This window comes from Anguilla rostrata, chromosome 5 (genome assembly GCF_018555375.3).
Source record: "Anguilla rostrata isolate EN2019 chromosome 5, ASM1855537v3, whole genome shotgun sequence".
In the NCBI taxonomy this organism is placed as follows: Eukaryota; Metazoa; Chordata; class Actinopteri; order Anguilliformes; family Anguillidae; genus Anguilla; species Anguilla rostrata.
The window spans coordinates 39111426-39182374 of record NC_057937.1 but is presented as its reverse complement, the minus strand read 5'-3'; the positions used below and the strand labels follow the sequence as shown (position 1 = coordinate 39182374).

Genomic DNA, 70949 nt, shown 5'->3' with positions numbered 1-70949 from the left:
CATTGAGCAGTGTGTTATTTTAACAGACGTTATTATAACTGAATCCCAGTGCAAAACTTAACCCTTAAATCAAATGAGGTTTCTTTATGGATAGATAGTTAGAAATAAATTGGTCTGGATTATAACAACTACTCAGATGAAACTATACCCACAGTTATACAACTTTAGTCTCTTAAATTTAAATCAAGTGATCGCAATCTAGACAAGGTGGAGACAACCGGTCTTTCGTTCTGAGACCAGGAGAAGAGGCCCCTATGAGACTGTTGCCATGGCAACAAACATGTAAATGTCACTGACATCACAGTGAGGGGCACGCAGGAGTCCTCAGGCAATCCGCTGACATCCCCCTCCTCTGCGCTGACCGTGTCTTATTAGTGTGGCTTAACATCCATGTTCTCCTCACTGCCGGTGCTTGCCAGCAGCTATTCCCAGAGCACTACCCCCATTCGCATAAGCACACTGGCTGTGCCGCTCTCGCCACTTTGAATCATGGATGGAATTAATATTGCGCTCGTTATATATGCAGTCCTCATTATGGCCTACAGTTTCCTGACTGCAGGGGTACAATGAAGTCAGCTGCCTTAGAACGCGCGTCCTATGTAGGCATATCCCTAACCAAAGTTATCAAATAATGCATCCTTCTATGGTATCTTATTTCGGTTAAATTTGAAGGCATCTGATGCATCCTACTCCAGATAGGCTATCCCATAGGTCTTTGCGATTACCTCAGACGTCTGACTCCTATTAAATTAATGGCGGCTTCCAGAGAAGTGGTGGAAGCAGAGTGTGAAAATTATCAATTTTTTTCTGTCATAACTGGCTCTGAGCTTCAGTAAATTTGTGTTCCCTCAAATGGTTTCCTTTTTTCTCAGTGACTCAACTTTTTGTCCAAGCCATTTGCAGTTATCACCTTTCATATTCTTCAAGTGTTTAGATACCACATGGTCTAAATCTTGGAGTTTCAGTATTAAATTTCATAGTTTAAGCAAGGTGGTATTGTAGGAAATAAAGTGCCACAATCCCGAACAAGCTACATGCAGGCTTAACACGACTGTATGATGTAGACTCGTTGCACAAATTTGGTTGAGGAAGACATGCACTGTACTCAAATATGAAATGCATTTCAATTTATTAGGACAAAACAGGCACTGGATCTGCAGGCACAGAAAAGGAAAAGATGTTGGAACGTAAAAAGTTATGTAAAAAGGCACCATACATGCTGTTCTAAGTTCTAAGAATTGATGACCTTGTTCAGAAGGCAGTAATATTGGCACAGAGATGGAGGGCCTCTGCCAACTCAACTTGTCTGGCCAGCAGGTCAAATTCTGACCTTTCTAGGGGCATCGTCTCATTGTGATGCCGTTTATTGAGCCGTCCCTGCAGCTGCAGCCTCTCTTTCTCCAGGTTTATGAGCTCCCTCGCAAGTAAGTAAGTCTGACTCCGGCTGCCAGCTGTCTGGCAGAATCTAGCTTGAGAGGTGGGGGGGTGAGGGAGCAGCGAGGGCTTGAGGAGAGGAGGCACTGCAGTCTGGGGAGGGTGAGACAGGTGATGTTTGGATTGTTTAAATCCCACAGATTGTTTAATTCCCACAGACATCAATGGCTTTCATGCCCCCAGTGGCTGTTATTACAGCCAGGGCCCGCTCTTCCACTGGGGTCAGGGGAGTCACAGTGCTGGTGTCACCACCAGTCGGTCTTTCCCTCTCCCTCCTCGCTTCTGCTCCCCTCTTCTTAGCTTGACTGGATTTATCATGTCACTTTTCACGCACCTCACCCCCAGTCCTTGGCTGCTTGCTGGAAGCACTGAGCTTTACAACAATTGAAATTCAAATTTGGATTTTGGTTTTGTTGGCAGGCTTGTACTTGGGCTTTGAAAAAAGGCCATGTGATGTTCAATTTCATCCAGCAGGATGAGGTTTTCCCCTTTTGTGAATTCTAACTCTCTTGTCTTCTTTCCCTCCATGACTGATTATACTTACCAAACACCACTTTGGCGCATGACAATTTATGGAGCCATTCAGGCTCTTGATTGGGTAAAATGAAAATGGGACCTAGTTTTTTATTTTTTAATGGCACAAAAAAGCTGTTAAAAGTGGTAGACCCACATATTTAGGTTATCATGTTGATACATACAATAAAGAATTTGTACCAAAGGTGTAATAATCAAAGAAGCCTCACTAAAGCAATACTACTGAATACAGCCAGTAAGCATGAAGACAACACTGGCCTTTTCCAGTAGTTCAAATTCAGTGAGAATTCCTGCTCAGGCTGTAAGGATTACAATATCAAATAAATTCCCAACATTTTAAACAGCACTTCATGTAGCTGTATGTTTCACTTGCATTGTTTCCAAATGATTATATATTTACTGAAATGTATGGACAGGGGTTGTTTCTGTTGCATTTTTTATAATTATTTAATTGTATATCCTATTTCACAGAACACAGAACATGCAAGAGGAAAAATAAATAGCTCCAAACTCACAAACATGGTTTTTAGTCTATTCCCACCTGATCACTTACAGTGCTGCATACCCTGAAAAGAAGAAGAGAGGTTGTGCCAGAATTGTAAATATGAGGAACTCTGCTCAGCTAATAACCACTGCAGGAATCTAGTCACTGAAATATAATTACCACTCAAAGCTTGCGGTAGTTTTCTGTCAACAATAACAGCATCAGTGAAATTCATTAGCCCAGTGTTTGGAATATTTCGCATTAGCAACGAAAGTCACCCTGGTATTTTATTTGTATAGCAGTTTTCAACACTGGGCTACAGAGTGCTGTACAAAATAAGAGCAAAATACAGGATAAGAAAAAAATACATGAAACTGAATTATAAAATAAAAACAAATACAATTTAATGAAATATAAGTAAAAACTGTAGAAACTGTTAAAAAAAGCCCCTATATATATATATATATATATATATATATAAATCAGTTAAGGCTAAAAAGGTCAAATTTCAATTGGGATTTAAATGATTAAATGGACTTGGACAATGGACAATGCCATTCTAACCGAGTCTGGAAACCTGTTCTAGAGCCTAGGGGCCCTGGCAGTAAAAGCCACATCATCTTTGGATTTCAACCTAGACTTTTTAACGGGCGGTAGAGCTCTCCCGTTGGACCTAAGGTTGCAATATGCATGGTGTCCAATAATGACTTGCTGTATCCTGCCTACTGCAAACATGAGGGAATTTGAGGGATCAAGGAATTTGCCGTTCAGCAGGTGGTGTGTGCCTGCCAGGTGATCAGCCTTACTGTAATCAATATTAGTGCTTTACATTTGCTCAACTACAGCCAGAGAATGGGGACTCAGAAACCACTGACTAAAGAGAGAGGGGTAACTGCAACTTCCCTGGACACAGAAGCAGGCATTCCATGGTTTCAACTCTCATATCCACTGCAAGGTCTGAGCCTGCTGTCAAGCCTGAGGATTTCCCAGCACTTAGTACTCATTAGGGGCCATCTGGCATCAGATAGCCGCACTGTGTGAACCGTACAAACCGTCAACCAGGGAGTGAGCCATCAATAGTCAACCAGGAAGTGAATGTCTACTACAGAAGGTGACATCACCCACTGGTGATGACTTTCATGAGTGTGGTTATTTCCCTTGAATGAGAACCTCAGTGAGTTAATCTTATCTCTTGCCATGTAGGCAGCAAGGACAAGGGTTCCAAACTCAGGAGAACCATCCCACATTACACTTGTATTTCTCCCTTACATTTACATGTTTCCAGTTCAAAGCATTATTTAGGCAAAGTCACATTACTTCATTCTGAATTCATGAAGAATGCTATACAATTGATGGTTATTACTGCACACAAGAACTATGGACCACTCAGCTGAGGTCAGAGTTTGGGAGAAGGCAGAACTGTCAACTTATGATACTGATAGTTTGCCAGGAACTTTAATCAATAGCCACATTTCCAGAGAGTGACATTACCTGGTAACATTGACTATGAAACAAGTATAGCTTTGCCTACTGAGAGTGTGTCTCCTCTCACCAGAAATGCTGTAGTCTGTTTAATTTAATCCCTCACACCATTAAGAGTTTTCATTAGAAGTTTGTGCCATAGGGGTCCTAAACATCCAATATCTTGATGCTAATTCAAGTGATACAGTTGAATACATGCAATTTAATTCTATTATTTCAAGTCATTGTTTTGATTCAAAGCCTTGGCTTAATACAGACAAAATGAAGACAAATATTTAACAAATGCCTCAAGATTTGGGCTCCGGTTTAGGTTTTTCCCCAGTGATGTAAATCAGTGTCCACTGTGGGAGAGAGCTGACAGACTGTCTTTGCGCTTCCTGGTGGAAATGTGTCGAATGACAGAAACACACATGCCTGGAGACTGCAGCAAACGTGGCTCAGAGAGCAGGGTGATGAGCGTCCCTCCCAGTGCAGCAAGGTTAACAGCTGGACTAATCTTCCGGAAATGCCTGTGGAGCCAGCACACCCACAGATACACCACCTCTCACCTGGCCAGGCAAGGGGCCATGTCAGCCCATTACAGCTAGAGGGTGGGGTGCAGGGAAGGTGGGGGGGGGGGGGGGGGGTGTCATGGGCCACAGCTGTCATTTGCAGGTGACACAGCACAGAGCTTGCTTCACTTTTTTCAAAATGGCTTCATTTCACTTGGGGTCTGCCAAGTGCTGTAGTCCTAGGCCGTGTCACATCCATTATTTGTGTCATTGATTTCAGATGGTCATAGTGAGGTTAGAAAAACACAGAGTCCTGAACACAATTTCTAGCTGTAATTGTTGGGATGCATTCAACAAAGCTTATAACTTACTAACTAATTAATTGCTAATGTGATATGAATAGCTCTAATACAAAACAATGTTTTGCAATAAATAAATGTAAATATTAAAGCCAAAAAGGTATCCCAATGGACAATATTTATTCTAATTACTATAAAATGAACCAAGCTGAACATAAATCTAGCTATCTTCGTGAAAAACTGTCCCTCGGTTCCAGTTTCAGGGCCAACACACTTAATTAAGTATTGAAGGAAAAAATGAATATACTCCTTAAAAGTTTTGGATTGACAAGTATGATTTTACCAAGATGTTTCGTATCTTAGTCAATTCCCAGTCATCTCTGCCCTGAGGAAAGCAGGTTAGGCACAGAGCAATCTAGATTTGAGGTCATGACACCATTCAAAGCTATCAATGCAAAGAAACCAACAAGAGTGCTGTTATGAAATGGATTCAATACAGTAAGAAAAAAAAAATTGAATGTGAAGCTAGCAAGAACATTATGTTCATTTGATGACTAAGCTGAGAGCATACAATGACCTCACAGACCATTGGGAATCCAGTTGAAATTGAGTTACAAATGATGCATTGCTTTGAGCAGTATCCCATTATGCATGAAATGCTCAGCTGTTTTAACAAAGTCCCTGAATCACAGTGCAATAGTCATTTTCATAATAAAAAATTAATATTCTTGTTTTCAGACTAGACACACCCTTAATGATACTACCATAACAGTGAGATCACGTGTTAACATGTCACAATTAACAGCTGATGTCAATGTAAAGTAACATATACTCTAATCAGCAACAGCAGCACTTTTGCTTCCAGAATTTTCTAACCAGAGAGTAATGTTAAACATCCTTTCAAAGGCAACAAAAACAGAGTAATTAAATTTAATTTCAATTAGCCAAATACCAGTAAACAAGCCATCATTACCTTAACACGGGCTCTGCACCAAAGGACTCAACCTTTCATATGCAGTCCCACTGTTTCTCAGGTTGCCATGACAACAGCACACCAACTACTCCCCTATGCGGGCCCTGTGTGCTCCTCACTTACTCAACCTTATCAAATTACCAGGGGAACACTAGATGTTTGGAAAGAAGGTCACTGCTCATGAACACAAGATTGCCCTGATGTTCAACAAATGTCAGGGTGAATTTAGTTGTTCTAGGATCTGAATAAGCAAAGTCATAAGGTGAGACCAACTGCTCTTCATACAAGAAAGTGGATCTTGTAAAGCCTGGACAACTGGCAAACTGACAGTATTCAGTCCTTTTTTTACTACTCGGAGAGAGATGCCTCGCCTAGTTTTCTTCAGAAGTGTTTAACTATATTTAATTAGAATTTAAAATTAAACATTTCCTTCAATCCGATTGGATTGAAAATTGAAATTTGGTTTAACTGGATGTACACATGCTTTATCAGCAGTCCTTAGCTGGCTAATTAATGCGGCAATGTCAGGAAACACTGTCACTGCCTTTTCCTCGTACAACCACCACAGTGTATTTTAAAGGAATCACTTTGGGCAGACAGAAGTGCCCATTAACTGAGGTGTGTAAATACTGCAGAGACTATAGCCGTGGAGGAACGAAACTGCTCCACCTCTGCGCTGGAAGCTTAATCACGGACAAGCTGATAACCGCCCGCAGTGGCACCTCAGAATCGCCGATCTTTCAATTCAATCTCGTCAGCGCGCGGATGTGTAAACAGTGCGAATGGGCATGAGTCAAAGCAGCAGAAAGTGCTGCGCTCCCTGCGGGAACATTTCCGTTAGCTGCTGTGGAGCGGTGAGGGTTTAAAGCACTGACCGAGTCGCTGTGATGCTAGACTTCACCATCCTTCATCACTGTGGCTTTCCAGCTTAATTATTTACAAATGCCTTGCCGGGGTTTTCAAAGGGTCAGAAACGCAGAGCGCACGCATGTCAGAGCCTTCAAGGCATAATCAAAGAGAATAGATACTTTGTTAAACTAGGAATTGTGCCTGGTATAGGCCTAGGCACCATTGGTGAATTATGGGAATTGTTAAGTTTCCAATTTAAATTCATCTAGCAAACTTCTGGTGAAGGTACACTGGAAAAACATGAATGGGTAGACAGGATTTTGCATTTAAACTTAACTGCAAACTCAATTCTGCAGAATCAAATAAACTAATTTACTGTATATGGGACATTTACATTAAAATTGTTAAACTTGTCATTGTAATTGTTCAAAATCGAGCACTTTTTCAGATATCAATTAAAAATACATTCCAAAAGAGAATTCTGAAATGTGAGAGACTGATTGGATTTTCCCTGGTTGTTGCAGCAGCTTATGATTACATTTTTGCATGTTTGCTTCACAATGTGCCTTGTGAGAATGATTTTAGGCTCCTGCTTTTCATGGTTTTAAAAAAAGCAACATATTTAGAAATTTAGCTGAATTCACAATTAACATGCAGCCAGTTTCCCCAGTAAATCAGCTGGCAAAGAGTTTCGATTTTGTCTATTAGTATCCCAGGTTTGTTCTGTGCAGTATTGTATGACTGTAAGACTTACACGATGAATAAGGGAGTATGCCCACACCAACCTGCAAAGTCAATTGCTCACAGATGTGTAGGTATATGGCCAGAGCTACGCTAGCAATGTGGAGAAAAAAAAAAATACAGGAGCAAAGCCTGCACTGCAACAGCAGCTGGCTGAGACACATGTCTCATCTCTCACCCCACGATATGTTTCACAGAAGTCGTAAGCAGATTACAGCCTTAAATAAAACGTGCTGCAGGACACACTTATCAAACACTTTGTTATGACTGAAACTCAACAGCAGCAGCTGTTGAGTTTCAGCGGCATCCTTGAAATGAGTGCGAACAAAACAGTTGAACCTTCCCCTTCATCAGGCCAAGCAAATTTAAAGAAGTAAATAACAAGGCCCATGGGTTTCTGTCCAGAGTTGGTGAATCCTTTCACCCAAGCATGTTACCAACCGCTAAGACAGAGTAGGTTCTTCAATGGTGGCGACATAGCTCAGGAGGTAAGAGCGGTTGTCTGGCAGTTGGAGGGTTGCCGGTTCAATCCCCGCCCTGGGCGTGTCGAAGTGTCCCTGAGCAAGACACCTAACCCTTAATTGCTCTGATGAGAGGCAACAATTGTAAAGCGCTTTGGATAAAAGCGCTATATAAATGCAGTCCATTTACCATTTACCAATGGTGTTAAACTGGTGCCAGCGAAGCTAGAGAGCTAATACAGTAAACATACAGTACAGTCAAGCAACCATACTTCTGACAGTTCTCTGCATGGCTAATGCTTTTGGGCGTTAAGGGAGGAGAGAAAGTGATTCCCACTGCGCACACAGATGGAGGGGACTATATTGCATCCTTTCCCTGTGATACCCTCTCAGGCACTCAACATAATCTGACTTGAGATGCTCCATTTCCGCATCATATTGCCCTTCAACGAGTTCCCCAGGGATTAGTGCTAAAATGACAGGAGTATATGCACCATTTTGAAAGAAATCCTATGTAAGATCAAGAACTACATAAACAAAAATGTATATTGTTTTGCATATGGACACATCCCACGTTACCATTATAAGGATCCAGTGGATGTTAAACTTCAAGGGGCTGTGCACTCTTGACTACCTTAAATGTATCACTTAACATACATAGTTAACTGGATCGAATCTCACAATTTATTGAAAAAAAAAAATGCACACAAACCGATTAATTTAGATCTGCCAAACATCCAGCTTTTATATACACTTTTTTTCATAATATCACGTTACACTCATAAATGCAAGCAAATGTCACTAAATGCAAAGAAAACAAATTTAAAAAATCATTTCAACTACCAAATAAAAAGGATTTCCATCACGTTTCGAAAAGCACCTGTGGGGGGTGTCTACAGAAAGTCTTGATACAAACCAAAAATGGGTTCCTAAAAGGCACCCACTAAATTTGTTCAATGCCCAATAAACTTGCCCCATAAGGGATAAAACTGAATGAAATATCAAACAACCTGAAGTCAGTGAATAATAAAGCATTTTCACCAAAAGCTGAAGAGGAGGCAGAAGGGGAGGAGGGATCAGGAACTAAAGCTTCTTTTTCTGCTTTTCCATAGACCCAGTCACATAAGCCATAACCCTCACAACCATTTCTCTCCACCTGAAGCACTGCGCTAACCTGTCTTAAATAGCAGCTGGGCCAGCACAGGTGAAACAAATTCTCACTAACGAGGTGACTCCATACAACGAGCTCCCCACCTAACTGAAATTGACCTCGTAATGGGGAGAAAAACCGAAGCCAGTAACACCCTGCATGCCTTTCAAGGTTCCCCCTGCTGTGATCATTTTAAATGCTCATCTTTAATAAATTTAGTCAAATCAACATATTCACACTGTGAGATTAAAATAATGCCACAGGATACATTTCTGAGTGGAGGCTCTGAGTGGAGAATTTTTTTGCTCAACAACCGTTAAAGTAGCACAAGGCCAATAAATCCAGATTTAGTGTGACGATGACAAGGCAGTGTACACTCAGCCTCAAAGCTGCCTGGAGTTTGACTCTAACGTGCTGAGATGAGAGCAGTCCATTCGTCATCACCAGGTCATTGTCTTCAGACAGGATACAATACCTACAAGTTCCTACCCTTGCCCTCCTGCCTACACAGATACAAAATACTGATCTGCAGTGCATATCGCGACCAAGGAAGTAGGACACAAAGGGTGCATGCCCAGGGGTTGCAATATAATGCTTTGAGATGAGATCTGTTGCCGCGGGCTTTGGCACTCTGATATGGCCGAGCTCCAACAACCCACATCTGAGTATCAATGACAAACAAAGCCCCGACAACACTTCCCCACGGCATTGTTTCATTGTGGAAAACCTTACACCACAGCTAAAATGAAAATAAAGGATTACTGCGCATGAATAATATATTTCCTGATGATGGATCATTGTGGATGAAACAAATATAAGCCTCCCTCTAAAATTAGCTACAGAATCAATGCCAAATTCTTGTTCAGTTCCACACCCATTGGCTATTGTTGCTCGACATATGATTTGAATTATGTGAGCTTGTCATATCTGCCACTAAATTGTGCAGCATCAGCATTGTGCATGACCTTTCTCACACAAAATTCAACTAAGGCTGTTACAACTGTAAAACTGTTGTACTGGCAGTTAAGAAAATCGTCACGGTTACATTTCCATTAATGCGTTGATGTATTTATTTGTTTACGTTAATACCATTTTTAGTGTTGTTTCATGTAAATGTTTCCTACAAAGCAGCCACATGGGTGTGAGTGGGAAAGTGAGAAACAGATACTAAATTGGGTATCTATTCATAGCAAGAGGACCATGCTAAGCATAGCACAGTGACTGAGAGGCAATTTGACTGCCTAAAGTCACTAATGTCAGAAGATCCACACTGTCCATTGACTAACACTATGATATAAATCATAAGCATATACTCCTAAATGTGAAAAATATGTCATTAAGTTTTTGTGGTCTTTACCCTAATTTCCATATTTCTAAACATTTAAGATTCAAACCCTGGTTTTAGGATATCAGTTAGGCCTTTAAACTTGGCTTGGGTCATCCTGATCTGGTTATCTTAGCGCAATGCTATACCTGGTCTTATTTAGAAATCATGCATAGCGTTAAACCAAAATGGACGCTAGAATTATGAACATACGGACATGAAATACAGATCTTGTGAATCCTGGACAGTCACACATATTTCAGCTTAAAGCATATAAAATACTTGTACATTCACAAAGAAATCAATCTTGTGCTAGAAAATCTGTCCCTTGACTATACTTTTAGGTATTTTAGCACACACTCTTATCCAGAGCAACTTCCACAGTTTATATAAAAGCCATTATACAGCTGGATATTTACTGTAGCAATTCAGGATAAATGCATTGTTCAAAGGTATAATGGCAGTCCCCCTCCCCCCCCAGGTATCAAGCCTATAACTTCAGAGTTAAAAGCCCAGCTCTCTAACCATTATGCTACACTGCCACCCTCAAGATGTGGCTTTTAGTGACAAAAAACTCCAGGCCTCATCTGATGACAAATAAATACTAAGTTAAGGTATTCTGAAACTGATTTCTGAAATAAAAGTTTTATTCTTTAATTCTCTACACTAGAACAGCATCTCTGAAATATGCTGGGTACATTGTCAATTGTTTGTAGACGGCAGAGAACACCCTCTAGGTCCATTTTGTTTCTCTTTATCACTGTGTGTGTCTGTGTGTGCTGCACCACAAAGCCAATATTCCATCTCTGCCTTTAAGAAACATCCATCACTGCTCCATTCAGATGTTACTGCATGTCCCAATGCAGCGGTGAACGCAGGGGTATTTTGTTAGACCCGCTTTGTACCAGTTACTAGTTTATACCTTACTTCCATGGGAATGTAGAATGAAAGGGATGCAAAGTGGTCTTGCCACTGTGTTGTGATGGCTAATAAAGATGGTCCAGTGAACCTGAACCACTACTGAGGAGACTTGGCAGGATTCCTCCTATGAAAGCCTCTGGCTCGGGCAGGATAGCTCACACACTGGGGAGTAAGTCCAAATTAAAATAAAAGCACCAGCCCCATCCTGAGGTAAAGAAGCAGATGAGAGCTACTTTGTGTCTCCCAAGAGTCTTCATTTCAAGAGAATGACAGGAAATCATTGCAAATGTTTAATACTTTAGCCGGCTTTCATGCTCTGTCACCTATGGGGGATATAAATTGTTTATGTAAGGGCACGAGATAGAGATTCACAGAGAGGCACTTTTTGTCTATTAGTTGCCATGGACACCAGGAAAGCAGACTTGAAGATATGATAAAACTCTCACAATCGACTTTCTGTTTTTACCCCTCTCACTTTCACTCTTCATTCATCTCTGCTCTGACTGTCAGGGTTTTTAAAAAAATCTCTCTCTCTCTCCCTTAAAGGGCCTTTACATCAAGGAGGCTTGTTTGAAGCAACATATTCACCATTATTCTTAAATGTTAAGTTGTTTCCGGCACATTCACGGTTAGCATAAAACAGTAGTTCTCATGTTTGTTCCTGGCCCCCTGTCCATGCTGCTTTTTCATCCGACCACAATAACAATCCTAGAATTTTAGAAAGCTGTTAACTTTTCTTAATTAGGGGCTTTTCATTTTTGGAAGGATTATTTACCCTCTTAAACCACATTATGTCAGAAATAGCTATACATGCCATGAAGAATAATAGTCCCATGTTCACATTGTGCTTATTGTCCTATATTGCAAACAATATAGAATATATACAATATATACAATAAAAAGAGGTAACAAAACTTTTTAACTGATAAAATTTAAGACTGAAGTGAATCAATAATTAAATCAACAATTTTCCTGAATCATATACCACAGTGTAGGTTTGGTTTGTTACCATTTGCTTTGTCTTTGAATTCTTCATTATCCACCAAATTGTTAGTTTTAGTGGCCATGTGTCTCCACTTTTTCAACAATTAGGAGCCTATTGATTCTCCCAAGTCTTTAATTTGATCAGTTAAAACATTTTACCTCTCTTTTTGTAATTGTTTGCAATATAGTACAATGTGAATATTGGACTTTTATTATTCATGGCACACATTCCTGTTTCTAACATATGTGGCTTAAGAGAGCAAATAATCCCTCTAAACATGAAAAGAGTAATTAAGAAAAAATAAGTAACAACTTGTTAAAATTCTGCGATTGCAATTGTGGTTGAAATTTCATTTTTGAACAATTGGAAATGAGCATACACATACGGTGGGGGGGGGGGGGGGGGTCACTGGCATAAAGGGCTGCTGTCATCACAACTGCAAGCTATTTTTGGAGTTAGACTGCCAAAGAGGCGGGAGGTGTTGGAGGAATATCTGCCAATTTGGAACTGACAGTGAGAATCCTTTTCACCAGGCTAAACACAGGGTGACACCATCACCTCTCTGTGTATAAGTGAACTTAATGGTGGTATTCCTTTACTGTTTACTCTAACCATATTGGATAAAAACACAATTTTATTTTCCCCTCCATGCCTTCCTATTGTGCATCTTTCAAAAGACATGTGACACCAATCATTATGCTCTCTTTAATGATTGTGATCAGATTGTTGACACAGTGATTGCAGATTAAAGACACAGTCATTAGAGAATCCCTTATAACTCACTTTCCTATTATCCTGCATGCTAATTGCATTCACTCTCGATATAATATTTTGAATTAAAAAGTCAAGCCCATGGTCATTCAAGAGGGCCTATAAAGGTGTTTATTTTGGTGTATTGCAGGTTCTGTGGATCAACAAGCATCCACAGAGAGTGTGAGCAGGTCCCCATTGACTTTTCAATCACATTCACAACCGAAAACCCTGTGATTTTCCTGGCTGTGACACGTTTTCAGTCATGGGATTATTCTTACAAGCTCATGTTTGCTGAAACCAAGCAGGCTTGCTTTATTTTGTATGTGGCCATGTTTTACTAGGAACAATGCACACACACAAATAAATAAAAAAAATAAAAAATTGATTCCCCTGGGGACTTAATTTCACAGGAGTTAAGGCATGAATGTTGAATCATTATGCAAAACAAGGTTTGCTGGAAACAACCAGTGATTAAATCATTCATTTAGCAATAGCGTTAATGTACCATAAATGAATCATGTTTTATTTTCCACATACCTCATTGTAATATTTGAGGGCAACCTAACGGCATGTGAACTAATGACACAGCCTTTTCCCACGTCTATGGGTGATGTTCTGTTGTAAAGTATAATTGTAGTCGGAATGTTTTTATCTTCAATCATTACATAGCTGCTGCATTTGAAATTATACAGAAACTAATAGCTTGCGAAAATGTCATTTGAACAGAATGCAGGACACCATTTTCTTGATCACAAAATCATGGGCTTTGTGGTGTAAAGAGAAAAAAAATCAAGTGTTTACTGGACTGAATGCACCAAAAGAGCTTTAATATTTATAATCCTTGTAATTCAAAGTAGATTGCCAATAGCAGAGAAAAAAAAAGTTAATGATGATTTGATTCCTCTTCACATTACTGAAAGGGGGATGCAATTAAGTAGGTGAATCTTGGACAACACGGCCAGAGGAGATAAACACATGTTGTTTACACGTGTATCAACAACCCCCTTATGAAATTTCATGCAATAAATTTTTTTAAGAGAATTATTCATATGTTAAACTGCACACCTTCAATTAAATGTCTTCACACATTTATCCTGTAACATTGCCTGTCACGCCAGTGAAGATGACCTAGTTGTCTGCTTAAGTGCCAGATCGCATGACTAAATATCATGATTCAGAAAATGATTTTTTTCTTCTTTGCGCATCATAAATTATGATATAGCCAATTATGCATCTCCCTTCAGGCCCAGTCAGTACTGGCCCAGTTTGCGGTTTATATCAGACTGCGGGACCCATTCACACACTAGAGCAGCACAGAAGCTTCATTAAACCCATGACGGGGAAAAAAAAGGCTTCATGAATAATTCTTCAAAAAATAATGAAGCCATCACATGTTATCGCTATTTTGAACCACTTGCACTGTTTGAACATGTGTGCTGGGGAATTTAGTGTTTTCATAGATTAAAACCAAATATTAATTTACAGAACAGTGTAGTCCCTCCCCTCATCCTAAGGGGCACAAGATGCCTCGTATCCAATTACAGCTTCAAGATGGAAGCCTGTGACAGGTTAGGAGTGAAGAGTCACTGTGTTTTCTGTGAACAGGTACCTGGTTGTTTTTGTAATGTCAGCTAATTCAATGTGAAAGCTCTCTGGCTGGATTGGCAGAGGCCCAGGCAACTGTCAGTTGATGCCAAGCACCTGGGAAAGGATGCTTATTAGTGCTGTATCAATGCCACAGCCTTGTTTGCTCAGAGCCTTGGCACTTAAGACCAAAATAATTTCAGTATGTATTCCAGTCAGATATGATTTCAATTCAAAATGTTGCATCTAGACAAGTGGTTTGCCTCCACTAGAACTGTTCCTATCTCAACTTTCCCCACACCCTTGAATGCCTGTGAAAGTTGACTTATTTGATACACTTAAGGGATTAGCTATCACGGTGCGTATTGCTACATATTGTAATTTTATATGTTGACTTAAAGAGACAATTGGAGGAGACAACTTTAGAAGTGACTGCATGATGCTGTTAAATTGAAGGAATATATTTATAGGCTTGCCAAGCTCAGTTTCCAATAATGAAATCACATCAAACACAACAGAACAGTTCACATCCTTTACTTACTTCTGGAACCTCTGTGACTAGCATCTGATGTCTAATTGTACTTCAGTATCCATTCTGCATTGCCCACGGGTGTCTTTTTTATTCACCTCTGGAGAGAGGTCTGAGCAAAAGGCTAGCTTATGATTTATTAATGTACCATTTTAGCCTGCAGCCAAAATCTACTGTAAAGGCATAAACTCACGCATTTATACTGTAACATTCATATCCTGAGGATGTGTGTGTGCGTGTGCGTGTGCGTATGTGATATTATTATTTCACCTTTTGGACTTCCTTATAGATAAGCTCAGCTACTTCTCACGGATGTCCATATAACCTTCGTGCCGTCAGCTCCAGTGATGGCTGAAGGTCCGGAGGTAGCTATTGTAAGGGCATTCTGCACAACTGAAAAAAAGCATTATCCATAAAACAGTGTTCCCCCGTGCTGTATAATCAACACATTTGTAGAAAATTAATTTGGCAACACGCCAACATAGGTACGGATGGTAATAAAATAAATTTGCATCCACATAATTACAGCAGGTGCATATTTTGCTGCGGTAAGTCAAACTATTATAAAACTTGAATTAAAACCAGCTTGTGTGAAAATAGTCTAAAGCAGATGGGAGCCTTCTCGAAAGTAACTGAGCAACAAGTATAATGGCAGTAACATAACTTCGGAGCCAAGGGCTTTTATTCTTTACAACACCGTACACGTGTTATATTTTAAAATATACACATGGTCAGCTATAGCATACCAGAGTACATACTTTAGAATGCATTTTATTTCATATTTACCTTCAATAGAAATTTTCATTTTTCGTTATGTTTATCTGCTTCTTCTATTGCCTTATAGTAGCGTTCGTATCGGTTTTTTACTTAATTTAAACTTTGTTTCAAAATGGTCTTGAGGTTGACACAATGAAACACGGCGCGGTAGGCTACAGCAGAATTACGATCAAACGACAGAATCGTGGATTCTGAGCGCTCACGGTAATGAGGGGAGCAGTTGGAGATGGAACGCTGAAAATCCCAGGGCGCTCGCTTTGAGAAATAAGTCAGCGAAGCCTGCGCTGTTCATTCAAGCTCTGAGTAAGCGGGACTCTGCATCTTGGTTTCAGTTGCGCATTCGTAACCAGTAAGGGCGAGGTGCAAAGTACCAGTGTTACTTTTTACACCTTGATTTGTGGCTTTGTGGTGAACTCAGCCTGTTATTTAAAAAAAAAGGTTCTGAGAAATATAACTTGGTATGATATATTCATATATGGACGAAAACAAGTGCATATTTGAAAGCAGTACAAATCACAGGGTTTTAAGAACTGGTAACTCGCTTTTCAACACCGGCTACGCTGTGATGAAGTGCGCTGAGGATTGAGCGGATGAGCGAAGTGTTGAAGGACGGTATCTAGGCGGTAGAAGTGGTACGGAGCTGCCCGGAGAGCCCCTCTCTTCACAGAAGGATGCTGGTGGGAAATGCCTGGCGACAGAGAGGACGAGATTTGTCAAAAGGCACTGGAACTCTTGTCGGATCTCTGCACTAAGGGCGAGGTGCAAAGTGACAACTGTTTGGATTTCATATATTATTTTCGCGATCTCGCCAGACCGAGGTATACAGACTCAGGTAATGTTTGAATCACGCAGCAATGCACTTCAGTAATGTAGCCTACTTTCTTTTCTTCTCTATAGTGAAAAGATAAGTGTTTTCACGCGCAAAGATGGAGAATTGACTGTGATAGGTGCTTGATATTATTTTTGACGAATTGCACGGGATTTCCCTTCTCAACTTTGGAGCTTATGAATGAAGCTACTCCACCCACTAAAATCGAAAGCATTGACATTTTTTCATAAATATACTTACAGTAATCTTAAACTGAACGCATAGCTAAAAATAATCTACAAAAATATATTAAAATATAAAAACGGCAAATAGAAAGTCTAATAAAATGCCACAATGACAGGTAGTAAGTTTCAAAGGTACTCCTCCAGTGCTCGAAAGTAGGCTATAGTCAATCTTCCGTAAATTACATGGATGTATACGAGCCCCACCCTTTTACAAAAGGTTTGCTGTAGTACAACAGGAGGTATGTGACAATGTATTCTGCATACGCTCTTTTCATCCGTAAAGTGTGTAGAGTATTGCAAGCACAATTGCTTTTATAATGGTAGTGTTTTTAATGCTCATGATATATGGCAAAATACCGTTTGAGTAAAATCATTCATTAGCCTACTAATTTAATTAGGTGCGCATCAGTTACGACAAAAGCTCGCTTACTGCATGCTTCACATTTTCACCTACGACATTAAGGGCACGTGAGGGGAGATTTTGCATAATTGTAAGTGACATGCAATATATGGCAGCTTCACTTTCTCTTCATTATTTTGAAAATGATCTACAGGAATACGCTACTATAAAGTCTGTGGTTATTCCAAAAAACAAAACGCTTTCTTTGCCTGATCCCAGTGAGCAAATGCGGGATCTAGACGTCTAGAGGGGTGAAAGTTAAGATTGAGAAACGTTTTGACACAAAATGACTAAGTTATTTGAATATAGCCTCACAATGTCCTAGTTGGCTAGAAAACTTACATTATTTAACCAAATGTTGCTGGTTTTTATCTGAAAGCCTAGAAGGCGTTTTACCGATTTTTCCCACAGAATGTTCACTAGAATACAACGTAAATTGAACCACCCTGGGAACTATTAAACTGTGTTAATCTATGTATTGCTGGTGATAAGGGCAATTGAAGAATAATGTAATGTATCAGGAGTAGCCTACTCAGATTGGCCTAGCAATAGTATGCGTCCTGATAGCTGTCTGTGCCTTTGCAATGTGAGGAGAAGGTGCTGTTCCAACACACAGAATTAAAAAGAACTAGGATAGAGTAACTTTAATCCATAAGGGAAAGTGGATTATGTGTGTGTGCTACACGGAGGACATTTGCTGTGCAGCTGTGGTCAACTCCAGTCTATCTGCTTCACTCACACGCAGTCAGTTTCCCAGAATGAATATATCAGATGAAACATTGGCACATCTAAACATTTGCCATTGAGAAATCAATATTGTGCATCGTTTATGGTGGCATAAGGGTCAGAAGATGCCGAAGAGCTCTGAAAATGTTTCCAAATGGCATGCATAAATTGCATCACTGCAAACAGTCAAGTTTTTATTTGATTATGGAAAGCTCAAAACTGTGAAGACAAGGCTCCATTTTGAGCTAGAATACTAACAGGGTGATAAAAACGAAAAGCCGGGGGATTAGATGCAATTAATGAATCCAGTCCCTCCATGGAGAGGACAGCCTGCATTGCCAGTCGAGGTGTGAGGGAAGCTTTCAGCTGCCAGAGTGCATATTTTAGACACTTCCCCTTCCCATCCATGCCCATAAACGCACTTGCCTTTATATTTTTCCTGGTCACGCCTGTCTTGTAGCTTCCATCTCTGTGTCTGACCTTCTCACCCATCTATCTACCTGGCTGCCTCCCTATATCCCTTATATTTCTTCTTGTCATGGCCCTCTTGCATGTCAGTCTCCCCTGGGTCAACCCCTTTGTGCTGCCTTCCTTTGTAATGGCCCTGCTATCTTGCTACCCTCCTCCTACCTTCCTTAACACAAAAAGGCAGCATCATCCCTGATGTTGGTTGGGCTATCATTGTCCTTCAGCTAGCGTATTGCTTAAAGGGTTTTAGGATTAACTTCTTCCCCCTTGGGCTCTTCAGCTTGTATACTGGTATCATCTCGCTGTTACCATTATTATAATATAATTTTATAGGACCTCTGTGGTGACCTTGTTTCCCTGGAGGTCTCAATCTAGGCTAGAAAAGCTTAGCCTCAGATGGGTAGCATCTCAATAAAGAAGAAAGTGCTACTGGGTAGACTGGAGTGTCTTGATTCATAGCTTCAGGGCTCTTTGCTGTCACTGGTAAAGCAAGCTAGGGGGAGGCTCTGTTCTCATCCCTGGTGTATTGCGCTGGTGTGTGTATGTGTAATACATCCATGCACGCACACACACAGTTAACTCTATAATTATTTTTTCTCAGTTTGCCATTCCTGATACGGATGAGCAAAAAACCTGTGTAAAATATACAACACAGGTAACAAGCAGTTTTTATGCTCAAAAAATATGGGAAACTGTGTTCCATTCCTAATGAATTGCTCTGAAAAGAAGGATTTTTTTTTAACAAGTTACAATTTAATTTCCAAAAACAAAAGGTGGCAAAATCATTGGCTCCCCTGTTTTCATTACTTTGTGTTCTCTTCCTTTGCAAGGGTCAGGGTATACATTTGAAAACGTTTGCTTCAATATTATTTCAGTATGAAATCTAAGGAGCTGCAGAACCAGTTTTAAAGTGCATCCAATCTCATTGCAACACAATATCTGCAGATAGTTGGAATGTTACCCAGCAGCATCTGAAGTGTGAGAGTGATTGAGGTGTCCACACACGATCCCATGGTAACGTGCAAACTGTTAGCAAATTGCCTGAGGAATAATGATCGACTGAGTCCTTCAATAACTGGTCATGTCGACCTGAGCTACCGTGACACGCAGTGGGGTAGGCAACATTTGTCCTTTTGTTACCGAGTGTACAGTGTTCTCGCAACACAAAAGATGACAGGTTTCTTTCTGAGAGCAAGACAGATATCCCAAGACCAGCAGTGACTTTCTAAGTGGTCACCATGCCTGCGTATTAGGATACACCTTGGGGCTATAATTTAAAACTGTGAGGGAGACCGTGCCCGGCTCTACAGAGCCTCAGCCTGCCAACATCCATCAGCCGCTCTCCCAAGCTTCCAGTGCAATCCAGTGGTGCCCCTGAAACTTGTGCTTGCTTGAAATATTAACCAACGATTCAATTAATGAAAGGTCCGTATCCTCAAACTGGAGTGACTGTAGAACAGTCTCTGTTTAAGGTCTCTGAGCTGTGACACGGTTCATGCTTTGATGGTGCTGTGAAGTTAAACCTTTCATAATGCTCTCAATATGGAACAATTTGTGATTATCAGGGCTGAAATCATTTTCCAGTGTTGACATTTAACGTGTTGAACAGAGTCTGTGCAAATTAGTGCATGTTTTTAGGCCACGCCTTCCAACTAAAAGAGAACAGCTGTCTGTACTCTACCAGCTGATCACCTCAGCACCTGCAAATGAGCCTTCTGTCCCTTATGATTTTGAGAAGGTTTTGGATAACATAATTATCTACATCTCTTGATCTGCTCTTCATCTTCCTTTGTGCATCAAAAAATCAGGGACCCTTTTGAGTCCATTAAGGTGTCCATAGCTCTTTCTTCCCACAGCAGGGACAGCAAGCCTCACAAACACATGCTCTTGATTCAGTGTTTGACCAGTACAGCTTACCCTGTACTTATTTCCTCTGCAGTTAGTAGCAACTGCAATAGCAGAAACAGCTTGATTTGAGATGTAGTCAATGATGGTGCTACAACTGACTCATCTCTGTCACATCCCCTTGCAATGGCCAGGCCTCACAATTCGATCACACAGATTTTGAATCACTGCTCAAAAAGGTCACATCAATTTTTGTGCATGATTGTTTCTCAATTTTGTGTGATCATAGCTGGGTTGCTTGATTCGTCTTCCATCTATGATCCATAGCACCTTCACATCTACAATGAGTTCCATAATGTTTGGGATAAAGACTTTTCTTTTCTTGATTTCGCTCTGTAAACAGTCAGTGCTTGACATGAACCTTTTGGCTCACTGAGGCTAGCGGTTTTTCAAAATCACTAGCCACTCAGCATTTTTACCAGCCAATCCCCCTGCCCCCAAAATTAGAGAATGTAACAACATGCATTTGTTTGGACATAACATTTAATTGGAACAGAAACCATTACAGTTATCCAACCTGAGTAAACTGTGTGTGTGTATGCGTGAGAGAGGAATCATTTTTAATTGCTAGAATCCACTTAACAAATTATACACTACTGCTTAGCACAACCTACAAAGGCTATCTTTAACTAAACCTGCCCTTAATTTACTAAATCTGTGCATTGCAGATCTTTGCCATGAAGATTATCCAAGTGTCAGAATGGAGAATGAAGAGTGTATCTATCTACAAATTGAAATAATATCAAAAAAATATAAAAGCTATTTAATATCACTATATAAAGGCTCTATTTATGTATCTACATTGTAATATCATCATCTAATAATGACAATGTTGAAGCTCTGCAGCTCCGTCTACTACACTATTTTGAAAAAATGCATCCTGTGGAGTGGAGTAGGTGTGTCCTTCTCATTTTCATAAAGTATTCTACATGAAAATTAATTTGCGCAGTGTGGCTGTGCCTGGCTCAAGAACCTCGGATCAAACCGTGAAACTAGGTGTTGATATGAATCAATATTCAGCACTTGCATGGCCTATTTCTCGCCACAAATGTTCTCAGAGACATATTTCAGTGACAGTGGACTGTTTAGGTGGAATTAGGGCTGGGCGAAATGGACAAAATCAAGTATCACAATATTTTTGACCAAATACCTCAATATCGATATTGTGATGATATTGTGGGGATGACTATTGGTACTTTCACAAAATTACACAATGAGATTTTTGATAAATAATCATCAGTAATACCTATCCTAAGTGGGTAAAGGGAAATAATAGAACAGCTAGAACAGTCAGGTAAGTTCAGAAAATTACATCACTTTACTGTAATGCTGCATTTAAATCCAGGAAAAGACAACACTTATGCCATATCACGATATTACTATTACATATCGTCTGGGATTTTGTATGTCTCATATCACGATATCGATATAAAATCGATATATTGCCCAGCCCTAGGTGGGATATGAGAAGGTTTATGAACAGCCCACCGATGTTTCTCTGCTTTGAAAAATGTTGGACCAAAGCCAATCTAGCCAATTTGATACAGGCAGTGTTCCATCGTATTCAAAAGTAAACTGACAAATTTGCAACAATTTTCCAGCTCAATATCTTGACTGACATCTACATAGACATACAGTAGTAGTACCTCCAAAGAGGTACTCTGATATCATGATTTAATTACAGGCATTTAGCTGATGCTCTTATCCAAAGCGACTCACACAACTATTTACATAGCATTTACACTGCATCCATTTATACAGCTTGATATATACTGAAGCAATACAGGTTAGGTGCCGTGCTGAAGCGTACAACAGCCATATCCAACACAGAAATCGAATCCATGACCTTTAGGTTACAAGACTGACATGCGTTCAAGATGACGAACGCTTGTGGCAAACTAAGTTTGCGGCCAACAGTTACCATTGAACGATTTAAATGAACATTTCATTTAGTTCGCCACCTACGCATTTTTTATAAAAATGGATGGCACTAAATGGAGTGAAAAAAGCTAGCTAGATTAGGTCTAACAATGGTAGCCAGCTGATTTTCTGATTAGCTGGGATTTTTTTTAAAGATCAGAACAAATATTACACTGATCAAAGTAAATTATAACAGCAAAATGATTGTCAATTTACTTGTTCTCTCAGTGTCAGCAGCCATTTTTGTTCGTGGCACACTACATTTTCAGACTGTTAGCTAACGTTAGCTGACGTTTGTGACGAACAGAAAAAAGTTTCAATATGTTTGAAAATGTTTGTGAGAGTGGAATGCAGAAAGCATTTTTCAAATACCATTTTCTACCAGTTTTTTTTTGCCAGAAGATACTATTTCGTAAATGTTGAAATAGCAGCATGGATTTATGTTTACAGCTTTAAAAAAGTGATATAGCTTGTAATTACCCTTTAAATGTCAAAATACAAAATACCAGTATGGATGGTGTGAAAATAACTACACCTGTGTAAGCTCACGCACCGCATGACACGGGTTAAATCGAGCACTGCAACTTTCTCATAAAAAGGTTAAATCTGGATAAATGGTAACACCAAGGTATTCCGTAGTCGTATTTGGCCTGTCCATGAAGTCCAAAACAGGCCTGGAGTCTGTCAAATAGAATTTCATGATCTATTGTATAAAAAGCTGCACTCAGGTCAAGAAGTACAAGAGCAGACAGAGTTACAGTTGGCTGGCAACAGTAAATCATTAGTAACCTTAACAAAATTACTTAGCGACAGCTTTCTCCAATAGTTTTGATAAAAACGGAAGGTTTGAAACAGGTCTATACTGTAATTTACAAATTTGTCAGGCTAGAGATTTGTTTTCTTTAGCAATGACTTAATAACCGCCACTTTTAGTGACTCAGGTACATATCCTGTTACTAGGGAAGTGTTAATGATTTTTACCATGTGTTGGCCTAGTACAGGTTCTGTAACCAATTTAGAAGGAATCGGATCAAGCAGACAGGTGGTCAGTTTTGAAGGCATAACTAGTTTAGATAGCGCATCCATGTTAATGGGCGTAAAACAGTTCAGTGCCACTGTTGGTACATAAATGGTGTGTGTGGGTATAGATAATGGATGGATGGATAATATTTGGACATATTTATGTCATGTAAATGAAAATGGTCATGTTTAGTGCTTTCTTCAGCTTTTTTTGACTTTCTCCAGACATCTTCAGTTCCTGCTTGTTTTTGTGTTCTGCTCAGCATATGAAACACGTGTTCAATTGGATTCAGATCTGCTAAATGGTTTGGCCTGTTAAGAATTGTCCAGTTTATAATTTTGAAAAACTCCTTTGCTGCTTTAGCATTATGTTTGCAATCATTGTCTTGCTGTTGAATGAAGTGGCATTCAATGAGTTTGAAGCCATTGTTGGAACTTGGTTGAGCAGATAAGGCTGCCCATATGTGTGGCCGCCATACATGCCAAATCATAACACCCCACCACCATGTTTTACAGATGGGGGGGGGGTGCTTTGGATCTTGGACAGTTCCTTTTGGCCTGCACACTTTTCTTACCATCAGTCTAATACAAGTGAACAAGTGAATCTTGGTCTCATCTGTCCACAAGGCCTTTTTTCAGAACTTGTCAGGCTCCTTTAGGTGTGTCTTAGCAAACTCTGACCTGGCCATCCTATTCTTGTGGCTAACTAGTGGTTTGCATCTTGCAGTGTAGCCTCTGTAACTGTGTTTGCGACGTCTTCTGTGGACAGTAGTCTCTAAAACACATCCATGCCTGCCTCCTTAAGAGTGCTTTTGATCTGTCAAACAGGTGTTTGGGTTTTTTCCCATTATGGTGAGAGCATAATGGAAATAACAGCTTCCTTGACTTTGGCGTCATACATGAAGGACGTCATTTTACACAAACATCTCCAGGAACAACTGGCTCCCTATTTTACAAAACATTTTCTGCCCTTCATAAATATGTCTGGCTCTTGAACAAACAAAATGTATTATCCATTCATATTTGTTCAAAATCATCCTTGGTTCTTCAGCCTTTTAAAGATACTCAAATGAATACAGTCAGTCTTACAACATTATTCGGCCCTTTCATCTTCAAACCATCCCACAATCAGGGTCTCTCTTTCTCTCTTTATATAACTGTACCAGAGAGAGACATTTATTCATGCGGAACCCTTGAGCAACAGAACTTGCGGTTTGCTGCTCTTTCCAGCGGGATCATCAAAGAAAAACTACCTTGAATCTTTGTTACTATTATTCAATTAAAATGCCACTCTCTAGACCTGTTGTGCACTTAAAAGTTAGGCATATAATATTACAAAGAAATAATAGAAATTGAATATAGACTTCATATGAAAGTTCTGTTGCTAATATAACTTAAATTTAGTCAGGACAACTCATGTACTTTGATTAAATATATTAATGAATATGCGATGTAATTACTTTGGTTTGGCCCTGAGTGGACCTGCTTTAGGTACTTCTGTACGTGCACCAGTGTGCACTAACCTATCAAACAGGGAGCAGGATGCATCTCTCCTACTTACCGGGAGATATATCAAAAGACCCCCCAGTACCTAGAAGCAGATCCAAACTACAGGTGAAACCTGGGGTGGAGGAGGGTGAGCACAATGCTGTGAGCAGCAGGAAGTGAAACATGCAATGAGCAACTCAGGCAATGAGCAGCACTGGGGAGGTCTGGCTGTCAGTTTAAAAAGAGCTCCATTAGTAATGTGGGCATGTGATTGGTTGAGAATGACAATATGTAGTGATGTGTATATGTGATTGGTTGCGTATGAGAGCATGTGGTTGCTGAGACTGACCAATGGTTGGCTGCAGCAAGAGTTTGCCAACTGAACTTCCTCTGCGCATTTCATGCATGACAGCAGATAACAAAAAGAAAGCATATTTTGATGCAAATAATTTATTCATTTGATATCTGTAAGATAATCAAACCCTACCTAGCAAATTACTGGTTGTGCATCTGGTGCGGAATATTTAAAGCATGTGTAACAAAAGTTTTTTGAGAAATATAAAACTTATTAATATGCACCAGGTTGATTTATTTATTTACAGAAAATTGTGTCATCCGTTGGTGGTAATATGGCATGTCAACCTATCACTGTGAAGGGTATGACACCAAGTTTCTAATCCAGTTGACAAACTTCAAAAGTGAGTTTTATGTGAAACCCAAACTTTCAGCCCAATTTTATTAAAAAGTTGAGTTTAATATATCCTTTTTGTGAGCAGGGAGAAGAGTAATGTTGTCACGATTTCCAATTTTCATATCATTGATATGCCTTGGAGAAATATGGCAATATTTGATATTATTGTTTTTTAAAAATATTATACTGGAATTAAGTAAACATTAACAGAAGTAATTAGCACATGTGGGCTGCTGGCAGAATTAATCTCAAATTGCAGTAGCCTTAGTGCTGCTTACTTTAGTTAGTGACAGTATGATCAACTACAAACAATGACTCAGACCAGAAGCACAAGCAAAACAATGCTTTTGAAAATTTAAAACAAAAATATTTTTTTAAAAGATCACAGTTACTTTAAACTAAGCTTAAATAAAAACCTAAATGCACATCATAATAAATATGTATGAACACTTAAAAAAACTGCTTAACAATGAAGGAATATGAACATTTAAATAACATCAAATCAAATAACTTTACACTCTCAAATTCAAATTTTCTCCAGGCTAGACACCAACTACACTGATATTTTCTGTGTTTCATCTCGTTTTATGTGTTGTTAGCCAGGAAAGTGAGCATGTTACTTTTCCACCAAATGAAAGGATCCTCTTCTGCGTTGATTATCAGATAATTGGCACTGTTAATAAACGGAATATACAAATAATAATAATAAAAATATAAAAAACAGAGCAAATAATAATATACAAATAGTAGAAAACAAAGCATACGAACATTGTTGCAAGGCAGCCAAACTATAATAGAAAAGATGGCGGGGGAGGGACACTCCGCTCAGATTTGTCTCCAGGGGCTCACGGAACAAGCGGTTATTCAAAGATCTAGAGTTATTCTAATTTTTTTTAAATGAACTCGTTTATTTTATAATTAATCTTATTATTTAAAACCATTTAAATATAATAATAATTATTATTATTTTAAGGGTAAATGATAATAATAATAATAATAATGATGTAGATGTAGACAATAATAGCAGCAATATCTTCAAATAGCTTGATATGTGATATTATCATATTATCGTGACAACCCTAGAGGAGGGGGTGGGGGTGTTCTGAGTCTTGAGAATGAGCCCCATTTCCAGGATATGATAAGATGACAATTCTTTGAACCTGGAGAAAATTGCGTAAACCCATGATCTTCATGTCAGAAGGTTGAAATCTGAACACAGTGGCGCCTGGTGCATGAAACCAAGCTGCATAAGAGCATCAAGGCCAAGGGCATAGGCATAAATAATATTTAACACATTATTAACATGTCACACAGGCATGTGTACAATCAGTGGCCCAGATCCTGTGATAGGAAGCAGGCATATCAAAGTGCTATGACTAGGCTGTGACTTGGATAATGGCTTTAGCATACCATCTCTAAGTCCTTCCCATATCTTTTCTGTGTCAATGTGGATACCCTGTGAGGTACAGGGTAACAGGTAAGATGCAATATCAGACAGTACTCCCAAACAGCAACATTATTTTAAGTTCACATGTTTGTAAATTGGGGTAAATTGAACTTTGAAACTGTCACCATTAGGATGGATAGTAGCCACACGGTTGCCTGTGAGATTACCATGCAAAGGAATCATTGTTGAAACATGTTGAGATAAGTAAAGTGAATAGGCAAATCAGGGGCAGACAACTGAAGCAACCACAGACTGGCATGGCTCCGTTGGGTTCTGAGGGAATATCTAATACAGTAGGCAGCTCCAGACATCAGGGCATTTCATGGGCATCAAAGAGACCAGCTGTGGCTCAGTTTTAACTGCAACTTGACTGTTTATTAGGTCCATACAGATTTCTTCACATTATTGTGACAGATACTTCCTCCGAAATATGAAATCATCGAAGAGTCTAATTTCTAGCCTTTATAGTTATTAAAACAGGGAGCAATTTACAAGGTCCAAAAGAGTTTTCAACTCCCAGCTCTGTGTTCTTACTAGTAATTACTGACTAATTGTTAAGGTGTTTAGAGTATCGATTGTAAACATTTTTAATAATCTCCACAGAGAGATTTAAATATATTGGCATGCTCTTGTCAGGTATTTTACTGAGCATTCTGTGTTGTGTAAAATTTAATTTCAATGTTTAATGAGGCTAAACTGGGGGGCTTATTTGAAAAAAAAAATCTTAATTTATGATTATGGATTATTAAAATTCCTTATAAAAAACAGCATTCTACTACATGGCTTGGCGCAGTATATTGATTCTTTCAAACTCAAATCCCACCTGTTTCATAAAAGCACATTCAAAGAACTTTGTTTCCTGCTGTGGCTCATTACGTGGATGTTATTTTCTCAGGATGATCCTGTCATTAAAAAAAAGATGCTGGCATACATCGGTCAAGTAAAACATAAGCCTCGTATTTCTAATGAATCACCCTAATGATTAATGGAGACAGAGCTGATTCCAGTGATTAGTGGTGGACAGTAACGCAAGCTGTTTGAATCAGTTCACAGTAAAGATTTGTTTTCTGAATATTCATTTGTACTCCCAGTTAGTCTTTTGTTCACAAGAAGAACTGAAAGGACCCATTCCTTCAGTGATTCTTCTTGGCAGCCTGTACTGCAAGCTAACCAATTTACACTGATGTTAAAGCTCAAATCCAAATCCCACTTTTACTTACTGTTTTCCTTACAACATATTTCACTTGAACTATAAGACACACTCCCAAGTAGATTACATATTTAAGTTCCTGGTTCCTCCCAAAGATTCCATATATGCCCCACTCAATGCCATCTAACTTTCTTGTTGCTGTATTTTATTGGTTCTAAATCTAAATTGGTTATAAATATTCAAAAAGACTACAGGTCTGCTAGCAGCTGCAGAAAATTGAGTACAAGAAAAACCTACATGATCTGAGCTGTTACATGGAGGTGATGCAAGTTGTTTTCTTCAGCAAAAATACCAAAACTAATCAATTGCTTGAGAATAATCCACCACTATCAATAATGATAAAATGCCTTTATGCTGCTGAAGGAGGTCTTAACTTCTTTGGTGCAGTGAAACCTGTATTGATCGTTCCCATTGAAATAACTTTGCTGAGGCCTCATGATCTCATCTCTCCATCTTTCTAAAACTGAAACTGGGTCACTGATGAGTCTGTCATCTCATTATGTATTAACCTTTTACACTGGCTGCTGTGCCCAGTGTAAACTTACTTCAGTGAGTTGTGGGCATTTCATGTCTTCAGCAGCTTATCCCTGATGTCGCTGTGGCAGTGTGTTGAAAGTCATGTACAGATCTTAAGCTTAAGAGATCTTAAGCTCTCCTACTTTGTTGTTTCAGAGTAAAAAGTATTGAACTGAAGTTTGCTCCGAGCAAAACTAGCTTCTATTGCATAGCATGCATTCCTGACAACCATATCTCACTGCTTTGTATTATTAATTGTTCTTTTAAATCTATTTTCTGGTCCTTGGTATATGATGATATACATTACGAGTACATAATCTATATATCTGTCATTTCACAGCACTGTTAATCACTGTGTAGGCATAGCAACCATTTTTTATCATTCTCATACTTGAAAGAAACTGTGACATAACTCACATTATCACAGCTACAGAATATAAAGTATGAAGATAATATTTGAAAATTGGACCAGTGACCTGTCTTTTTTCCAAAATGTCTAACTGTTTGTATATCTGCTTGGAGCAGGCAACAGAGTAGGAGAGGATATATATCTATATATGAGGAGAGTCAAAGTCAGTGATCCTCACACCTTGTTCTGCTACATTATTTATATCTAATTTCAGTATGTGTTGGCCCAAGTGTAATTCGAAGCATCCTGCACACAAGTGAGATAAGAGCACAAAATAAATCTCTCCACTTTGCTATTTGCATGTAACTTCAGGTTTCGATTTAGGTAAACCTTGCTTTTAAAAAAAATAAAAATTCTATGTCCTCTGTGTCCATCCAAATTATAATGTGCAGGTAATAAAGCACTACAGGACACTTTCAACAGAAATAACATAGCAAAAGGCTGTGGCTGAACTTCAGAATGGGTACCTTGAAGAGTCTCTGGACTTGCAAATCATTGGGTTAGTTTGTCACTCTCAATTCCAAACAGGTAATTTCAATCCATTTTAATGGTACTATTTGTTGTCACTACGCAATACCAGATAAATGTGAATATTTTTTAAGCATGAGGGAGCTCATACTCTAATAGTCAAACCTTTGTTTAATTTCATTATCTCAACCTTATTACTGCACATATTCAAACCATTTTAAGTTATTTATTTTGTATTCTTATCAGTTTTAAACAGGAAATGCAAAAGGAGCAGAGAACTAGCTGCTGTAGAGATAATTAAACATATGCAGTTAATACTAATTAACTTTTCAGTTTTTTTTAAAAAGAGAAGCCTCTATGTGGATTTTCTATTATTAAAAAAGCTCATTGACTTTAATTAAATTGCAGAGAGCCAAATTGAGTTTCAATTTAGAGTGAATTATTTCATCATTACACCAGGTCAGCTTTATATCAGGATGATAAGAAGTTTGGTGCTGAGACCACCAGAGAACAACCATCATTCCAGTGGAAACTGTTAGTACAGTATACATGTTTTCATCTTAAAAGGTACCTTTGATCGGCCTGGAACAATACCAGCAGACCTCTCAGTTATTTTTGAACACACATTCACAATGAATGCTTTGTAAATGTGACTTTTTAATGTGGAACATCAAGTTCAAGTCATACTGCACAGCATAGAATATTACTGGGTACCTCTTAATTCTTTTTTTTAAAGCACAACTACTCAGAAAGACACATAACATACATACATGTAACATAACTCACATTATGTCCTTTAAAGATTCAGGATGAAAAGTAGTTAAAGGGCTTGTTCTCTTGAGAAGGACAAGAGGAGGCTAGCCAGCTTAATGAGTTCATTTTATGTTGACATATGAACTCAGCCCCTACTCCTCCACCCCAACTCCATATCTATAACACAGGGGAAATAGGGATTATTATGTATAAATATGTATTATGTATAAATCTGTGGCGTCAAAGTGGTGTAAAATGTGGATAGGCTAGTTCACTCTGTCAGGCCTTTTCTACTGAGTGGAATGAGAGGAGGAAACCAGAAGCTAAATTAAGTAATTTGCTTTTGCCATGGAAACGGAGCCTATCCCCCATCCAATATCTGTAATACAGTGGAAGTAGGATGTCGTCCAAGTAGAATGCCAGACGTTTTTCACAAGTTGAATTACTCCGAGGTTGATGATTCCAGATGGAGGTTTCCAGAAATGTAGTTGTCTATGATGTAGCTCCAAAGCATAAGCTTAACTCTGTAAGGCCTACTGCAGGAACTTAGTGCCAATGGAGAGGCCTTTATTAAATCCAAATCTTTTGCTATGTCTCAGAAACATGATGAGGTAAAGGTACTAAGCTGGTGCATTGCACTGCAGAATTACAGTAACTAGCATCTCCCTTTTATTACTTTAAGTGTACACTTTTTACAATGCAACATACAGTGCGTATGTCCATTACCATATCCCATTTATACTGAAGGATATTTTTGTGTCCTATCTGCAAGATTTATTTTGGTGGAAGATGAGGACTGCAATTCACGTGCTGTGCAACTCAGTATCTTGTGCCAAAATCAGCCCCCCTGTGCCCCCAATAAATAGTTACCAAATATGCATTCGTCCAATATTTATTCCAGCCTTAACAAACCATGACAGGCCAATATAACACTACTGCCAAAACATGATTGCATTTCTGAACACTCTGAAAAACAAAACTCTCTATTATGTACTCAATGCAGGAATTATGACTTTAAGCAGACAAATCTCTGAACAAGTTTCTCATCATTCTCAAGTAAGTTCAACCAGACAATTTCTCATGGCTTTCTTCCCACAAGGAATGTGATTGAAAACCCAACTGGTACAATCTCATTATCAGTTAGACAGTGAAGGAATGATAGGGCCACTGTGGGCAGCATCACTAAAAGCCTGTGTGGTCAACATATAGTTAAATGCATAGTATAGTCTATAAAATGAAAGAGAAGTTGTATTCTTGATAAGTTCATGAAATTATATCCAATGCTCGTGTTTTGTCTAGCAAAGTATGAAGCAATAAGTCCACGTGTGGGTGCTTGGTCACGAGAACCAATCTATATTTCTTCAGTCATAAATTATGTATTTTTATGGGAAACATCTGTTTAATTTCTTCCCCCAGCTAGATGCAAGTTTTAGTTATGGTCTGGTCAGATCTGATGAATTTTCAAAAATAATTCAAGTTGGCCACAGATTATGATTGGATTTAGACAGAAATTATAGTCAGAGATGCTTATCCATGCATGAGCAGTTGTATGATTCAATTTCACATGCCGCAGGGTGTCAAGGCAATTTACCCGCTGAGCTATCAGGACAATGGCAGAACCACTAGAATCTGCCACAATACTGACAGGAAGGTCAGTAGAGTTATATTAATATACACACCTTTACACTTGCAATCCTTCCTCACTTTCCAAATCTTCTGCCACAAACCCTGCCTGAATCTGTTGTACATACAACAGGTTTACACATATATCAAGAAAACTGGATGCATCAAATCCACAGTTTTGAGATAATCAAATTGAGCGTGAGTGTGTCAGTTCTTTGAAAGTAGCATTATTCTTCAAACACACTATTGCAAACCATGCATGACCCAAGTGCAAATACAGCAGCAGGATATCCAAGACTTGCTACTTACTGTATGTGAGTAAATTAGTATTTCTCACCCTCTTGGGATATATTCTTTTTTTTCATACAAAATACTTTTGGTATTGCATCAGTGATTTTTCTTTTTGTGTTCCCAGCTCCAACTGTGAAGATAAGGATTTACAATCTGTAGCTACGATGAGGGTCTGCAGTGTGTAGTTGTATGGAAGCTCAGTACGATGTTGTTGCAATTAATGTACTGTAGTGTGTTGATGCAGAAAACGTGTAAAGGGTGTTTCTGCAGTGAAGGTCTGCATGGTATATCTGCAGGGGAGGTTGATAGGGTGTAGCAGCAGGGGAGGTCTGCAGAGTGTTGCTGCAGGTACGGTCCGCAGGGTGCAGCTGTAGGGAAGGTCTGCAGGGTGTAGCTATAGGGAATGTCTGCAGGGTGTTTCTGCAGTGTATTTTGGGTATAGCTGAGGATGTTATCTGTTGGTCTCACTCTGCCTTACAGATGTATCGGTGAGCCTGCTGTCCCTCGTGGTCACAGCCTGTGGCCTGGCCCTGTTTGCCGTATCCCTCTTCGTGTCTTGGAAGCTGTGCTGGGTCCCTTGGCGGGAGCGCGGCCTCCCCCCTGTCATCAAGGAGGGGCAGCCGGACCAGCAGCCCGTCTACTCGGACGTGGACGGAATCGACAATGAATACAGCGAGGAGTGCGTGAAGGAAGCCACGGCCGTGCCGGTGCCCGAGTCCGCCATGAAGATCAGCCACACTTCACCGGACATCCCAGCGGAGGCCCAGTCCAAGGGCAAGGAGAACTGCATCCACTCCAACCCACGCATGCAGCGGCAGATCACCGAACCAACCTCCTCTGTCCGGTCAGCCTCACCCCGATTTTTTCCTTACCAATCTTTGGTAGCCTGAAACTAGCTTTTCAGCTATATCTAACTTTGCGTAATGTAGGCCTAAGTGTGTTTATGATTTACTCAGGTTTTCCATTTTCACAGCCACAAAGACAAACACCCACAGATTACAGTGTAAATGACATAAAAATGTTCAAAAACGTATACTTCTGGCAAGAAAAGTGTCTGCACTTCAAAAAAATTATTCCATTGTTAAATCTCTGTAGATTTTCAAGGTTCGTACCAATCTATATCACTGAATAATAAACACTAAGGAATTTGATATTAACTGCAACAAACTGCCATTCAAAATGAGAAATTTCCTCCTGAGAGGTAGAAAAAAAGTTATATTTTGACATAATACAATTGCTTTGGATGTCAAAAACATGTTGCAGTGAAAATATTTTCAAATATATATATATATATTTTTATAGAATGCCCCAAGTGGTGTAGGTGTCTGTGTATAAGAATATAGTTCTTCAAATAAAGACCATTAACTCAGGTCCCCTCCAGGGGACAAAAAATAATTTCTGAGTTTTAGGAGGATATAGTGCAATTTAGAATCTTTGTAACAAGTAATTATTACTCAGGGTGTTTTATCAGTCATTTTTAGCTCATGTTTCTCTTACATGAATTATTCACTGCGGAATACTGATTTATCTCAAGTTACTGAAATGACAGTAAAATACTGTAAACAAAAAAAATCTACCATTTCTGGATTAACTCATACGTTTATTGCAGTTATCCATAATCCCACTTTTCAAAGCTACCAGCACTTTGAAGTCCAAGTTATAGACAAAAGAGTAAAAGGAGATATTTGTACAATAAATAAACCACCATAAGATGTAGATGCTGTTCTGACTAGACATTGGTTTGGCTGTCTTCCCTTTATTTGAAGGCATAATTCCATCAGGAGACAAATGAACCTGTCCAACCCAGACTTCAACGTGGCACAGTTCCAGAGGCAGGAGTCTCTGTCGGGTCTGAGCCTGGGTCGTATCAAGCCAGAGCTGTACAAGCAGAGGTCGGTGGACACAGACGACGGCAGGAGGAGCGAGAACTGCGGCCAGCTCCATTTCATACTCAAGTACGACTGTGACCTGGAGCAGCTCATCGTCAAGATCCACAAGGCAAATGACCTGCCAGCCAAGGACTTCTCGGGTACCTCCGACCCGTATGTGAAGATCTACCTGCTCCCAGACCGCAAGACCAAACATCAGACCAAGGTGCACCGCAAGACTCTGAACCCAGTATTCGATGAGGTTTTCCTGTTCCCCGTGGCCTACACCGAACTGCCCACACGCAAGCTGCACTTCAGCGTGTACGATTTTGACAGATTCTCCCGTCATGACATCATCGGCCAGGTGGTGGTGGACAACTTCCTGGACCTGGCGGACTTCCCCAGGGAAACGAGACTCTGCAGGGACATCCAGTATGTCTCTTCGGTAAGAGTCTCACCTCAGACAATGCATCTCATTTCACATCCATTCGTGCAATGAAAATGGTGAAACAAAGGCCTGGATTTGTTCTTAACATTCACTACTAAATCCAAGTATTATTTTCTTTCTTTGTAAAAACACATTTTGTCAAGTTAATTTTGTAGATGTCAATTTTTGAATTGACAATGAAATAAAAAGCAAAAAAAAAAAATCAGTTAAAGGGGCAGTTCATTTTTGAGTGAACTGCCCAAAAAAGTATCAAACTTCAGTGTTGGTGTTGTGATGGAGTATGACCATTGGTTGTAGTTTCAATAAAGGAACTTGTTAGCAACTTACTTTATTAAAGCTCATAACAGCTTTGTAATTCAAATATTAACAGGTGTAATTTATGTCTAGAAATTGATATCTCAATCATGCATTTTGAAGCTATTAAGTGCTTTAATTGAGTAAGTTGCTAAAAAGTTGGCATACTGACATTTCAAGAAGTCACATTTCACCAACATCACGTCACCATCACTCAAGTTTCATACTAGTCTGCACAAGACTTTGCACAGATATAGGCTACACAGGTGGCATACTTCTGTAGAAGAAGTGGTTCAATGAAACCGTGGAGAAATTATGTCTGTGAGTAACTGCAGGGTTATATTTGGAAGGAGACGTTGCTATTGAATTGAATATCTAGAAAACTTCGCAGTTTAGCAAAACTATTTGGATGGACAGATACTACTCCACGTAAGTAGATTTAATTTAATTCTTAGTTGAACAACCCCTTTAAATACAGATGTTGATTGAATCCAGGCCTATGTAAGCACTAAATTCTATTTGCAGCATTTTTCAATGAGGAATGAAATTATAAGCAATTGTTTTTTTATATATCGTACACATTTTTTCTTATTTCTCTGCTCTTCAAACTCAAATAATGAACTAAAGAAAAAAATTATTTTTTCTTCATTGTATTAGTAAAAAATAATAGTAAATGACATTGAACATATTGATTCTCATGGAACAGTGCCAACTTGGCTGCAGACATACAGTAGATGAACTTTACATTAAAATGTTACATTATTATTTAGAGATGTCCCACCCCAATTAGGGTTTTAACCAATTTAATCAGTGATTTTTCACAAAGCTGGAAGGGAGTCTTCATATAATCATCAACTTGATGTAACTTTGAAATGATGTGGAATTTTGAAATAACTTATAACTCTTATGATTTACACGTGCAAGTGCAAGACATGTTATGAACAGCAGGCTCACTTGCCATCTGATGCAAAGATTTATTTTTGTTCAGTCAGGGAATTAAAAATATTAGATGGAAATGATCCAGTCACCATTGTTGTTGGCTGAGAATGTTATGCAGCAAACGCAAAACTAAGGCTTGGATTCAGTTTAAATTGTCCTCAGTATTAAATGACATTTTTGGTGATTACTGCCTAAACAGTTTGAAAAGGATAAATGTTGACTGAATCCACAAATAAAATCTATTTCATACTAGAAACATATTAGATACGACATAAAAATTTACTAACAGTGTGATGGACACTTTCTGGGATTATTTCATGAGAACTAAATGGAAAGTAGAGGAAGGCACAGAGTCCTATTAAGGATATGCTTATTTTTAATTGATGATTCAGAAGAGGCAACGAGGATATAAACAGGCAATGCTGTGCAATGGTAGTTGTCAATGGTACTTTTGAAACCCTAGCCAACTGTCCAATGAAGCGATACTACCATGTTCACTGGCTCGCTTTATGAATGAACGAGCTGCAAACCAATACAGACCATATAAGCTATGAACCCTCATTGTCTAATTGTCAAACACAGAGGCAAGGACAAGGAGGGAATGTGAAATTAATTTAAAAAAGATTTCAATCACCATTTAATTTTTTCTGGAGAACTAATACAGAAACGTTCCAGATAATATGCCTGACCTATGAATTGTGAATGAGGCGTTGCAGGATATTTTCATTCAGATCCAATCATGTTCCTCCCCTCAGAGGTCAGCTGAGGAAGGGGACGGAAAGCCCAGATTAATTATTCAGGCATCTTCAGATCAAAGGAAAACAAGGAGCGAGGCAGTGAAAGTTTTGTATGTGCACAATCCTGGAAGAGTTCACTTTAATGACAGTGAATTATTGAATACAAGCCTGCTTACTGCAGGAAGTCAGTTCATCAGATTTATAGTGGTTGCTGTCCCAATGGTAACTGAGGTAGGTCAGTCTCGGACGAGGAGGCAAGTCTAGGCGTAGAAAGGTAATTTCTCTGGAGTGGGTCGCTGTCTCCTGGCACAAGAGATAATGAGACTAACCTCATAACAACGGTCATGTGTATGCTTGCTGGGGGAAAACAAAAGCCATTGCTCTCTCAATGAATAAATATCATGGAGTGCAGCTTGGGAACTACAGACGGATGACAAATTGAAGAAAAAACCAACATCAAGTGTCTGAGTAAGGTGTTGGGCCACCACAAACCACCAGAACAGCTTCAATGTGCCTTGGCATAGATTCTACAAGTCTCTGGAAATCTACTGGAGGGATGGAACACCATTCTTCCAAAATAAATTCCCTCATTTGGTGTTGATGATGGTGGTAGAAAGCACTGTCTAACACATCGGTCCAAAATCTTCCGTTGGTGTTCAATTGGGTTGAAAACTTGTGACTGCGAAGGCCATAGCATATGATTCACATCATGTTCAGACTTGTTGAACCATTCAGTGACCCCTGTGCCCTGTGAATTGTCATCCTAACCACTCCCAGCAGGATAGGAATGTTTCATCATAGGAAAAAAGGTGATCACTCAGAATAACTTTGCATTGATTTGCATTGACCCTTCCCTCTAAGGGTAGAAGTGGACCCAAACCATGTGCCCCCCACAGCATAACAGAACCACCAGACCCCCTCACTGTAGGCCTGTACCGTTCTCTTGGTGTTCACAACACATGCACTTGCCCACTTGTCGAGAATATGGTGAAAGATGACTAATATGACCATATCACTTTTTTACACTGTTCTTGCTGACAGTCTGATCACGTCCTGTATTGACATTCTCAGTCAAGCTCTTCTGGTTTTTTCTTACATCATATTTACTGATGTCTTTCCCCTAGATCTAAATGCAGATGTCACTTTAGTCACTGTTCCTATTGAAACACTAGCCAATAAAGCAGTCTTTGTGACCGAAGCTCCTGCCATCCATGCCCTAATAATGAGCTTTCTTTCAAAGTCACTTAGATCTTTTTCTCTTGCCATCTTGATCCAAAATCAAGGTCAACTGGGCCTGCTTTGCATTTTTATGCATGCCACAGTGCATGATAGGATGTTAATTGCTTAATTGTATCTTGCAGTATGCCTGTATGGCAGCATCTGCATTTATGTTTCTTCACTCATTTATTCAGGTCCTTTAATTTGTCACCCGTCTGTATATCCCAGGGGTGCCCAACCCTGGTCCTAGAGGGCCACAGACTCTGCTGGTTTTTGTTGCGACCCAAAACTTAACTGATCTATTAAAGCAGTTGGTTGCACCAGACTTTAATCCAAATTAATTGCTGAAGAGTAGACTTTATGGCTCTCCAGGACCATGGGTTGGGCACCCCTGCTTTGCACCAAATTGCAAAGTACCTTTCACAGTCGCCTTCTGGTCATGTATACAAAAACGACTATGAGATTAGAGGAATAAATATGAGCACAAATGGAACAGTAATTTCACTCTAAAACAGATTGTGGGTAATGGCCCTGCCAAAGTAAACTTTACAATGAATTCATATTTTTCAGATCAGCACAGTTTAACCCTTTTTTTGTCCTTTGCTGTTTTATAAATATTCTTTCCTGAAAGTAAAGACCAGGAGAGAAACAACCATCTTGAATATGTCTGATGTGTCATAACTAGGGTCACCATTTTTTTTCCAAAGCAGTTTTCTCTCTTGAATTTCAGTCATCAGCATGAGGTTAATAGAGCCTTCTTTGATGAGCTGTATTTGATTATCATAGTCATATCATAGTCTCTCTAGTCATCCACAGTGAGAAGTGAATTGGCACTCAACAGTGATTGACAGGTGCTGCATTCAGTTATTAAAACCGCTGAGTCAGTTGCATATTTTAACAGTGTTATATTGCTTTTTTACTGTGTAAAAGTAGTGAAACTGCCAGTACAAAAATGACAAATAGAAGACTATTCATAGCAGCAGAGGGAGGCCAACAAATGGACTGAAAATGTAAGGTTGAAGCTTTGTGTCTGAATTTAATCATCGTAAAACTTTAACAGTGTTCTCTGCAATTGCTTGACAAAGCTTAGGGCAAACTTTTCCACATGAAGAGATGCATCTTTTTACACTGACAAAGTTGATTTGGATGGACAGGTACCATTTTGCTTTCTGTGCAATTTTTGAAAAGCCTTTCTCGCCTCTGTCCCAGAACTCCCCAAGTGCCATTGCACTGCTGTTTTTTGTTCAAATAATTTGTAATTGACAAGTTTGGAAGAGCAGATCATGTCAAATGCTGGTATCAAGTCCAGAGGGAGTTTCGTCAAGTGAGCAGACTTTATTTGGGTTAAAACTGCCTCAAGGAATTTGTGTGTAAGTTAAAAGAAACTTCTTTTGGAGTGGTTTGCAATATGTTTGCAAAAAGTTTTGCTGAATGTTTTCATGCATTAGTTATTTATCATTTTGACTGTCGGTAAACTTTGTGCATGGACAATGCGTAAAACCATTTTTAGTAACTAACTGTTGCTAATTGTAATTTTACAATCAGTGAACTAGTAATTGTATGATTAGTCAGATGATCATGCTGATTCGCTGCCCAAGGGATCAGATGAGGATATCAAATGTACTGAAATTTTCAATCCCACTGGGTCATGCGCTATAGAAAACGGTGACCCTCACTATAAGGGACAGTAATGTATCTGCGAATATAGCAGCATACTCAGATTAAAGACAGGAATTTTCAGTTTATAAGCAGCTTTAGAGTCTTCTGCCTTAAATGTATTTTGGGGTGTATTCTGGAATTTTAATATGATCATCTTTTAATCTTTTAAAAATATTCTGAAAGACTCTGTGCAGTCAAAATCATGATTTTAAAATGCTTATAGTATGACCAAAGACTATAAGGCTACTTACACATTGATTTTAAAAGTATTTCATACATGTATGTAATGAATTAATTTTTTTTCCCTAAAAACTATACAATGCTCGACATTGTCGCCTGGAGGAGGATTTGGTATTGGTGGTTTTGAGACCAAATTTGTGATGTTGCAAATGTTTCTAATTTGCATTGACCAATGTGCGGTGGCCAAAACACTCACCCAGTATGAATATTTATGTAGTGCGCGCTCCCAAGTTCAAAGCCAGTTAAACGGACCGGTTCTGGTAAGCATCCCTTCGGGCTAGATGACATTCTGCTATTAATCGAATCAAGCCTACAAACTATAACGTTACCGTTAACCTCATCTCCCCAATTTCCTTGCTGTCTGGCTATTTATTTGCTGTCTGGCTATTGATAATTTTGCTAATTTAGCAATGAGCTGTACTTATCTTGTGTAAATATAGCTAACATTAGCTGGCGAGTGTAACGTTACTTTATTCACCAGACTTATAATCAATAATGTTATGTACTAATGTAGGTTATCCTATAACGTTAGGGTCCTATGTTGTAGGCTGTAAGCGATGGGCTCATACATATACGACTCAAAATTTTGAATGCTGTTATTGCTGTACTCGTTATCCATTATTACAGTCGTATGATAACTAGCTAACGTTAGCTAACAACTGACGTTACGTGGAGTGAGCGCTGATCCAGGTCAGTGGGAGTGAGCGGCCCGGGATGTCAATCAAAAGTGAATGCATAAATAATTAGGACAGAACTGACACGCCCAGCCAGTCTTGAGTCTGCTATATTAGGAAATTCAAGTTTTACATCAAAGCAGGTTTTTTATCTTTTCAAAGTCTAATAAGTAGAAAAAAAATGCATATATATTATAATTTAGTAACTAAAGGAACCATTTAAATGTAAGAAAAGGGAGGCTGCACAGGGACTTTAAGGAACAGATCATGTTCTCCTGTATTACTGGCATATACTGGCTCCTTCAAACGTTTTCACTTAATGCCTTGGTTTACACAGGCAATGAATAACAATGCACCCTTTGGCTACATGTCAGGAGGTGTACAATGAACACAATAATGCATACACAAGCAAATGCATATCAAGGACTTCCCCAGTTTGAGGTTGTGCTAGGTACTAGGTTGAAGTTGTTCAGTTTCATCCACACTTATGTTCCAATGCAGCATTTCACTAAATCTCAGAATGAAACATTCTGAAATCCTCACTGCTCTAGCTTGCGTCCCATTCTTCCTGTATGGTTATTCACTTGCTGTTTAACTGGTAAACACTGAATCTGAACCTTGTGCACTGTAGAAGCAGGTGAAACACTGACTAGCATACAATGGCTATTTCAGGGACAGCAGAACAGAGCGCTGAAGAAATGCATTTGGAATTTCCTTAAACATCTAGTCATTGACACTGTTCAAAACTATTGACCAATCTCGGGTAATAACTTCAAGGGGTTTGTAACTTCAAGGTTGCAGGTTTGATTCCCAGATGGGGCACTGGTGTACGCCTGAGCAAAGTACTTATCCTAACTTGCTACTGTAAATGTACACTGAATTGATTGTGTGTACAAAGAATGTAAAATGGATTGGTTACTCTGGATAAGAGCACCTGCTAAATGCTTAAAATGCAGACCTTGCGATTAGTAATGTTAAGTCCAATTGTTTCTGCTCTTTGGGAATAAACTGAATTATTTTAACTTAGCCGAGCCAAACCACAAATCAACTCAAAATGATCAATTTAATAACAGCCAATTTTAATTTAAAATTATTTCCATTTTTTGTTCAAGTTCTTGTTAATATTTCTGCAAGTACACATCAGAGCACATGTAAGTCACACTGAGGAGGTGCCAGTATTCCCCCAATCCATGCTTCCATGGACAAAACACACAAGGCAATTATTTTGACCATGACAGTGAGATACAAGGGTACAAATGGAATACTTCGCTGTCCCCAGATCCCCCCTCCTGGTTTATAAAGAAAAAAAGGTGGCAACACAAAGACATACTTAGAGGAGTAAATATTTCACAAGGTCCTACGTAGGATGTGAAAAGGTGACCTAAATTTGAAATGGCAGTAAAAGGGCTGCTTTGAAAGTGAGATATAGAGACGGAACTGCCATACATTATTTACATGTCTCGCCCAGGACAGGGGTTCCTTGGAGGTCTGAGTCCTCCCACCCCAGCTCTTATCTGCTCACAAGCTACCAGAGCATGCAGTGCTTGGCAATGCTGTGTCCAATTACATGTCTCCCACACTATCCCTTATGCCAGCACGTCTTCTCAACTATAATGAGTGTCCTCACTCAACTCTCTTTCCCATTAGTCACAAACACTCACAATCAAACTTGTGAACTGAAAATCAGTCATCCTTTATTTTAAGGACCTGCTCATCTGAAATGAGATGATGCATACAATCTAACTTATTCATGGATTTTGTCTTGTTACATTAAAAAAAAAAAAAAAAAAACATATGGCGAGTCAGAGGTACACATTAAACAGGATTTTAAATGTGTCTGAATCTAAGCTATTGAGATTGAAATAGTTGTACACCACAGTAAAGTAAAATAACATAAAAGAAGAATAATGTGATCCATAATGTTTGGACCAAATACTTTTCTCCTTGACTTGGCTGTTATGGGGCTAGTTGCCTTAAGTTTTCTATTCAGCATAGGAAACTCATATTTTCAGTTGAATTTAGATCAGGTGAATAACTTGGCCAGTCAAGAATTTTCCAGTTTTTGGCTTTGAAAAACTTGTTTTTTGCTTTAGTAGTAGTATGTTTGGGATCATTGTCTTGCTATAGGATGAAGCACCGTCTAGTGAGTTCGGAGGCATTTGCGTGAACTTGAGTAGATGTTTCTTTACGCTTCAGAATTCATTCTGCTGCTGCTATCAGCAGTTACATCATCAATAAAGAAAAGTGAGCCAGTACCTGTGGCAGCCAAACATGCCCAAGCCATGACATATTGTTCTTGTCTGTCCACAAGATGTTTGTCCGGAACTCCACAGGCTCTTTTAGGTGCTTCATAGCAAGCTGAAACCTGGCCATTCTGTTTTTGTGGCTAACAAGTCGTTTGCAGTGTAGCCTCTGTAGTTCTGTATGTGGAGTCTTCTGTAGATAGCCCTCCGAAGGGTGTTTCTGATCTGTCGGACAGGTGTTTGGGGGATTTTCTTCATTATGGTGAGAATTCTTCGGACATCAACTGTAGAGGTCTTCCTTGGCCTACCAGGCCCTTTGAGATTACTGAACTCAACAGTGCTCTCTTTCTTCTTACTGAGGTTCCAACCTGTGATTTTGGTAAGGATACGTTTTGGCCTATGTTCCTCACTGGTTCTCAGCCTTGGCCTCCTTGACTTTCATTGGCAAAATACTGGACCTCTGGTCCCCTATTGGCAAATGCCAATATCAGACTCCAAAGGAAATCAAAAGTCCAGAATCAAGACTAGATACTGAAAGCTCCCTTATACAATACACAAGTGCAGACAGAAGTATCTGAAGGCTTGTGAAAGGTGGTGAAAAAGTCAAAGATGCACCCCAATATGTTCACCAATATCTTATTGTTTATTGTTTAATATTGTTTATTTTATCCATTTTAAACCCTGGTACGTACAATGGCTTTCAAAATTACTGGCACCATTAATAAAGAGGACCTTTTTTTTGGTCCTCTTTATTAATGGTGCCAGTAATTTTGGAAGCCATTGTACGTACCAGGGTTTAGCACCTCAGACATTACATTTTTGATCTACAAATGAGAATCCAGATATAATTAATATGTCAAAAAAAAAATAGGTATAAAATAGGTTCTAAATATTTTCAGGGGAGACATATCTGAATTTACATGCCAAGATGCATCAGTTACCAGCATAATGACTTCCTCCACAGAACGACCCTGTGTCACATGATCATGGACCTCATCAGAGTTCCAGAGTGTGAGGGCTGGTTAGCCACAACTGGTAGCAATGGTAGCAAAAGAAAAATCTGAGCGTGATACTTTCATCATTAGCTTGCTAACTCATGGAAAGCAATATTATGGATCCTCAGGACACCCTGTCAAATTATTTGAATGTTTTTCGGCACAAAACAAATTACATAACGCTAATAAGGATCCATTAAGAGATCATTGTTCACTACATGATGTTACTGAAGTAGCTATCTTGTCAGAGAGTCCAACCTTTAACTTAACTAGGACTGCTGCTTTCAGATGTTGTCAGATTTACGGTCTACACAAGTTTCCCACCAGGAAGGTCCACATGAACACATTATTATGTCAGAATCTGGGAAATCGTAACTCTTAGAAAATCGGGATTGTACATGCAACATGATTTGGCGGAAAAGTGGGGTATTCCCTACTCGGATAAAACTACATCCACTTCAAAAAGCAGGGTTATTTTAGGTTTAGCTAAATTTGTGTTTGTTCATGCTGGAAAGTAGGAACACGTGATATGTATGCAATTATACCATAGTCTATATACCATAGTACAATATGCCAGTTCAATAATTCTATGCTTGCCTTATAAAATGAAGGAAGTCATAAACTTGCCATGAGCGATTAAAAGCTACTCCTGCCTGCACGCTAAGGGTGCTAATATGAGTCATTGGCGTTTCCAATTATGAATTAACGTGCTTAGGTATCATTAACTGTTAGCCTGCTTCATTTATTTCTGGCTTTGTGTGTGTGTTGAGTACTGGAGAAAATGTTACCTGATATGAAATGGGCATTGCAGTCACAAAAACTATGAATGGTACCATCAATCCAGTCTGTTCTTTTAATGGCTTGCAGCCAAACTTTTCTGCACTTGGCTTCAATGAGGGTACTCGAGTATGGTACTCAGTAAAAATGAAGGCCCTATTTTTTTTTTGCTATTTCTCCTTTGACAGGCAACAGTACAAGACATTTTGTCGGTGTTTCAACTTTCAATTCTCTTCCTTTCAGTTTGCCTGTTTTCTGCCACTAGAACATTGTGACGTAAACGTGACGTACGCCCAAAAATGGTCTATAGCTACGTTAGGCCATTACGGTGTTGTGGATACCCCTAAAAATTAGCTTTAATAAATAAGACTTTTTTTGCACAAACATAACTCAATTTAAATCTGTTGGATCCTAACACAAGACCCCTTATTATATCTGTCATTTTTAGACATGCATGCTTTTTATATTTTCATGGCTGTAGGCATTATTAAATTTAAATGAGACCTCAAAATTCGAAATTTGGACACCAAATTGCCCATAGACTTAACATGGGGCGACATAATGCTAATTTACAAAATCAAGCTAGCTTATCCTTGTTCTAAAATTCTGAACATGAGAAAATTGGGACACCGTTATGTCTAGCACTGCAGCAACCGGCACGCAAACAGCAGGGAGGCACACGGTCACCGAGCAGCTAGTCAGTCATACACTGACCCTGTCTGAAGTGACAAGCAGTCACTACAGCAAGACCATGATCTGAAACATACTGCTAAAGCCAACATCTTGTCTGGCCAAGACATTCGCCCAATTAAACATGTTGAAGAGAAAACCTAGGGCAACTAGCCCCCATAACAAGCAGGAGCTGTACAGGCCTGGCAGAGCATCACCAGAGAGTTGAGAAGATGCTCAGTATCTGGTGATGACTATGGGTCACAGACTTCAAGCAGTCACTGCATAGAAAGGATATGTAATAAAGTAGTACAAATGACTAATTTACATAACATAAATATGTCCCTCCCAAACTTTATGGTGCCCTGAAATGTGGGCACTATGTATATAAAAAGTGCTTTAATTTCTACATGTAAATCGATTGTATAAAAATAACATTTAATAAAAGCTGAGAATCTGCACTTTAACTACATGCAAATAGTTTGATTACAAATCTATTATTGTGGAGTACAGAGCCAAATAAAAATGTTTATTTTTTACCAAACATGGAGTTCACAGTATATTCACCTTCTAACAATATATTTTTCATTTGTGCATACTTTTAATTGTACCCCTGTGCAGCAACACTGGCAACTGCTCACAACTGAACTCCAGTATGTTCCTTATTAAATAAGATAGTAGCAACATCGTGTGCAAATCCAGATCATTTAAATATTCAGTTTTTCACCACACCCACATACTGTAAAATTCAAAAGATAGATCATCATTAACCCGAGTTCTTCAGCAGATAATTGTCCAGATCACTGGTTCTTAAGTTTAACTTTTGCCATTGTTACTTTTCCTTCATAACAACATGTTGGTGAGTTTGTTTTGGTGATAATCAAGTCACCAAACTGCTTGGCAAGAATTCAGATAACACTTGCACATAAGTGTGCTTCAAAGTTAACGACAAGGTTGTTTTGTTAGCTCAAAACTAGAGATTGACTGCTGCTCTACAGAAGTGGGATTGAGGGGTATGTCAGAGGAGACTGGATTTGTATGTGCAGGACTCATTTTGCTTACACTTCAGAATTTCTGGGGTGATGGCTGACTAAGGCAGAGAACAACAAATGACTGACTATGAAATAGCTAAGCCCGGGGCTCAAGATGTTCCACTACGGATGACACACAGATAAAATTAAATTAGTAAGATTCAGAATAACAGGGTACATTGGCTATTCGTAGTTAACCAAGCCAACACGGTTTTCAGCATGTATGTGATCACAGGTATCAGACTTATCTAAAGCAGTGATCCATCCATCCATCCATCCATTATCTATACTCGCTTATTCCTGGTCAGGGTTGCAGGGAGTTCTGGTGTCTATCCCAGCGTGGATTGGGCGAGAGGCAGGAATACACCTTGGACAGGCTGCCAATCTATCGCAGAGCACACACACCATTCACTCACACACTCACACCTATGGGCACAGGGGTCATCAACGTGTCCGTACACGGACAAACGTGTCCGTGGCAAGACTTGTCTGTGTCCGTGGCAACAAAAAAAAAATTGATTGGGAAAAAAACATTTTTTTCCCATGATAATATACATTGCAATCATTTTCTTGTCAAAATATTGACAATCTAATGTTTTCTGAAACTAATGAATTAATTTGGCCACAGTGCGACTGTACATGTCTGACCAATGCAACAGTGATGTTGTCAAATTCTGGTGTCATCTGTTTGAGAGCAGCGAGGAGTACAATGAACTGAGCAAACTTGCAATACTCCTGCTCACATTAAGCCCAGACAACTGCAGCCGTGAGGTTTCAGTCATATGAACGCTATTAAAACTCAAACGCGAAATAGACTTGGTACATGCCACATTGATGCCTTTCTTAGGATTGCCACCTGCTCATATAGAACGGCTGACTTTCCAGTCTCCAAGTTTTCATCATAACAAGGTAGGGCACTGTTTTTTTTAAATTAGAAATACTATCATTATAAATTGTGTAGCATATTAAAATATGTACTATGGCACATTGTGAGGTCTAGCAGGCAATTGTGTGTTTCTGGTAATATTTGACTACTTCAAGTTTTGTATGTCCGTGGTAAAAATCGCATTTTGACGAAAAAGTCTGTCACAAGCCGACACGGTGAAGACCCCTGTATGGGCAGTTAAGAGTCTCCAAGTAGCCTGCTTGCATGTCTTTGGATTGTGGGAGGAAACCAGAGTACCTGGAACAAACCCACGCGGACACGGGGAGAACATGCAAACTCCTCCCAGAAAGGTCCAAACAGGGATTCGAGCCCAGGACCTTCTTGCTGTGAGGCTGTGAAGTGCTGCCTTTTTAAAGCAGTGATGGTTATCTCAATATCAATCAACATCAGCTAGCATTGGTGTCAACAAAAGTTAATTTATAACATACTTGGCAATCCAGGAGCTAAATATTTCCAGGTACTAAATATTTCATGAAAAGTAACCACCTTTTTCAAAGTGTGTTGATATAATTTTCACGTTTGAGCTTAAGTGGGTGGAGATTAAAGAGAACAAATATGTGATTCCACTCTGCTACCTAGGTCATGCAGAGGCTTGTGCTAATATCTTTGAAAGACAAATGATCAATCCAAGGATAGCATTTCCCCTTTGAGCACCTTCCCATGAGTCGAAAATACATATTTATGAGAGGCCATACTGTAAAAAAAAAAAAAAGACCACAAATAAAATAATCTGGCTTCATCTTCCGATAATGAAGATAACCTTTACTAATCTAATTGTGTATTTAACTTTTCTTTTTTTTGTTAAGCAAAATACATTTAGTTACCATCTACATTGTTTTGTCTAACAATGTACCTAGTTAGGATAATACAATTACGTTAGTTTATTTGGCAGGATTGTTTTTGTCTGATTAGGCAAATGTGATTCCAGTGCTAGTTTGTACTTGGTAGGATTGTTGTTTGCTGAACAGGTTACTCTACAGGGTTGGAGTCCTGATCGATGTGGTCACTTCTTGCACTACGATCTTTACTTCACTCTAGTGTGTTTCTTTTGCACCTCTGCACCTTGAACTAATGCACTTGTTGTACGTCGCTCTGGATAAGAGCGTCTGCTAAATGCCTGTAATGTAATGTAATGTCTACAAGACAAAAACCTACATACAAATCTATTGCCATAATTAAAACCACTTTTTACAAGCTTTTTCTTGTTAAATAATTTGGAGTATAGTTAATTAATTTTTATCAACCAATATTAAACAAATAATTTATATTAATCTTGACTAGTCATCCCAGTCTTTGGCAGTGCCTAAAGATCTCCTCCTACACATTTGGAGCTGTATTTTGGTTAGCAAGAAAAAATGTGGAGTATTAAGCGATATTAACTGCATAGGGACATGTGCCTTTGATCTCTTTTTTTCTCTGGATTTTCCCCTCCTTTATATCAATGGCTATCCTCCCAAGAGGTGGGGAGATGACTGAGAAATAAAACGAGAAAAAAGAGAAACATGAAAGATTTACTCATTATAAACGAAGGATTGAGACAAGCACATCAACCATCTGATGATCTGCTCTCAAAATATAAACACTGAAATTCACCTTTAAAAACACAGCAAAAAGCTTATAAGTTTGCATACAATTTTATGTTTCCTGATCTAAATCAGTATTGTGATTGCAACTAGTTAAGCCCCTTTTAATAAGGTTAACTGGAGCAAAGTCAGCAGTGACATTGCGTAGATGTAATCCTGTACAATATCATTATTACATAATTTTTCTAAAAAGAAAAATTATGAACTGAATAATTGCTCTTGGACTGAATTTGAATTACTCGTCTTTATTTGTTTCATTTCACTACTTTAAATTGTAGGTGTTTGCAACTTACTAGATCCCCTTGGAAACCCACTGTTTCATCTCAGAGGGTTTTTTCATTCTGAATGAACTTCTAAATAGGTACATACATATTGCAACTGTTAAAATGTTAAAAAGTATTAAAACGGTTATTATGCTTTTTCTACCAGCATGGTACTGTATTGACGTTTTTCGATAAATATTGCAAAATGCATATGAACTGCATAATGCAAATGGAAATTTGAGTGAGCATTCTTTCATTCAAGTGAAAGCACTTTAAAGAGGTTAGGTCCATATTTAATTAATCTTTTAGAATTTGTTATTGCATTATTGTAGTTGTTTTTAGTTGAGTGATCTGTGTGATTTTAGGTGTCCGATGAAAGTTTGGTGGTAATAGGTAGGCAAGAATTTAGATGTGACTGTGTGTGTAGGTTTTGGTGATACTGTGTGAGAGTGAATATGCATGTCTGCGTATGGCAAGAACTGTTGTGAATTTAGACAATGTGTGTTTTTAACGAGCTGCACTAATGCAAATTCCTTTCAACTATGTTGGCACGGCAATTAACTATTGAATAAACTACTGAATTGTGAAAAGAAAAGCATGTCAAAGATTTGCATGTTTAAGATTTGTCACTATTTTCTTAAAGTAAATGTGCACACAATTATTTGATCAATATCCTTGTGTGCCAAATTAATTCACCAATGCATAATTCATTTGACAATGCATAGGATATCATGTAGGATTTAAATCTTACATGATATCCTAACCACATGGAAAATTACTACATTTACTTGTAACTGGTTTTCTAGCATTCTCACTCTATAACTAATTTTCTCATTATAAACACCCATCTGCAAATATTATGTCCCATTATCTTGGGATGCTTGGAGTCAAGCATATAGCTAATGGTTTAAAAATAAAGCATGTAGCACCCTCTTTCTCTCTGTCTTTCACCCTCTTAAATGCAAATATGCATAGATACCCAAAAACGTGACAAGATGCACACACTGTCCATACCATTCAAATTAAATAATGCTTGGAAGAATGGAGAAAAGTTTAGTAAAAATCCAAAATCATGTTACCAGTAACCAAACAAAGAAACATGTTGGAAAACCTATAACAAAAATACAGTTTTATATATATATATATATATATATATATATATATATCAAACTGGACGATAAAAAGAAATTCTAAGCTCAGAGGAAAAGCTACAGTACCTGTACTTTTAGAATAACTTCTGGATGATTATTGAATTTCACAGACTTAACTGCCATTATGGACAACATGGCATGACAACAAATCATTTTAATAGGAGAACAGCCCAGCTGCAATTTTAAACTACATTTGAAACTCCAAAAAAACCACAAAAAAAAAACATAAACTGCCAAGGGATTATTTATTTATTTATTTACCTGCTGAATTGTAGCGGGCAAAGACCTGAATGGCATCTGCCTTGCAAAATGTGTAACTGCATTGAACAGGTCCAAGAAGGGGAAAATATTCATATTTATGTATTCTGTGTACAGAGACTTTTCCTGTATGTGATTGAGTTGGCAGCCTGAGTCTCGTGGGTGTGAGCACTGACTGCATTGCCTGTCAGTCAGTATTTCCTTTGGCTGTTTATTGTCATGATGCTGCACAGCACATTATACTTTCGTGCGCTACAAAGTGTGCTAATGCCATATCTGGTGTACACAGATAAAGACACAGCATGATAATTACTCACACTCAGACATGAATAAAGAATGCTTTTGTAAAACTGATATCAGTGGCATAATACCACTGAGGGTTTGTCTGAGGACTGAATGTTGCATAAATGAAGAGAAAGAGTACGACTCACAATATTTACCATCAGTGGATTCAAAGATAAAGCAAATGGAAAAAAGCTTGATTTGCCAAGAAGGTCTATTTGTTGCTTTCGTTCTCTTCCTCAAGCAAGCTTTAGATATTGTCATTATTCATCTTCTTAACAGGCATTTTATCCATCTATACTTTTGAGTCTTTACTGGGTAAATCTAGGCAAAGCAGCTTAGCAAAGATATAGCTGCTAGCAAACCTCAGATTCAGCCAGCAACCTCCAATTTTAGGCAAGTTCCCAACTGCCATGCAATATTACTGCCAAAACTATTGACTTGTTTGTTCATTAGTGAACACGCAGAGCACATGCAGTGCAGCCGTTATATACAGGAGATACACTTGTGTGTTTGGTGAGGCAGATTTGTTCTATCCATAAATAACTGCCATTTGAATTATGTGTCTGACAATTTCTTTCTCACTGCCATCAATCAAGTGAAGGAATTGTTAATCACAAAGAGTAAAAGGTCAACAGAAATGACTTACTACTACAAAGAGAGGAGTTGTTAGGACCGACCTGTGCTTTCAAACAACACATCTATTTTTGCCCGTGTAACACATATCATGATGGTCCACTGAGCACAAGAAAATCAATAGAGGTCACAAATCTCAGGTATCATACAAAAAACTATTATCAATAAGAATATGGTTGCACACTACAAGGCCACAAGTATGTAGACACCTGACATCCAAAATATCATCCAACATTATGGGTATTAATGTGGAGTTGGTCCATCCTTCTTTGCTATAACAACCTCCACTCTTCTGGGAAGGCTTTATACTAGATGTTGGGGCATTGCTGCAGGGATTTGCTTCCATTCAGCCCAAAGACCATTAGTGAGGTCAGGCACTGATTGGGCGATCCCAAAGGTGTTGGATGGGGTTGCTAAGTGCAGGCCAGTCAAGATCTTCCACACCATTCTTGACAAAACCATTTCTGTTTGAACCTTGCTGTGAGACCGAGGGCATTTTCATGCTGAAACAGGAAAGGGCCTTCCCCAAACTGTTGGGTCAGCACAGAATTGTCTAGAATTTCATTGTATGCTGTAGGTTTGCCTTCACTGGAACTAAGGGGCCTAGCCCAAACCATGAAAATCAACACCGGACCAAGTGGTGTCCAGATACTTTTGGTCATATAGTAGTTTTGGCATTTTTTAAATTTGACATCTTAAGTCAATTGTGGCATACAATGATGATTTAACAATAAATCAAGTCACAAAACAGGATCATTATTTGATCAATTCAGAGCAGACGCGTCATGCCCATTTAAGCTGGGGGGGCACGTGCCCCACCAGATTTTTGATATCTGGATTTTTTATTTTATTTTATTTTGTTACTATTATTTTTTATAATATATAGTTATGATCATTTAATTTTATGAGTCAAACGTATTCTTCTAATTATATCATAGATCATACCTCAAAAAGTCACACATCCCCTTCCCCTATGGTATTGGTTTCTTCCAAAAGTTGCTGGATGAAATCGGTTCGCAACAGCAGGTACACACGCACACAACACTCTGTTGCGCATCAATGCTGGAGGAGATGTAGGCTAAAGCTTAACGGTGTGTTGCTGAAGTGGTTAGTAGAGCATCAATCCCTTTTTCAAACGTGTGAAAATGAAATGCTATTAGTTATACACACTTAATTGCATTTGAGAAATATAGACATGATATATCTTGCTTTGCAAGATAGTTGGCTAGTACCAGCTAAAGTTATTAGCCATCCCTCAACCCTGTTGTTTAGCCTTCTGGCTCGCTAGCTAGTCATGACTTGTGATAGTATAGCATCCTATTTAATATTGGTAAAGGAGAGCTGTGTGAATTGTATGGCAGTGAGCTGATAATTTTTACCACCAATATCACAGCAAAACACTGAATTCCATTTGATATGTCCAGGTCAAGATGCAGAGGAAAATCTTGTCAATCTTTATAAAAACGACAGATAGCCCCAGCCCTTTCCTTAGTCAGGAGGTTGATAGTGCAAGAGGTAGGTTATCTTAGGTGAGATTTATAGTGATAGGCTATTTTTCCTTCATGGAAATATATGCAGATGTAATTGTGTGTAGGTGTGGTTACAGGTTATGTACTTAGGCTAGTGGTGATGATGGATCTTTCAAGGAGGGTAAGCAGTTTGGAAAATAGGTTACTGCTGCTCAGTCTGAGCTTTTATTGGCAATGGAGCAGACACTGCTATGTGATGTCAGCACAGTCTCATCTGTACTCATGCTGCTTCCTATGCATTGTGTTTGAAAATAAAGCTATTACCATGTTGGCAGGTTCCTTTCATCTGTGGCTTTATTGTCTATGTTCTCTAAATTAATTTGCATTGTGGATATAGTCTTTTTATGTGAATTTATGCCCCTTAAAATTATTGGGTGAAGCAGACAAGATTTAGCTCTTTTTCAAGAAAAGTGGCAGCAGTGTAGAAGTGAGTGAATAAGTGAGTGTCATTTTCAATAACCATAACAGCACAAATAATTGACATGAAAATCTCCAAATAAATATACAGTATTTACCCTAATATAAAGTGGGAGATTACTGAGCTGCAAAAATGATTTAGTGACGTTTTAAAATAATCCCCCCAAAGTCTTTGAATATATTTGTCAAATTGCAGAAAACTGCGTCATTATTTTCTTTTTTTTCTGGGGAAGAAGCCCATGCCCCCCGCTCTAATTGTGCCCCCCCAGAATTCTGGCTTGCATGACGCCCCTGATTCAGAGTTACTGTCTAGCTGGTACATTTTATGCATTGTGACCCAGTAACACACAAAACTGTTTTGTTTAAGCTGCAAACACAAACAACCTATTTGAAAGCATTATTTTTCTACTCTTTGTCTCTCTCTCAAAACATGACTATATCTATTTATACCAACATTAAAAATGTCCAAAGTAGACCAAATGGAAGGGGCAAGGAATATAATTACATCAGATTAGTTCCACTGTTTCTGAGCTACATTGAGCTCTTCAGTGTTTCGTTGTAATTTGATTTACTGAGCACAAGTAACCATAATTTCACCACTGACTTGATTTAAGTGCTCATGAGAAGAGAGGCTACTGTCAGCCTGTAGTCTGGAGATGGAAGCAGGTAATTGGATTGCTTAGCCAGAGAGAAATTGCTTTCATGGATCCGCCCTCATCGTCAGCATGCAAGGAGACAAAGTGGTCAGATGATTCATGCTACATTGTCATTCTCACCCTAAGTGCTACCTTGTTACTCTCACCCTGAGTGCTACCTTGAGAGAAAGGTCTGTCTGGTGTGGTGTAGTAGTATGGCTTTGTGAACCAGAGGTCTTTCACCTGAAATTGCCAATCTGAATGTTGAGAAGGGCAAGAATATGTTGATAAAACTGAGTGATTGTGCACTTGTGGCATGCTGAGTACTACCTTTCTGATTGGAAATTGCCTTGTTTGTTTTATAGAATTACAGGGCATACTTTATAAAAATTTTAATTGCCATTTGGGATGTGGTGGAATCTGAAGATCTGATGTACACCATATAACCCAAAGTATCTGAACACCCCTTGGTCTAGGACTGTTTTTCATGGTTTGGGCTAGGCCCCTTAGTTCCAGTGAAGGAAAATCTTAATGCTACAGCATACAATGACATTCCAGATGATTCTGTGCTTCACCAAACAGTTTGGGGAAGGCCCTTTCCTGTTACAGCATGACAATGCACCCAGGCATACAACAAGGTCCATATAGAAATGGTTTTGTCAAGACCGGTTTGGATGAACTTGACTGACCTGCACAGAGCACTGACCTCAACCCCATCCGACACTGTTGCGATTAATTGGAAAGCCAACTGCCTTGTCGCCCCAGTGCCTAACCTCACTAATGCTCTTCTGGCTGAATGGAAGCAAAGGCCTGCAGCAATATTCCAACATCTATTATACAGCCTTCTCAGAAAAGTGGAAGTTGTTACAGAAGTAAAGGGTGGATGGATTTTTTTTTGATTGGTTGAGAGTACACTGGCTAGAGCAATAAATTCATTGTTATTTCTGAAAATTCCAGGCAAATTCAAGTTAACCTTAATGTATATATTTACAGACGGTTTCCAAATGGCATTCTGGGTCATTCTGACCCAGTTTAACCTCTGTCTATCAGGAATGAACTGGACTAATTTTAATGCCCACTTATTCCGAATATTCACCTTCAGCAATCCTCCACAATCCACTATACCTCCTTAATCACTTATGAATGAGGATTAAACATTCTTGTAGTTAAATGTGTCTTCACATCACCCTTATAACCTCCAAGTAAAGGCTATAACCCTTGTTATACACATACATAACCATAATGACCAGCCTATAGCAAGCGATATAGGGTTATTAAACTTGACAATGATAATTAACTATGTAAGGGATAACGTACAGTGAACAAGTCAGTTGTGTCAAAATAAGTCCAGTCAGGGTGATGCAGCTCCGACATGAACAGTATTCTAGCAAACACAAACAAGTTAGGTCACAATATTGTTATTTTAGGAAGTTATAATAATATATATTAAAAAATAAAAAAATATTACAGAAATAAAATGTACATTTCAGTTTATTGTGAAGTGTGTCATATTAAAGGGGACTTTTTTCCCCCCATATCACCTGTTTAACTAGTTATATGTTGACATAAGAGAGTTAATTTTGACTGGCTACTTGGCTACATAGGGTGTGGAAGGATATTATCAGGTGTGAAGCAGTGCTCATTATATAGCAGTCATTATACAAAAATGATGACCACTCATTGACCAATAAGAATTGAGCATCTAATAAATTTGAGCTGTGATAATTGATATTAGTGACATAACATGATACTATTCAATACATAGCACTAATGAAAGTGTGCATGCTACATACTACCCGCTTTAACTGTTTCTGACAGTACTTCAAAAAGGACATTATTATCAAAAATGAAGCAGCATTGGTATGTGTATTCTTGTTTGTTTCTGTGTATGCGTATTATGCATTTTAAAGGTTCCTTCCTTACAATCCCAATCATAAATGTGGAGGCTCTCTCATAAATATATTGGAATATCAAAAATGAACCATTATATGTGTTATTTTTCACAATGCAGCAGGGCAAGGCAGATAAACAACATACAGAACTGTGCATATTACACGAAAGGAATGCACACATAGGGTCCTGCTGTACTGTATACTACTTGGCTGTAATACATTTCTGGTCACAGGGACTTCAGTAACCTTCCCACAGCAGTAAAACATTGTATATGGCACAGATTGTGCTTGACAATGAATGCACCTCAGCAGAGGACAGGAATGACCTTTAATGCTCTGCTGTAAAAAGGATATCTCCAGCAGAGCGAAACCTGAGGCTTAAGAACTGGCTAAAATATACCATATTATTTCATCAGGCTTTCTGTGGACAGCGGTGCACAAAACAGAAAACAGATCAACAATTAACAGATTAACAGAAAATGCTGACATTTCCCCATCTATTAAACCATAATGGAAAAAACATGTTTATCTGATTTGCTCTGCTAATGGATCTGGCACATGAGGCAACACGCTCTGTGCAGAATAAAATAGCTCCTTCTAGCCTATTAAAACTCTGAATTTGAGTGTACATGATTTTAAACATATTTTTAAAAATGTATATTCTTTTTTTATATATCAACTTATAGTTAGTCTAAAAGATCACTTGGTGTAATCCCCTATCACAATATATTCAAGTACCAACATCATGATATCATTTTTATTGCCCAGCTCTAATGTATAGTACTTTGTTGCATATCCTTTGCATGCAATAACTCCTTGAAGTCTGTGAGCCATAGGCATCACCAGTATATTCTCTGGTGATGCTCTGCCAGCCCTGTACTGCAGCCATCTTTGGCTCCTGCTTGTTTTGGGGGCTAGTTTCCTTAGGTTTTTTCTTCAGCATATGAAACACACGATCAGCTGGATTCAGATTGGGTGACTGACTTAGCCAGTTTGGCTTTGAATAACTGTTGCTTTAGCAGTACATTTGGGATAATTTTTCTTCTGTAGGATGAAGCACCATCCAATGAAACTGGACGAACTTTAGTAGATAAGAATTTTCTTTACACTTAAGAATTCCTTCAGCTGCTATCAGAAGTTACATCAACAATGAAAACAAGTGAGCCAGTACCTATAGCAGCCATACATGCCCTAACCATAATGCCCCACCATGATGTTTCACATATGAGGCACGTAAACCAGAAGGTATAACCTCTAGGTCCCTAAGCATATACTAGGGTGTGCCACAGGGATCGGTCCTGGGGCAACTCCTTTTTACTATTTATATTAACAGTCTTGGTCATCATGTATACAGCACAAACCTTCATATTTATGTTGATGGTACAGTTATACACTGCTCTGCTCCTACAGGGAATCAGGCTCTTTGCCAGCTACAACTTACTTTTAATACTGTACAAAGCACCCTTCACAATCTGAAACTTGTTTTGAATGCAGACAAAACAAAACTCATGTTGTTCACAAATTAAAAGAGAAAATCACCAAATTCTACATCATTACCTAGCAATGAGCTTGAGTCTGTTAATTTGTGTAAATATCTAGGAGTCTTAATTGGTGACTCTGCATTCAACAACTGAAAAATAACTGGGTTTATTTTAGAAAAAAGTCTTGTTCTTCTTTTGAGGCTAAATAGACCCTAGTCATTGCTAGTTTCACGTCTGTACTCGATTATGGGGTTGTAGTATACATGCATGCATCTTCTCAATGCCTTTGTGCATTAGATACAGTCTAGGTTTATAACTGAATTGCAAAGCCCTTACTCACCATTGTTTCCTGTATGCTCGGGTGGGATGGACTGCACCATAGACTTAATCATTGGTATACTTTTGTTTATAAGGCAATTATTGGTCTGCTTATTTACGTATTCATATACAAAAGAAAAGTGTAGGACATTATGGTCTACGCTCCTAGCAACTAGTCTTTCTGTCCGTCCCCAGAGCCTTCACAGGATTCGGAAAAGTGCTCTTATGTATGCTGCTCCGTTCACTTGGAATTCTTTGAAGAAGGTTTTAAATTTCCAGGAGCTGATCTCACTTTGGAGCCTTTAAGTCCAATGTGAGAGCTTTGGAGGCAGGTATAACAGGCTGTCAATTTTTTGTGTAAGCTACTTGCCTCTGTGTGGTTCTGTACTCGAATGATGGGTTTTCAGTTTTTACTGCAGTTTTTTTATTTTTTATTTTATATAACCTTGTCTTCTGTAATCCTTATTGTCTATAACTTATTTTTATATTGTCCGTCTGCAACCATGTTATATGCACTGCTGCCTGTCTTACTCTAGAAAAAGAGATTTCTAATCTCAATGACGTTTCCTGGTAAAATAAAGCTGTATAATAATAATAATAATAATAATAATAATAATAATAATAATAATAATTTTATGCTGTCAAGTAGCCTAATTATAGTGAGCAGATTTTTCTAAATCACAAGCAAAGCTATCTAGATTCAGTAGCTCTTTAGACCAGAGGTGGGCAAGGAGGTCAGTATCGGTTTCTGGTTTTCATGCCAATCTTTGGTCTTATTTACTAAATTAGCCCTAACAGTTACACAATCTGAAATTTTAGCTACATTCCTTGATAACGCATGGATGACAGCCAAAGACTGTTCCTGTGTCCCTATCTGAAATGTTTTTACAGTGATCTAATCTGCGAGTGAACCAGTGTTGGTGTGTACCGCTAATTAGCTCATTTAGAAAGCCAGGGTAGACACAAAAGTCTGCATAGACACCAGCTCTTGTGGACAGGAATTGCCCACCCCTGCTGTAGAGTCATGCTTGCTGCTTGATAATAAGCAAGTTGGAAGGATTTCTTATACAATAAAATTGCTCAGATTATTTCCTTCATAAATTGATGTCTGTAGTCATGTGCTACTTCCATGTATTTGGGAACTTGGTGTGCATTTGTGTTATCATATAAAACATGGAGGTATCAACATTGGCAATGGCTAATATGGACAGACAAATATTGTTTATTGATATCTGCCTAGAATTTCACTGTTATGCATTCCTATGTATTATTCTTATTTTTTAGGATAATGTGGACCTAGGAGATCTCATGTTCTCACTCTGCTACCTACCTACTGCCGGAAGACTGACCATCACAATAATAAAGGCACGGAATCTAAAAGCCATGGACATCACTGGAGCATCAGGCAAGTGACCATATAATCTCTAATGTGCTTTCATGACTGCAGATTTTCTTACCGTAGAGGAAAAAATATATAACTCATTTTTTTTATTTTCACAATATTTGACAGAGAGCAACTGTTTCGGACAATTTTTAGTCCATTACTGGCCTGTAGGGGACAAGAGTTAGAAATCTAATAACACACACTCTCAGTAGAATTCAGTTATAGACTCACAGAAACAATCCTTCGGTTTTTCATATACCAAGTATTTGTGGGCCAAGGAGTTTTTTTTAGGGGAACCAGCGAAAAATGACAGTAACAAGATATACAACCAGAACCTCTGAGATAGAAGCCTCGGGGTTACAGATTGACCAGTCAACAGACAGGGCTTGTTTCACAAAAGTGATTTGTGAGCATTTCACTCTCACATCGCAATCACAATGGGCCTCATTCACAAAACTTTTCTTAAGAATAATTTTGTTCTTAAGAATCTTCCTACGAAAAACCAATATGGGATTCATGACACATGTGCAAACCTTTGTTTTTGTGCATATCCCAGGTGTATGAAATTAATGCTAACTGTAAATTTTATGCACAATCCTGTTCAGGAAACCAAGGAAACCATGAACAAGTACAGATAAGAAAAAAATGATGTTCATGGAAAAGTTCTTAAATACAGTTTACACTCAAATGTGATTTATATGCATGTTTCATGAATGAGGCCCAATATCTTGTAAAAATGTGTTTCATGAAAATACATCACTAGCAAATAAAATTGCAATGACGACAGGCCACTCACATGTCAAATTCTTTCCTTGCAAGTATAGTTTCTTTTGAATGTGCAGAGATGGAGGGACCCTTCGGTGGTCACACCTACTCTTTACATAACTACTGAAATAATGAGTTGCTCAAAAGATACACAGTAGATTGCCAAGGCATTAAATATTATTTCTGTGACTTTCTTAACAGAGATCTTAGGTCAACACTAACAGGAGCACAGCGCTACCAGTCTAAAACTTAAAGCAGTGGACCTCAATCAGTGCATTAGTAAACTAAATATCTAATGCAGTTATTTTTTACAATCTTCCAGACCTGCTGCTGCCAGAGGTGGCAAGGGGAGAGCAAGGAGAGGGGGTGGAGAGGGAAGGGGAGAGGGAGGGTGATGGTGATATGCAGGGGGAAAAGAAGCCAGTTTCAACACACTTCTTCCACAAATCCTGTCAAAACCCTATTCAATCTGTAAAAAGGCTCGGGCTTTTGGTCAGTAAGTCCCCGTAGGTGTGGAGGGAACTATGCAAATGCTCGTTCAATTATTTTCTATATTCCTGTTTTAGTTAACAGTAACAGGTCAGCCAAAATAAATGCTTTCCATACTTGTGCTAAGGCTGAAAACCAAATAACTAATCCATCCGCATGATTCTACTTCAGAGGAGCTAGCTTTACCCCTTCAACCTGTGTCCAACCAGTCTAGACTAAATAATCCAGGTGTATTCAAGGACAGAAAAGGAATTTGATTCTTGCATTTAAATGTCATTATTATGCTTCAGGATGACAAATTTGATCATTGAAATATATTGGTTCCTCTGGCTTATTCTGATGTCCTGTTCTAACTCAAACATGGCTGAACAAGGTGTTTCTGACTCTGATATAGCATATGTATTTATAATGTGTATAGAATAGATTGGGTTGGAAAGGGTGGTGTTGTAGCTTTTTATGTAAAGTCATGTTTTTTTATTACTATTTTGAATGATGTCACTTTACATAAACATTTTGAATTAATTGCCTCGAAGGTTGAAGTAGGATTAAATAATTATGTGGTTTTCTCAGGTATATATAGACCACCATCTGCAGTTGAGGATTCTCTTGTTAAGATTGCTGAACTTCTGTCTCCTTATATTAAATGTGCAGTCATTATTATGGGTGATTATGGGTCTACTTATATTAAATCTGAAGTCATTATTATGGGTGATCAGATGATTTTAAGGAAATATGCAGAAATCTTAATTCAACCCAATTTATCACAGAACTGATTGGACCTAACCTAAAAGAGTATATCAAAATCTACCTTAGGGAACACGTTCTCATCATAGGGAGGAGAGCCAAGGACAGATATTATATTCATTATTTTACCAGCTCCTATGCAAATCCTACAAAGATCTGGAATATTGTAAATTCTATCAAGCAATAATGCCACACCATTGCCTGTTTGTCATGTCTGGCACTACTTTAGCATCTGGTCAAAAGGAGATATGCACAGCCTTTAATAAGCATTTTGCAGCTGCCAGTCAGCTCTTTTATAATGTATGCACAACAAACACGCCAGGGCCCTCTTCTTTGTGTGATAAGGATTGTCTGTTCTGTTTTGGGAGCTTCTCCTGCTTTTACTTTTATTCTTTTAACTAGAGAGGTTGCAGATGCACTTAAATAAACCATATAAACCCAAGGTACCCCACTGGTGAGGATAATGTGGACCCCTTTTTTCTAAAACTTGCTGCCCCTCTGATTGCTGAGTATGTTGCACATATTTTAACCAATCAGTTGTGTCTGCCATTATCCCTAAAGCCTGGAAAAGTGCTCATGTGTTGCCCATGCTCAAAGGTGGGGAAAAAGTCTTTTAAATCATTACCGGCCAATTTCCAAATTGCCATAACAGGCTAAAATGATGGAGTCCCTGGTTAATGTCCAGCTCAAATTGTTTCTTTGGAGCCACTCTTTGCTTAGCCCCTATCAGCCTGAGTTCAGTGCTAAGCATAGCACCGTCCGCTTCCTTAGCCTTAAACAATGTTGTGTTCGCTTTAGAGAGGAAGCTTCATTGTGCTGCACTTTTTGTTGACCTTTCTAAGGCCTTCGATACTTTGTAATTCCATGTTATTACAAAGACTGTCACATATCAGATTAGAGCGCTTCTGCATTTGCTTATGCAATTTGCTTATGCAATTGGTTCCATAATTAGCTCTGACAGATCTCAGCGTGAGAAAGTTAGGGATGTGCAGTCTGAATTTTAACAGTTGTTAAAGGGTGTTCCTCAAGGGTCCATACTGGGTCCAGTGCTGTTCACCATTACATCAGTGACATATCTAAAATATTAAATGGCTGTAATTTTCATTTTTATTCAGATGAAACAGTTCTTTATTGCTTTTTCTACCCATCCCCTTGGCTGTTTTGTTGCTTTGCAAAAGGCTCTCATACATTTTAAACTTTTTCAATAGTGATACAGTGCCTGCTGTTTACCAGATCAAAAAAAAAAAGATTATGACAATCTCCATATAGCACTCTAGCTGGGACTTCTATTGAAATAACTGTAAATACTTGGGGATCTGGATTGATGATAGATTCACTTTTAAGTTAAACATAACTTAAAAGTGCGCATACACAAGATGAAACTTCACTTTTTATATAGGAACAAAACTAGCTTCCCTATGTTTAGCAGAAAGAAGCTTATTGAATACACTTTTTTCTGTCCTTGATTATGGGTATGTAAGTTATTGACATGCAATTTGGACTGCTTTGTGACCACTAGATTCTGTTTATCATAATGGCCTTTGATTTATTTCTTGGAACAATTATGGAACTCATGATTGTGTTCTGTGTAAAACATTTGGGTGGCTCTCTCTGGATAAGAAGAGATCACCATTTGTGTCTGTTTATTTCTTAAGCCCTCCTTTATATAAAACAGGATTACTGAGTTAGCTGGATAACAGCACTGAGTAAAACCCAGAATCCTCCCAAATCTGGAACATGGACTGAAGTAAAAAGCGCTGTTCCAGGTTTTACTCAGTGCAGCTATCCAGCTGACTCAGTAATCCTACTTTGAGAAATACCACTCCTGATCCAAAGGGTTTGTATCGCTGAAGTTCTACTGTATAATATAGAGTTTCCATAAAATACAGTAGTTGTTCCAATTTTGAACAGATGGCAAGATGAATACTGTGTAATCTTGGTTTATATTTATTTGGACCAAATCATATATACAATTAAAATAAAAAAAGTAAAAATATTTAAAAAGTCACTTATGTGTAATACTAGACATGCCCTACAGTCTGGTATAAAATATGGACTGTACCAGTTCCAACTGTGGCTGGCAGACTCATAGGGCAATGTGCAATTGGCTCAAGCATCATCCAAGGAGGGGAAGGCTTCAGTTAGCCATGGCAGCCCCTTATAGTTTTTTGTCTATTCAGCTGCACATGAAGTGTTTACATGTCTGTTAAAGTGCAAAGTTGCAAACTGCTGTGTGATAAGAAGTGGCAGCCCTGGAAGAGGGCACATGCTTGTCTGTGGGCTCCCAAATCAGCAATGGAGACTACATGTGTATGACTGGAAACTGGAAAATGGGGAGAAAAACCATAAATAAACAAATAAACCTTCATATTTATGATTATAACACCAATGTTATTTATTTCACTGCAAAAGAAATTGTATAACGTGTTATATAGCAGTGGCTCCATGGACTAAGTTCCTTATTTTTGCTAAGTCCTGTATCCAGGTTCATGATGTTTCTTTGTTTGTTTGTTTGCAGATCCTTATGTAAAGGTTTCCTTAATGTGCGAAGGGCGAAGACTAAAGAAGCGAAAAACATCAACCAAAAGAAACACTCTCAATCCTATCTACAATGAAGCCATAGTCTTTGATGTTCCTCCAGAAAACATTGACCAAATTAGTCTTTTAATAGCCGTAATGGACTACGACCGGTGAGATTAATCCCTCTTTGAAGAGTTCAGGTCTTTTGCTGAATATTTATTAACGTTCTTATTATCATTCATACTTCACATATACAGTCATGAACATGCAATGGAAATTCAAAGTCTTTCTTGCAAAAGAAATTCTGGCAGGGGTTGACATTTTGCAAAACTGTGGATGCTATGTAGGCCTCTGCTTATCTCCACTGTGTAATTAATGGCAAATTAATTTATTCTGTTAACTATGCACTTGTGTCATACATTTTGAAAGTCAATTTTATTTCTGTATGTCAGCACATTCAGGCTAGATGTTATGATATATTTAAAGACTAAGATGCATGTTGTACCAACGTTTTGGTTTTTCTCCACTGAGATATCCTTTCTTCTTTATGAAGATAGCATAATGAAATGTGCTGGAAAACTAGCATTGATAACTAGGCCATACGGATTCTAAATTCATGCTCCCCGATGTCTTTATCTGTAAATATTTATGAGGAATATTGAAGACTGTAATTGCCTTTTTATTCAGTAACAAAGGAAAGAGCGCCTGGAATTTGCATGAAACATTGATATCTGCTGGAGGATTTAAGACAGAATACATTCTTGGCCCCTTTTCACAGTGTAGGTCACAATGAGATCATCGGCGTATGTCGGGTGGGCAACGAGGCGGAGAGCCTGGGCCGTGACCACTGGAACGATATGCTTACGTACCCCCGCAAGCCCATCGCCCACTGGCACCCACTGGTCGAGGTAGGGCTTGGCAGGCGCAGGGCATGTGGGCATCATGTTTGTTTAACCCTTCAAGACCCAACTGAAATAATACACGCAATAGAAAATGGTAGCAAAAACATATGTCACGTGTCATGCTGTATGGCTACTGGATTCAAACAACATTTTGTCTTTAGCTTTGATGCACAATGGGTTTCAAGTGTTAATTTTCTTGTCACAAACTCAGCTTGGCCAGTTCAGCGATAATAAAATTATTAATGTGCTGGTGTTTGCAAAGAAAAAGTAACACTTGCATGTACATCAAAGTAGGCCTATAAATGCGTTACAAGCCTACACAGAAAAAGTGAGACAGCTTTTCCCTAGTAAACATTCATCAAATTAAAAAAAGTGGACAATGCCTAACACCTTGGCTGTGGTACAACAGAACCGTAAATCAGAGAGCAATTCCAAACTGGGGAGAAAATATATTTAATGATATATATAACCATTTAAAAGAACAACTGTCATCCACTGTATATAACAGAATAGCATTTTTAATTAATATCTGAGTCCAATTGAGTTTGAAGAAGTACAAGTGAAATAAGCACTGGTGTTTTTGCTGTGTAAGTCTCGCAGAGCCAAGTCCTCCCATCAGTACATTTGACAGGACTTATGTGAGAGGATGTGCAAGAGAAGGCAGAGACTCTGTTTTAATTTGCTACCCTGCTTTGAGGTCTTGGTTCAATCCCCAGTGACCCTCAAGATCACAGGCCTTGTCTGTTATCCAGCCTATCCTAGGTGATTTCAGTCAAAGTTATACCCACTCTATCAGAGACATTCATCTTTCCAAAAACTGCTTTCAAACATAGCCAAACTCTACGCATCCTTTTTACATCTGCATTCATTTTTTGCAAAGTGCACTTGGATTTGCTCAAAAATAGAGCTTTTTTAAAACGAAAAGGGTCAGTTAAACATCCAATGAAAAAGCTCTTTTCCACTGGCTTAATTCAAATTGATGTTTTTAGAAAAATAGCAAACAAGACCAATTATAGCCAAACTTGTTTGTTTTCTTTGATTGCTTTCTTGAAAGGATTTTTTGTGTAACAGTGCTTTTTTCTCAAGAAATGTAAGTATGCAATAACAACAAAAAAACTCTGGGGAATTCAAAACCAGGGAAGCAATTTCAAAAAATGGAAGCAAAAGTCCATTATTGCTGATGAGCAGAAGACCATATTGTCTTCTTTTGTAAAATTGGCTTCTCCTCATCATCACCCATGCAACTCATTCAACATAGGACACCTTCAGTAATGCTGTTTTTTTTTTCTCCGCAGTGGGTTGGTCAAGGAACGACTGGAGGGAGCCAGGGAGGCTCCTGCAACTCTTTAAAAGTCCCCCCTTCCCCGTAACTGTGTAAACCGCACAAGACTGAGATGGAAAAGCTTGTGGATGAACTCAAAGAAAATATTATGTGACATTGAGTGTAACGTTCACCTTAAATGTGTACTTCCATCCAGAATGAAGCAACTTTAACACTGTTTATGCTGTGCCTATGGGAGTTTTCTTTGCATGGGGGTGTTCATTCAGTTGCATGTTGACTGGTCATCCTTCATTATTTCCCCATTCAGTAAAGAAAGAAAGAACATTGTTACAGTTTGGTCTGAGGCTTATTTTGAAGTATTCTAAATGTTTTCCCAGTAGTCCCAGCTTCCATTTTTGGTGTCTGTATCATGCATTGAATCATGGCCAAATAAGATGTTTTCTCAGAGGTGTTCACTTTATTTTAATACAGTGCATGGTTTATTTTATTGTTGGGTGTTTTTTGTTTTGTATTCATTTTGATAAAGATTTGAGTGTACAATTCTGTTATATGAACACACATGTAATGTGCTGTGGCAATTTATTTGTAGACCTAGTGTGTAAAATGTCCTTTCAAATGTTACAAATAAATATTTGTATAAAACAATGTATTTGCCCATTGCCATATTTCCAGTGTCCACTGCCCAGCATTGTCCAACATGCTTCCTGGTACAATAAATGACAAAAATGGTAGTTCTCAACATAACTTATTATACCTATACAAGGAACATGTGGCACAATGTCAATATAATGACTCCACAGTGAATGACTACACTGTTTGTTCTCACATTCTCACCTGAGCCAATGTTGCCATCTGAATTCAATCAATATACTGCTCTTGTGCAAAAAATATTGCAAATTCACCTGAGAATTAGAAGAAGTGTGTGTATGATTGAATAAATACATATAAGATGCTGAAATTATATTGGTCACAAAAAAAGAAGAAAAAAATCCCTATAGTGAATTTGCCTAGAGATATTCCTCTAGCTTCTTTCCATACGGTGACTAAATTCCCCATTTCCACTGAAGTTATAGCTCTTTGATAGCGTGCAGCCAGGCAGTGTCTCTAACTGACAGACCAATCTGCACTAACAAGCAATTTTTGCAATACTTGCCCATTTCCCCCATCCTCTAAATAACATCTTATGACTTCAACAGTATTGTACTGTATGCTTGTGCAGGATTCTAAAATAACATGAAAGAACACCCTGGGAAGAAAGAGTCATAACCAATCAAAGTTTAACCAGCTCCAACATATTATGAAGAGAAATTACTCTATGATTTGTTTTCAAAGTACTGCGTGTGTAGATCTGTGTGTACGGTTAATTATTGTAATAAAAAAACACTCATATTTCAGAGATTCTGTAGAATGTCAGAGAAAGCACATCTCTCCAAATCATTCTGGACTTCTCTAAAAAGTATTATCTTCACAGAAGCTGTATATGTATTATGCATATTAGTCAGGTCATATTAATAAAATTATTGGAGTCTTGTCCTGGCTGGTAAGCCTTTACATACTGTGTCTGGATGTGTAAAGCCAGAATGAATTGCAGTTCAGGTTATAAATCTTGCACCTTGGATTGTATAAAAAGCTGTCAACTCATTTTAATAGTCAAACATTGCCATTTCCATGATCAAATATCTAAATAATGAATATACCCCCACACCCCACAAAAAAGCAATACACTGTATGAAGCTCCGCTTTTTCTTTTTATGCTTCCAGGCAGGAAGATAAAAACAATAAATTCTCATTAAAGCAAAGGTCCATTGGCTGTCCTTCATGAATACTCATGGGAATTTAAAAGAAAATGCTTTCCCTTTTTCAACTTGGAATGCTGCTCTAAATGCCTGATTTAATGCAAAAATAGTCAAACACTTGCATACACTTCTCAGCACTACTCCAAATATGGTAGTTGTACATGTTTTCTAAGCAGCTGAGTTTTCAAATAAGAGACGTTATCTCACAAAATTCTGAATATTCATATTATTTGACTTGTTTTAAGTTAACAAATCATGGTTTAGCTTTTTTTCAAGGACAATACTTTTTATGAACTGCATATTGAGTGTAATCTATGGTTTGAATTGCAAGAACTAAATTGGCAATGAGGAAATATAATTTTAAAAAATGAGATGGGTTCACCAGCACAGTTGCAGTCGCATATGTTGTAGTCGCATATGACAGCTCATAACTACTGGCTATAGCAAATAGGATGCTGAACCAAAATGCCTCAGTTGAAAATAAAAGAACTTGTTTTTAGAACAATTTTGCAATGTCAGTGAAAATGTATGGAACAGAAACTCCACAACGTCAGAGTTACAGCAAAGCACATTTTAATGGCATCCCCTCTGTTCAGGACTTGGCTTGTAGATTTTTGTATGATGCTGGCTGTTTCCACTCCTGGTCTTGTTATGAAGCCCTCATTTTTGTGCCTTTTTGTTTATTGATTGACTAGCCTTGAATGCAATTAGATTTTTCTTTTAGTTTTTTCCCAAGCAGACAATGTTTTCAATTAGACCTCCCAGCTGTTTTCATTAGCACTCTGAGCATATGTATTTTTAATAATCAAACAGCATGTTATTAATCTTCCACAGCTCAACTAGATATTTGTCCCACAATTTGTAGCCCATGTTCAGAAAAACAAATATTTGGTGATTATATATATATATATATATATATATATATATGTATGTACATACACACGCTTAGGATTTGTTTCTATGCTTTCAAGTGGTTTAGTCAGAAAGGTGCTTCCCCACAATGTGATTGTTTTGACTACAGAACACGTATAAATAGAGACCAGAGGCCGGGTTAAGGAGAGAGATGGTGTGAAAGCAAGGCTTCTGTACCCTGAACATACAGAGCCTGGCGCTCTTTGGTGACTGTGCGCTAGAGACATGTTCGAATAGCACACAGTATCCCTCTGCTTTGCACTTCACAAGGATCGACTGTTCAATAATTCATATCCCAAACAGTAATTATGAGAGCCACAGGGGCGTGATGGGAGATGTAATTACTGACAGAACAGTTGCTGCGCATTTCTGGCCGCCCCTAAGGCCCCAATACATCATTACCCATCAGGGTTCTCAGGTGTTCTGGGACCTCTCATCTTATTAGTATTACTGCGAAACAGCCCCACGAGTTGGGAGATTTCTAATCGAGTCGTATCGTTTGTCCGATGGCTGCGCTACGTTGCAACGGCAACTGACTAGTGCCTACTGCGCAACAGCCGTCCTCAATCTCAACTCGCAATGATGGAAGCTAGAGAAGTTCTATCTTACTATATTTTATGCCGGACATCAAAGACATATCATTATAAATTATAATCTCAATGATGAAAGCCACAGCACATCATCTGAGTGACTCTGTGGACTGAACCTTTGGATGGACACCTCCATATTTCTTGCTGTCTACAGGGGTAAAGGATGGACTAGTCTTCAGATGTGGTACATACATCCCAGGGCCAGGCTGATGCTCTCAGGATTCAACTTGTACTCTCAAAGATCAAAGGTTCAAGGGATGTACTAAGGAAATCTGCTCCACTGCTCCATCTCTTGTTCTGGACATAAATAAACCTCACATATGACTATCAAAATAGGTAATGCAATATAGAAGTGAAATGTGTAGTGCAAGACAAGGGGCCATATCTATAAAACCTCTGAGATGTTGCAGTAATTGCATACTACACAGCTGGCAGGTAATCAATCCCATTTAATCAGGTAAAATATTGGCAGTGGCAGCACATTACAATTTCAAAAGACGTGCTGTGCCTCTGAGCCCTGTCCTTTTATATTATTATTATTATTATATAGCCTACATACTGTTATAGTCATTGACAGTATTATTATTGACTTCATGTCAAAAGTTTTCTTTTTTTTTGTCTACCTGACGAGAATTTGATGCTGAAATGCGTCAGAGTTTGTTTTTAAAGGTTTAATATGACCATGCTCTTTGTTAAAAAAGAGAGTGCCTTGGAGTTTTATTTGATTTTTATGTAGTCATTAATGCTTGGAAAGAAAGATAAATAATTATTTGCATAGTCTCTGGGAAACCATGATCACATATTCAGACAACATGGAAACATCTAGGATGCCTATCATACTAGGTGTAAACGGTCAGTGATCGAATCTCTGTCCAGTCATATGTGGATAGGTGAATTAGCCCCTTTGAACGGTGTAATTTTACAAAAACGCTCATTTAGTACTATGTAACCCACAGTGCAAAAGATATGTTGCACTGGTCCAGTTCTCTGTATGAGGGCAACAGGGACATGAATATCTGAGGGGACGTGGCACTTGACAGACATCTGTCTTTTTGCAGATATCAACATCATCACCTTTTAAAAACTGTGAAGTGTTCTCTCACTCTGGTGAATTTTACCTGTATACACTGTTATTTCCTACTGTGTCACATCTCTCACATTACCTGAAATTTGCATATGGAAACACTGTAGAGTATATGGAGTCTGCAGTGGATGTAAAACCATGACCAGTGAACAATGCTTGCATTCCCTAATGCTTAGAAACAAACAAAGGCTAATTTATCATAGAATTCCCATAGCATTCCCCTCAACACACACACACACACACACCACACACACAAACAATATGGCACCATTTTTTACCTCGCCTATATCTTCTATTTAGACAGCATACTGCTGGTTTACAGTCATTGGAACAGAATTATTATTATTATTGTTTGTTTCAGAATACTCGATTACAAGCTAAAAGTAAAACTGAGCCCTTTGATAAATTTCACAGACAGACCTTTCAAAACTACATTCAAAAAAGATACTTTAAGTAAACTATCGGCATTACAACCTTTTCTCAGACTAAACAATCCCCTGGAATTCCCTCTGCGAATGGTGTGGTGGACCTAATGTCTCTGTGCCCTGACACTAATTACTTACTTTCCCCTTCTTCCACCGTCAAATTAAACTAAGCAAAGGCAGGCATGAATTTACTAACAAGACATCCAATTATAATTGGTGATATCAATTTCAAATGTTTGTTTTTTTTTGTGTCCAGTCAGTGGTACAGTAATTAACAGCAAACTGTGAAAATGTGCGGCTGCCCTGTGCTCTTGGAAAGAAAGCACCAGGCAAACACTCAGTGATAGGGATTGAGGGGCCTGAAATTCATAAAACATTTGAACTAGAGCTCATTAAAAGTGCTGATTGTTTGTTTGGTTTTTTTGGTTTATTTGTTGTTGTTTTTTTCATTTTGAAGCAATGGACAATTTTTTTTTTTTTAATCACAGTTATCATGTAGCCAGCCTGCACCCTATTGAAGATAGTGATCATTCTGAAGTGGTGCATGGCACACTGTCTATTGTGATGCAATACCAGCCATAACATGGAAACTCCCAGATGACGCACTTGGGGCGAATGTGGGACCTGGCAGATTAAATATGGTTGTTCAGTAAAGAAAAACATAGTCTTTTTTCCACAGTGTTTTTGAATCGCAGAAAGCTCAGTATGTGTTGG

At 38.6% G+C, this 70949-nt stretch overlaps 1 protein-coding gene and 1 long non-coding RNA gene across 3 annotated transcripts; one reads left to right on the top strand and one right to left on the bottom strand.

Moving 5' to 3' along the window:
* Positions 1-13687: 13687 nt before the first annotated feature.
* On the bottom strand, positions 13688-15989 carry LOC135255248 (uncharacterized). Its single transcript, XR_010330130.1, has 2 exons — positions 15781-15989; positions 13688-15387 (listed from the first exon to the last, which is right to left on the bottom strand). It is a non-coding gene; the product is annotated as an uncharacterized LOC135255248 (long non-coding RNA).
* Positions 15990-16081: 92 nt separating this feature from the next.
* On the top strand, positions 16082-66073 carry syt9a (synaptotagmin IXa). 2 transcript variants are annotated; one of them, XR_010330129.1, is made up of 7 exons: positions 16082-16603; positions 32640-33003; positions 33926-34472; positions 58627-58747; positions 63243-63414; positions 64028-64152; positions 65442-65453. XR_010330129.1 is itself a non-coding variant. In XM_064336151.1 (7 exons), exons 1-7 carry the CDS (start codon positions 16456-16458, stop codon positions 65514-65516), a joined length of 1557 nt encoding a protein of 518 aa, XP_064192221.1. In that variant the 5' UTR covers positions 16092-16455; the 3' UTR covers positions 65517-66073. The 2 variants fall into 2 exon arrangements, 1 of the variants encoding a protein (XP_064192221.1); XM_064336151.1 differs by having other exon boundaries at positions 16092-16603; positions 64023-64152; positions 65442-66073.
* Positions 66074-70949: the final 4876 nt, after the last annotated feature.

What these genes read in the sequence shown, in the direction of transcription:
- syt9a (XM_064336151.1), top strand. Translation starts at nt 16,456, where the DNA reads ATGCCTGGCGACAGAGAGGACGAGATTTGTCAAAAGGCACTGGAACTC. An exon ending in GAACCAACCTCCTCTGTCCG is followed by an intron (nt 33,004 to 33,925) that starts GTCAGCCTCACC and finishes CTTTATTTGAAG; the next exon opens with GCATAATTCCATCAGGAGAC. An exon ending in ACATCCAGTATGTCTCTTCG is followed by an intron (nt 34,473 to 58,626) that starts GTAAGAGTCTCA and finishes CTTATTTTTTAG; the next exon opens with GATAATGTGGACCTAGGAGA.